The sequence below is a fragment of the Rana temporaria genome, chromosome 2, assembly GCF_905171775.1.
Source record: "Rana temporaria chromosome 2, aRanTem1.1, whole genome shotgun sequence".
Classification (NCBI taxonomy): Eukaryota; Metazoa; Chordata; class Amphibia; order Anura; family Ranidae; genus Rana; species Rana temporaria.
This window is the reverse complement of record NC_053490.1, coordinates 62,980,138-63,041,085: the sequence shown is the minus strand read 5'-3', so window position 1 is coordinate 63,041,085 and position 60,948 is coordinate 62,980,138. Positions and strand designations below refer to the sequence as shown.

Genomic DNA, 60,948 nt, shown 5'->3' with positions numbered 1-60,948 from the left:
TAAATAGATTGGAAAGTATATCTTATTTACTTGTTTTAACTTTTTTTTTTACATTTCCTCAGTTACTTTCTGGCTTCTTGCCTAGACAAATGATGTCATACATCCCAGGAGACTTCAGGAGGAGAGGAAAGGAGGGGTTTTTCTTAGCTAAGTACACTCTTCTGCATGCATGCTTGCACTAAGGGCAGATGGATTCCAGGAATTAAATGCTACATTAATCATTTGCCCTTACTCAAGATGGTCATGGAGAGAAATGCTAGGGGGTTGTTTTTAAAAGTGATTTCTTAACAAAAAAAAAGCATGGAGACATGAATGGATGGGGGAGTTTGCTTTGAATGTTAAAAATTAATTAACCACTTGCCACCCAGACCAATTCTGACATTTCTCTGTAAAAATCATGATTTCTTTGCTAGAAAATTACTCAGAACCCCTAAACATTATATCTTTTTTTTTAGCAGATACCCCAGGGAATTAAATGGTGGTAGTTTCAACTTTTTATGTCACATAGTATTTGCTTAGCAATTTTTAAACGTGTTTTTAAAAAAAATGGTTTAATGAATTATAAAAAAAACGTAAACAAATCTAAAGCTCGCCCAATTTTTTTGTATAACATGAAAGATGATGTTACACCGAGTAAATAGATACCTAACATGTCATGCTTTAAAATTGCTTACACTCGTGGAATGGCGCCAAACTTTGGTACTTTAAAGTATCCATAGGTGACGCTTTAGCATTTTTTACAAGTTACCTGTTTAGAGTTACAGAGGAGGTCTTGGGCTACAATTAGTGCCCTCACTCTAAGGCCTCGTACAGACGACCGAGACATGTTCGGTCGCGTGTACGGCCGACCGGACAGGTTTACAGCGGACATTTGTCCACCCGACCGTTTTCGAGCGGACAAATGTTTCTTAGCATGCTAAGAAACATGTCCGCTGGAAGCCTGTCCGTCGGACATGTTCGGTCGTCTGTACAGACTCACCGTACATGTCCGATCGGCCGCCATCCCTCGCATGCGTCAAAGTGATTCGAAGCATGCGTGGATGCTTTGACCTTCCAGCGTCGCGCACATCGGCGCGTCATCGTCGCGGCGACGGCGCGGACACGCCGGCGCGATGTCTGTCCGCGCGGATTTCGGTTTGATGGTGTGTACAACCATCAGACCGAAATCTCCCAGCGGACATGTCCGATGAAAACGGTCCGGCGGACCGTTTTCATCGGACTGTCCTCTGGTGTGTACGAGGCCTAAGGCCTCGTACACACGACCGAACATGTTTGCTGAAACTGGTCCGCGGACCAGTTTCCGCGGACATGTTCGTTCGTCTGTACGGCTGACCGGACCGGATTCCCGGCCGAGCAGACATGTTTCCAGCGGACAAATGTTTCTTAGCATGCTAAGAAACATGTCCGCTGGAAGCCTGTCCGTCGGACATGTTCGGTCGTCTGTATGACTCACCGGACATGTCCGCTCGGCCGAAAGCCCTCGCATGCGTCGAAGTGATTCGACGCATGCGTGGAAGCATTGACCTTCCAGGGTCGCGCACGTCGCCGCATCATCGTTGCGGCCACGCCGCGGCCATGTCACGGCGTATCCTGTCTGCGGGGAATTTGGTCTGATGGTGTGTACAGCCATCAGACCAAATGATCCCAGCGGACATGTCCGATGAAAACGGTCCACGGACCGTTTTCATCGGACATGTTTGCCTGTGTGTACGAGGCCTAACATTCACGATGACACCTCACATGTGTGGTTTGAATGCCGTTTACATATGTGGGCGTGGCGTACGTATACATTCGCTTTTGCGTGCGGGGAACATGGGGATAGGGGGTGCTTTCAATTATTTATTTTTTAGTTTATTTTATATTTTGACACTTTCCCTTTTAAATGTTTTTTTTTTCCAATTTGATTTCTATTACAAGTAATGTAAACATCCTTTGTAATAGGAATAGGGCATGACAGGTCCTCTTTACAGCAAAATCTGGGGTCTATAAGTCCCCAGATCTCGCCTCTAGACTGGAAAGTCTGAGATTAAAAAAAAACGATCTCAGCTTCCCAGCCGAAAAAACTACAATGTTTACATCTGCCAAGACTGGATGTGACATCATAACATTGCGCCCGGCCTCCAAAGGTCATAGAGATGACCAGGGACCATCTGGTCTTTGGTCATCTCTATGGTAAACTTCTGCCGCTGGCCGATTCATTCTCCAGCTTGCCGATCGCACGGTGTCCACTGCAGGTATCATTCAGATATTCAGATATACCCACTCAAAGTCCACAACGTCATATGACATCGTACGGGCGGAAAGTGGTTGAAATGTGCTTTTGGTTTGTGGTGTTCAGATGCAGTGAAGATCCGCTTTAAACATTGTACTATAAAAATACACTAAAAACGTCCTTGGCGACTTAAAAACAAACAAACTGGAAATTGCCTACTTTTCTGTCCTACTTGCAGCCAGTAGCATAACATTTTCTCCCAAACTGCAGTTGTATTTTTATGCAACCAAACAGAGTTCAGTGTACATCAGTTTACATTTATTGGAACAATTAAAATGAACCGTTATGTATTACTTCTCTTTGTATGTCACTCTTTGGCTTGTTAAATAAAGGCATACAGTTTGCTGGTGATTTTTTTTACTTATTTGTTTTTTAGATTGGCACTTTGGCTATGAGCTTTCCTTGAATACTTGGTTGACATTTGCGAGCATTCTTAAAAAAAAACGTTTTTCTGTTTAATAGTAAAAAAAGATACACCAAGGTCAACCAACCATTACTTTAGATGAAGACTATTAATCAAAGCTTATTTTCACACCCACTTAGCCAAATCACAAACCTTCTTGCTCATACGCAGAATTTAATAGCTGTGAAGTTAAGAATAAAATATCTCCATTAAAGAACAGCCTGAACCTCTTCACCTCTCTCCATGGATAATAAAAAGTGGATTTAAATGTACATTTTTAAATCATTTTAGTAAGACAACTTTTTCTTACTTAAAAGCTTTCCTTTCAGTAAATTGAAATATAAAAAATGTGGTCCTTGTCTGCTTTTCGAATAGGCAGCATTTTAGAAAATGAAAAAAGGGGTTAATCACATAATCATATGTATATTCTAAATATGTTGGCAAGTTTATAAAAATACATTCTGTATGTTGCAAGCTACATTACAATAGTTAAAGGGGTTGTAAAGGCTTTTTTTTTTCTTTTCTAAATATGTTCCTTTAACCGGTTAAGACCCGGACCAATATGCAGGTTAACCACTTGGCTGTTTTTCAGATTTGTCGTTTACAAGACTAAATCATTTTTTTTTGCTAGAAAATGACTTACAATGAACCCAACAATTATGGGGCAGATCCACAGAGATCTGCACCCGCGCAGCGTATCAGAGATACGCTACGCCGCCGTAAATTACTTGTTCTTGGTTCGAATCCATAAAGATTTTGCGCCGTAAGTTACGGCGGCGTAGTCTATCTCTGGCGGTGTAACGACGCGTAATTCAAATCGGCGATTAGGGGGTGTGTTTCATTTAAATGAAACGCGTCCCCGCGCCGAATGAACTGCGCATGCGCCGTCCCTAAATTTCCCGCCGTGCATTGCGCAAAATGACGTCGCAAGGACGTCATTTTTTTTAACATAGACGTGAATTACGTCCATCCTGATTCACGGGCGACTTACGCAAACAAAAAAAAAATTCAAAATAAACGCGGGAATGACGGCCATACTTAACATGGCAGGTCTAATTATACGCCACGAAACAACAGCTTTAACTATACGCCGGAAAAAGCTGACTAGAGACAACGTAAAAGAATGCGACGGCCGCTCGTACGTTCGTGGATCGTCGGAAATAGCTAATTTGCATACTCGACGCGGAAAACGACGTGAACGCCACCGAGCGGAAACCGAAAAATTGCATCTTAGATCCGAAGGCGTACGAAGCCGTACGCCTGTCGGATCTAACCCAGATGTCGTCGTATCTTGTTTTGAGGATTCAAAACAAAGATACGACACAGGAAATTTGAAAGTACGCCGGCGTATCAGTAGATACGCCGGCGTACTCTCTCTGTGGATCTGCCCCTATATATTTTTTTCTAACACTCTAGAGAATAAAATGGCGGCCATTGTAATACTTTTTGTCACACCGTATTTGCACAGCGGTCTTACAAACGCACTTTTTTGGGGAAAAAATTCACTGTTTTTAATTAAAAAACAAGACAACAGTAAAGTTAGCCCAATTTTTTTATATATTGTGAAAGATAATGTTACGCCGAGTAAAATGATAGCCAACATGTCACGCTTCAAAATTGCGCCCGTTCGTGGAATGGCGTCAAACTTTTACCCTTAAAAATCTCCATAGGCGACGTTTAGAAATTTCTATAGGTTGCATCTTTTAAATTACAGAGGAGGTCTAGGGCTAGAATTATTGCTCTCGCTCTAACAATCGCGGTGATACCTCACTTGTGTGGTTCGAACACCGTTTTCATATGCGGGCGCTACTCGCGTATGCGTTCGCTTCTGCGCGCAAGTTTGTTGGGACGGGGGGCGCTTTAAAAAATGTTTTTTGTTTTCTTATTTATTTTTATTTATTTTATTAATTTTTACACTGAAAAACTAAAAATTGATCACTTTTATTCCTATTACAAGGAATGTAAACATCCCTTGTAATAGAAAAAAGCATGACAGGTCCTCTTAAATATGAGATCTGGGGTCAAAAAGACCTCAGATCTCATATTTAGACTTAAATGCAAAAATAAAAGATGTGTAATTTGAAATGACAACAAGAAAATATTGCTTTAAGAAGCATGGGCGTAAGTGACATTTTGACGTCACTTCCACCCTGCTATGCTATGGGGATGGGTGGGGGCCATCTTGCCCTCACTCGCATCCACAGCAAGCAGGAGACAGCACCCGATCGCCTCCGCCGCTGCCGAAGGCTCCGGTAAGCGGCAGAGGGGCCCATCTCCCGCCGCCGATAGCGGTGATCTAGCTTTAAAAACAGAACGTATATGTACATGAGCAGGTCCTTAAGTGATTAAGGACCTTGCCCCTTTTTGCGATTCTGCACTGCGTCGCTTTAACTGATAATTGCGCAGTCGTGCGACGTAGCTCCCAAACAAAATTGGCGTCCTTTTTTTCCCTACAAATAGAGCTTTCTTTTGGTGGTATTTGATCACCTCTGCGGTTTTTATTTTTTGCGCTATAAACATTATGGTGGACACACCGGACACTTGACACATTTTTGGGACCATTGTCATTTTCACAGCGAAAAGTGCTATAAAAATGCACTGTTACTGTGAAAATGACACTGGCAGAGAAGGGGTTAACCAAGAGGGGTTAAGTGTGCCCTAAGGGAGTGTTCTTACTGTGGGGGGGCGTGGCTGGATGTGTGACGTCACTGATCGTCGTCCCCTATTACAGAGAACAGACGATCAGTGACAGCCACACTAGGAAGAATGGGAAAAGGTTTGTTTACACACACCTCTCCCCGTTCTTCCTCTCTGTGCCCCGATCACGGGACACCAGCGGAAATCAGGTCCTGCGGGCGCGGTCACGGAGAACAGGACCAGGTCACGAGTGCGCCGCCACCGGTGCACTCGCGACCCACTGCTGGGCTCTTAAAGGCGGCACCCGCGGACCCGATCGCCGCCGGTGTCCCGCGATCGGTCACAGGAGCTGAAGAACGGGGAGAGGTGTGTGTAAACACACCTTCCCCGTTCTTCTGTGTGGCAGTGTCACTAATCTTCTGTTCCCTGATATAGGGAATGACGATCAGTGATGTCACACCTACAGCCACGCCCCCTACAGTAAGAATCACTCCCTTGGGGCACACTTAACCCCTTAGCGCCCCCTAGTGGTAAACCACTGCCATTGACATTTTCACAGTAATCAGTGCATTTTTATAGCACTTTTCGCTGTGAAAAAAATCGCTGATCACAGCCATTACTAGTAAAAATAAATATTAATAAAAATGCAATAAAACGATCCCCTATTTTGTAAACGCTATAACTTTTGCGCGACGCTTTACATTTTTTACAGGTTACCAGTTGAGAGTTACAGAAGAGGTCTAGTGCTAGAATTGTTGCACACGCTCGAACGCACGCGGCGACACCTCACATGTGTGGTTTGAACTACGTTTACATACGTGGGCGGGACTTACGTGTGCGTTTGTTTCTGAGCGTGAGCTACCGGGGACAGGGGCGTTTTAATTTTTTTTTTTTTTACTTATTTATTTATTTTTTACACTTTTTTTACTTTTTTTTTTTCGATCGCTTTTATTCCTTTTACAAGGAATGTAAACATCACTGGTAATAGGAATAGTGTGTGACAGGTCCTCTTTAAGGAGAGATGCGGGGTCAATAAGACCCCACATCTCTCCTCCAGGCTGGAAAGAACGAGATAGTTTTGAGATCGTTTTGAGATCGTTTTGTTAACTTACAGGTACCCGGGCGTGACGTCATCACATCGCGTCTGGGCCTTCGACGGTCATAGAGATGACTGGTGACCATATGGTCACCAGTCATCTCTATGCTGCACATCCGGCGGATGGTGATCATCTCTCTGGGCCCCCGATGGCACGGGGGAGCCCGGAGAAGCACCGTATGGCGGCGGGAAGGGGGGGTGTCCCCTCCCGCCGCCTATAAGAACGATCAAGCAGCGGAACCGCCGCTATGATCATTCTTACGGTACGCAGGATCGCCGCCGGAAAAAAATTATATCTGAATGATGCCTCTAGGTGTAGGCATCATTCAGATATCCCCGCACAAAGTACAGGACGTCATATGATGTCCACCCGGGATAACAGATCCCCTTTTTGGACGTCATATGACGGCGTGCGGTTTTAAAGTGTTTAAAGTTCATGTGTGTGTAAAGACAGGCGTCCCAATACAATATAGTGTAGTTACATTGGTCCAAGCTGGGCCAATGTAGCTTTGTATAAACTACCCATACCTGAAATTCATCTACCAAAAATATATTTATTAATAAGGCTTATATCATAGAGAATGGAGCCTTTGGTTGCTATGGAAATTATTAGCCTGGATTGCCACATAGGTACATGAAATACTACTTTACTCTAAAAATCTTTTAGATTCAAAGCAAACCTTGAATGGATCACTTCATTACTAATGTAGTAGCAAAACCTTATGTTGCATATCTATTTTACCTTGATGTATAAGCACAGTAAATGAAGAATATGTGAAATGAATAGAATCACAGCAAGGTATCCTAAGCAACCATTAATGACTTGTCTCTGGCGCTGTGACTTCGCACAGACACGGAATAAAAATGAGGTTAAACATAACTGATGACACATAATAAATGGTAAATATAAAATATTTTAATGTCAAATACTTGCACAGTACACGTAGTTTGTACATGCTAGGAAGCAATGTCGTTAGAAAAGCATAAAAAACATAGAATTCTATCTATAAATCTGACATAAATGGTGTTTTTTCCCATGCAAGAGATGAATACATGAGAGTAAAGTCACAGTTAATTATCCAATGTCATATAACCTCTGGGGCAAGTGTCAATTATTTATGTGGGGACCAACAAAATGAAAGGCAATCTTAGTTTTAAAACCAATTTATCTTAGCACATCTTTTTTTTACCAGTCCTGTCATCTGCATTGTCTATTAGCTATTTAAAGGAAACAGTGACAGCATACTGTACATAGGTCATTGTAAGACTTATTGTCATAAATAATAGACAGAAAGGAATGCAGGTCTATATTCATGAATGCATCAATAATTTTTTTTTTTTTCTTAAATTCAACTACCTTCCACAAGTCGACTCTCTTGTTCTGGGATGACATCATATGACATCATCCAACTCTCACCGCACTTGTGTGACCGCAGGGGGCGAGCAGCGCGGCCATCGGTGCTGCGTTCTGTCCCTGGGGCACCACCGATCTTGGTAAAGAGCCAATGACGAGGCTCTTTGCCCATGTGATCAGCTGTGTCCAATAACAGCTGATCACATGTAAACAAGGAAATGCCGGTTATTGGCATTCCTTTCCTCACACTGACAGCATGTGAGGAGAGGAGAGCTGATCAGCGGCATTTCCTCACAGGGGAGATCTGCACAGATAATCGGTGCCCTGATTATAAGTGCAGCCCCAACAATGCCCAGCAGTGTTGCCAATCAGTGCCCAGCAGTGATGCCATTCAATGCCCAGCAGTGATGTCAGTCAGTGTCCAGCAGTGATGCAAGTCAGTGCTGCCTTTCAGTGCCTGCTCATCAGCGCCACTCATCAGTGCCACTTATCAGTGCCCATCACTGCTGACTATCAGGCCCCATACACACGATAGAATCCATCCGCTGAAAAATCCCAGCAAATGGGTTTCAGCGGATAGATCCTATGGTGTGTACACTCCAGCGGATCTTTTTCCGCGGATATATCTCCCCTGGGATGGATTCCAGCAGATCGAATATTCGCTGACATGCTAAACAAATCCATCTGCTGGAATCCATCCCAACGGATGGATCCGCTGGTCTGTATAGACTCACCGGATCCATCCGTCCGAAGGGATCCCCCGCATGCGTCGTAATGATTCGACGCATGCGTGGAATTCCTTATATGACAGCGTCGCGCACGTCGCGGCGTCATAATCGCGGCGACGGCGCGACACGTCATCGTCAGAGGATTTCGGCGCGGATTTCAATGCGATGGTGTGTACACTCCATCGCATGAGAAATCCGCTGAAATCCTCGAGAGGATTTATCCGCGGAAACGTTCCGCTGGAACGTATTCGCGGATAAATCCTCTCGTGTGTATGGGGCCTTAGTGCTCATCAGTGCTGCATATCAATTCTGCCTTTAGGTGCCCATTAGTGCTTCATATTAGTGCCTCCTCATCAGTCTCACTTCATCAGTGCCCATCAGTGCAGCCTATCAGTGCCCATCATTGCCGCCTATATGTGCTCATCAGTGCCGCCTATCAGTGCCGCCTATCAGTGCCCATCATTGCTCCATATTAGTGTCACCTCATCATTGCCGCCTTATCAGTGCAGCCCATCATTGCCGCCTATCAGTGCCCATCAGTGCTTCATATTAGTACCTCCTCATCAGTGCCCATCAATACAGCCTATCAGTGCCCATCAGTGAAGGAGAACAGTTACTTATTTACAAAATGTTATGATTTTTTTTATATTTTTTCAAAACTTTCGTCTTTTTTAATTTATTTTTTTGCAAAAAAAAACAAAACAAAAAACCCAGTGGTGATTGAAAACCTGACTGTCAAAGGTGCTTAAAGCTGGCCCTCCTATATTAGCACAGCTCAGCGCTTAGGAATTTTCAATAAAGATATTCTATGCAATATGATGTGTCTTAGTATGAGATATAATACTTATTATACAATCATAAAATAGCAGCCACTTAAAAAAAAAACAATCTGCAATAAAAACAATACTCAGGAATAAACACTGGAGACCACTGGAGAATAAACAAATTTTGAAAACCCAGTTGTGTTCAAGGGAAATTAAACAGGATTTTTGCTTTCACATGATTGGATGATTGAAGATTTACCTTACTTACTAACTAAGGGCCAGATTCACAAACGAGATACGACGGCGTATCTACTGATACGCCGTCGTATCTCTGTTTCCAACTATGCGGCTGATTCATAGAATCAGTTACGCATAGCTAGCCCTAAGATCCGACAGGTGTAATTGAATTACACTGTCGGATCTTAAGGATGCAATTCTAGGCCGGCCACTAGGTGGCGAGGCCATTGCGGCCGGCGTAGAATATGCAAATGAATACTTATGGCGTTTCCCGAACGTCCGAACGGCCCGTCGATCTAACTCTACGTCGTTTCCGTCGAGTTACGCCGCGTAAAACTAGGACTGAGCTCTAGTTGTCTTAAGCCATGTTAAGTATGGCTGTCATTCCCGTGTCGAAATTTAAACATCAACGTCGTTTGCGTAAGACGTCCGTGAATGGCGCTGGACGCCATTTACGTTAACGTCTAAGCAAATGACGTCGGTGCGACGTCAGTTAGCGCAATGCACGTCGGGTAATTTACCCGACAGAGCATGCGCAGTACGTCTGGCGCGGGAGCGCGCCTAATTTAAATGGGACTCGCCCCATTCGATTGGGCCCGCCTTGCGCCGGACGGATTTAGGATACACCGCCGCAGATTTCCAGGTAAGTGCTTTGTGGATCGGGCACTAACTTGGGAAATTTGCGGCGGTGTAACTTAAATCGTTTAAGTTACGTTGCGCCCGGGCTACGTGAATCTGGCCCTAAGTGAACATTCTCTACTCCTTTGGTAAATAAATCATATAGCTTTACATTTTGAGAAGAAACTGTATAGAACAAGCACTGCAAAGCAGAAAGCAGAGCCTGACTATATAATGAGCAAATATGTCTGCCACCATGTACATTGTACATACAGTATGATAATACAAACAAAAAAGAAAAAAAAAACTTGCACTAATAAGTTTATTTACATCCAGGTAATTTCATTTACATGTTTATACAAACTAAATTAAATAGTGTACACATTTAAGCAATTAAATCTGAAAACAGACATATTCTGTAAAATGTAACATTACCATAATGTCTTCATTTTTTAAAACACCTTGTTAGAGAGAAAGGGGGCAGGAGTGAAATTATGGAAGGTAATTAAGGAGGTTAAAGTGGATGTAAACCCAACATTTTTATTTGTTTTATGTCACAATGTAGAGTATAAGATTTCCTATCATCTGTGCCCAGTCTTGCCACACAGAGTTAATCCAGCTCTGAGCAATCCTCTTTTATTGTTCAGTGAAAATTGACAGACTTCCAGATAAAAACCTGTCTAAATAAAAAGTCCTTTCCTCTCTCCTTGCTTTGAGTGACAGGTTATTTACATATCTAGCTTGGACATGTTTATCATATGTTATGTTATGTTTATCATAATATGAGATGATCCACAGTATAAAAAGTGAGAAATCCACCCATCCCCAACATAACACATCCTGGTAATATACAATGAACTGTGGCCAATCCCACCCACTGATGCGCTAAAATGCATTTGTGTTATCAGAGGGCTGGCTGCAAGAACCTGGAAAAGGCAGCCGGCTCCTGTCAGAGAAGAAGATGGCGGCGCAGGACCAGGTATGCAGCAGTGGAGTTGCAGATCACAGTTTGCTGGGCATGTGATAATGTTATTTTGTGAATAACACAGCAAAAAAAGGTAAGGGAAAAAACCAAGGTGGAAAGTGAAGTTTCTCTTTAATAATTTTTGGGTGCAGGAAAGTGATCTTTTGTCTCTCGTCAACTAGAACTCTGCGCTGCTCCAGTTCTGACTCACTGGTTTCTACCTCTGACCTTGTTCTTTCAGGCTAGCCTTCTGCAAGCTGAGCCACAGCCTGACGTGCAGCTCATCCTCAGCACTGCCACTCCTAGCAGATACGGCAGAAAGGGCTGGAGTGACAACCAGCAATGCCACCGGAGGGGTGCATTTTTGTATGTATGTTGCGTGTGTATACTGTGCACATGTGTGCGAATGCTGTGCATGTGTGTACAGCCATGGACAAAAGTTTTGAGAATTACACAAATATACATTTTCACAAAGTCTGCTGCCTTAGTTATTATGGGCCAGATTCACGTAGAAATGGGCTACGCTGCGGCGGCGTAACGTATCCCATTTACGTTACACCGCCGCAAGTTTACAGCGTAAGTGCCTGATTCACAAAGCACTTACCTGTAAACGTGCGGCGGCGTAGCGTAAATCCGCCCGGCGCAAGCCCGCCTAATGCAAATGGGGCGGGGACCATTTAAATTAGGCGCGTTCCCGCGCCGAACGTACTGCGCATGCTCCGTCCCTAAAATTTCCTGACGTGCATTGCGGTAAATGACGTAGCAAGGACGTCATTGGTTTTGACGTTAACGTAAATGGTGTCCAGCGCCATTCACGGACGACTTACGCAAACGACGTGAAATTTAAAAATTTGACGCGGGAACGACGGCCATACTTAACATTGGTTAGACCACCTAGAGGGCATGCTTAGTTTTACGCGACGTATCTCTATGGAAAAACGTAAATTTAGAGCGACGGGCAAAGTGGACGTTCGTGAATCGGCGTAACTAGTCATTTGCATATTCTACGCCGACCGCAATGGAATCGCCACCTAGCGGCTGGCCTAGAATTGCAGCCTAAGATCCGACGGTGTAAGTCACTTACACCTGTTGGATCTTAGGGCTATCTATGCGTAACCTGATTCCATGAATCAGTCGCATAGATACGACAATCGTATCTCAGAGATACGACGGCGTATCAGGAGAATTAATACAATTAATTGCAAAGTCCCTCTTTGCCATGAAAATGAACTTAATCCCATAAAAAAACTTTTCCACTGTATTTGTGAAAATTGTGAAGAAGGCTTCAGGGTGCCCAAGAAAGTCCAGCAAGTGCCAGGACCGGGGCACTACCAGTGCAGAGCTTACTCAGGAATGGCAGCAGGAAGGTGTGAGTACATTTGCATGCACAGTGAGGAGAAAACTTTTGGAGGATGGCCTGGTGTCAAGAAGGGCAGAAAAGAAGCCACTTCTCTTCAGGAAAAACATCAGGGACAGACTGATATTTTGCAAAAAGGTACAAGGTTTGGACTGCTGGGGACTTGGGTAACATCATTTTCTCAGATGAACTCTCTATTCCATTGTTTGTGGCATCCGGGAAAAAACGTGTCCGGAGAAGAAAAGGAGAGCATTACCATCAGTCATGTCAACAGTAAAGAACCCAGAGACCATTGAGGTGTGGGGTTGCTTCTCAGCCAAGGGAGTGGGCTCTCTAACAATTTTTACTAAGAACACAGCCATGAATAAAGAATGGAACAAAAACATCCTCCAAGAGCAACTTCTCCTAACATCCAAGAACAGTTTGGTGACAAAAAATGCCTTTTCCAGCATGATGGAGCACCTTGCCATAAGGAAAAAGTGATAAGTAGCCTGATAAGTGGCCTAGGGAACAAAACATGGTTCCTTGGCCAAGAAACTCCCTAGACCTTAATCCCATTGAGAACTCATGGTCAATCCTTAAGAGGCGGGTAAACAAAAACCCCCCCACAAATTATGATAAATTCCAAGCACTGATTATGCAAGAATGGGCTGCCATCAGTCAGGATGTGGCCCAGAAGTTGATTGACAGCATGCCAGGGCGAATTGCAGAGGTCTTGAAAAAGAATGGTCAACACTGCAAATATTGGGGCAGATTCACATAGAATCCGCGGCCGCGTAGTGTAAGCCATTTACACTACGCCGCCACAACTTACTGGAGCAAGTGCCGTATTCTCCAAGCACAGAAAACTACGCTGACCCGACGCCATACTTAACATGGCATACGGCGGACTGACGTAAGGTTACCCCTCATATAGTAGGGGTAACCTTACGCTTACAGAAACGACGTAAACGACGACGAGGCGGCGCAAAATCGTTCGGGAATCGGCGTATCAGGCTCATTTGCATAGTCAAATGAGAAATCAACGTAAACGCCACCTAGCGGCCAGCGTAGAATTACATCTAAGATCTACGCCGTATCTATGCGTAAATGATTCTAGGAATCAGACGCATAGATACCTGGGGGCCAAAAACAAATATACGACAGTGTATCTTGAGATACACCGTCGTATCTCTTTTGAGAATCTGGCCCATTGACTTTATGCATAAACCTAATGTAATTGCCAATAAAAGCTTTTGACACTTATGAAATGCTTGTAATTATACTTCAGTACACCATAGTAACAACTGACAAAAAGATCTAAAAACACTGAGGCAGCAGACTTTGTGAAAATTAATATTTGTGTCATTCTCAAAACTTTTGGCCATGACTGTACACCCGGGGTGCCCAACCTTTTGAAGGCCCGAGGGCCACTTAAGGGACTTAGTAACCAGTCGCGGGCCACAATGAAGGGAGTGGGCAGATGACAGGTCTGTGTCCAGTCTGCATATGCAAAGCAGACACAGCCCAATCTCCTCTATGAGCCCTCTGATCCAATCAGATGGAAGGAGATGGCTCCACTTCTGTTTTTTTTAGCAGATCGGATTGGAGGTAGGTGGGTGTAAACGGACAAAAGTCTGTTTACGTCTGCCAATCCATAGAGGTGAATGGTGGGTCTGATTGGGTCAGATCGATCGTGTGAAAGGGGCCTAAGGCTGCTTTTACACTGATGGTCTGCGGTCTACCGGCACCGTGGGTGCGGCGCAGTATACCTGTGGTTTTCCCGCCGGTTAGCTGCACTTTGCCATAGACGTCTATTATATCCTGCAGGTGTGGTGCACTTTCTGAAAAGCTGCTTGCTTTCTCTACCACTGGCTTCATTCACAACACTGATGCTCTGGGATGGCAGGTCGGCAACCTGCAATATGGGCTTACCAACCAGCCATTCCAGAGCAGGTGGTCGCGGGCCACATCAGAGGGCTCCCCGGGCCACTGATTGGGTACCCCTGCTGTACACAGTATGTATGTGTATGTGCATAGGTGGTGCTGATGTGGCATGCAAAAGGAGGTGGTGGTGAAATGATGATGAAATTGGGTGTGCTTTGTGCCGGGCTATATATAACTCTGACCCCTGCATTCTGTACATTAGATAAACCTGACACCTGCACTCTGTATTTTACACACATCTGACCCCTTAACTTCGTACATTACATATCCTGATCTCTGCACTATGGACATTATAAACACCCGATCACCCCTCTTTTTGCATTACAACTAATAGCTATATTCTGTTGCACTCATAGTTTGCCACTGCATGTTACCTCTATGCTCTCTTCTGTGTGTTTGGGGGAGTGAGGCCTGTCAGGTAGGCTGCATGGGACATGGCAATAAAAGGGTCACTTTAGGAACAGTACAAGAAAATGTTCTGTCTAAAAGTGGTAATTTTAGTGGAGGAGTGTTTCTGAGAACAGACAAAGCTGTGTGATTATAGGTTATGTCAAGGAAATCCAACACCCTTATAAAGACTTTTTAGTGTTCTTAAACCAAAGCAAGAGAGGAATCCCCAAATGTAAGTATATTTAAAATAAATATGAAAAGTATTAAAAGTGCATTATCTATATTTTATTCTGGCTTAGTTAAAAAGAAGCCAGAATAATAATAAAAATAAATAAAAATGATAACTTCATATGTCGAGTCTGTATTATAAGCAGGATTGTCACCAATACCACTTGCCCTGAATTGTCACCAATGGTCACTTGCTTGCAGCCAAATGCCATGTTTATTAAAGTCACGTTACATAAGACCTGTGTGCATTCCAAGATGGCAAGCAGCCAATTCCAACGTTTTTATCACTCAAGCTATGATTTTCCAAACGCAGGTTTGCATGTGATTGGTTAACCTCCCTAGCGGTATGATTATTTCAGATTTTAGGTGCTGAAAGCGGTACCATTATTTGCAAGAAAATTTGGCGTTTTATACTGTAGGCCTGTAATTCTTAGGAATAACTCACTTAAATCTGACCAAAGAGTCTAGTAGGCATCCCGGGTATGACATTTTTTTTAAAAACAAAATTATAAATTATAATATAATTAATAATTATAAATAATTATAACAAATAATGATATAATTATAATAAAAATTATTCAAAAATGTAATCAACTCAAAATCACTGAAATTTGCTCAGTTGCAGAATTGTCGCTGTCATTACTTTTATTTTTTTATGACAAATTTTCCCACTAATCGCTATCGCACAATTCTGCAAGTGATTATAATTTATTATCGCTGTTTTCTAGCTGCTCTAAAACCATTTTTGACATAAAGGGACACTTTTGGTTGCTATGGACAATCTACAGTTTGCAGGCAGGAAGAACAGTTTTTATTATATAAAAGAACATGTAGGGCACTGGGCAGACCACTAGGGACAAGGGGGGTGTGTATTTTTTACATACCGTTGTGTAATCTATAAGATTACAGTATACTGTATGTAATGTGTTTGTTTACGTTTTTGAATTTGGCGCCGTTCTCCGCCCCCGTGCGTCGTAACGTCGCAGGGAACGGAGATCGGCAGCACACAGAGGCACTGTGTGAATCGAGCGAGCACCCGCTCGCTCACACAGCACGGTGGCATCGCTGGATCCAGGGACAAGGTAAGTAAACCATGCCTGTGGATTCAGCGAGGCGAGCCCAAGTCTGACTCGGGGTTACCGATTACAGCAAAAAATGTAACCCCGAGTCAGACTCGGGAACACCGCCAAGGGGGTTAATAAGAAACTGCACACAGTTCCTATCTCGGACTTTGATAAATGAGGCCAATTATATTAATAACACAAAAATGTCATAGGAATAAAAAAGCCAAGATTTTATTTTTTACAGAAATGTGCTCCTAGACTATAGGGGTTGATTTACTAAAACTGGAGAGTGAAAAATTGGATGCAGCCTACATAGAAACCAATCAGTTTCTAGGTTTTTTGTCAAAGCTTAATTGAACAAGTTGAATTTAGAAGCTGATTGGTTTCCATGCAGAGCTGCATCAGATTTTGCACTCTCCAGTTTTAGTAAATCAACCCCAAGGGTCCAGTTCATAGTGAAAACTTTTTTGTTAGGCATTAAAACATTATGTTCTATTAAAAAAATATCACTCGATATGCAGCAGCTTATATACAAAATTTTATTTAATTAAATAGCCCACTCATTTAGGTCGTCCATCCAAAACTTCAGTTATTGCTATGTTCTGGAATAGTGGGTCCATTTATCTCTATTTTCTGTGCATTCATTGTGCAATTGCAAGTGGGGCTCAGTGGATAAAATGTATTTTTACATTGTGATCAGTGAAAGAAAATGCACCCCTTTTAGTGTAGTTCAGAATGCCATCCTTACAGACAGCTGAAAGATTACTGGAGTCATTCATCAGGCTCTGCCAAATGAACTAGACAAGAACCATCAGATGAGAGGTCAGCCAGCTACAGCTCATGGAACCCCTAGTAAGATTGGGAGGAACTCTAGAGTTCCAAGCAACCCTAGTTGGGAATGACTGGTCTGGAATGGACCTTTTTTTTTATCAGACTCGGGTTCAGAGAGGAGCATAATAATAGTATCATTTCCCACCATTATTTAGTATGTACATTTTGTTAATTTGAGGTGTGAAATACCTCCAATGCTCCTATTCAAAGTAGGAATAGTACATCCCGTTGAAGAATAAAGGTGTCTCCAAGAAGTAGAGTTGTGGTTACCTTAAGAAGTCCCAGGTTTCCAGGTACAGCTATAAGACCTGAGCCAAGAGTTGTTGATCCAAGTGCAATGAGTCCATAACATGGCTGCTTGTATTAGAAATAGATTCTGAGTATGCTAATGTTCAGATTGTTTTTCCTGATGTAATATCTGACGCATTCTTTATCAATGACCTTAAGCTTTATCCATGTTCTTTGAATAGTTGTTAAGAGAATTCAGTTCCACTGAGTGCTTACGGTGTTCCTCTCTTTCACGTTCATGTTCTGGATCAAAACTACCATGCAGGATGGATAGTCTATCTAGGAGATTTGGTGCAGGTGGTGTAAGAAGATAAGTATAGATTAAGGCAGCAAAGATCGCACCGGACATGGGGCCTACCCAGAAGATCTGTAATTAAACATCAATATAAATTAAATCTTTCCAACACAGCTGACTTACCGTATAAACTTGAGTATAAGTTGACCCGAATATAAGCCGAGGCACCTAATTTTACCACAAAAAAATGGGAAAACGTACTGACTCGAGTATAAGTCTAGGGTGTCCATCTGCATGCCTCACTGTGACTCACTGTGTCCATGTGCATGCCTCACTGTGTCCATGCCTCACTGTGTCCATGCCTCACTGTGTCCATGCCTCACTGTGCCCATGCCTCACTGTGCCCATGCCTCATTGTGCCTCACTGTGTCCATGCCTCACTGTGTCCATGACTAGACTTACATTTAACATGGGAGTATACAGAAGGAATGCCCGGGTTTGAAAAATCGGTGCTCCCCGGGCCATAGGTCTCCCAGACAGCAAACTTTGCACACCTGTAGAGGAGAACTGGGGCTACATATGTCTCAAGTTCCGGATCCCCAAAGTTACCAGAGAAATGACCGTTTAACATGGGAGTCTATGGAAGGGGTGCCCGAATTAGAAAAATTGGTGCTCCCCGGCCGTAGGTTCCCCGGACAACAAACTTTGCACACTTGTAGAGGAAGAGTGGGGCTATATGTGTGCTATATGGGGTCCAGGGGACCTATGACTGGCCGATACCGGGTCCCCAAATCCAGCATATCAGGTGCAAAAAAGGTGACTCGAGTTTAAGCCGAGGGGGCATTTTCAGCACCAAAATATGTGCTGAAAAACTCGGCTTATACTCGAGTATATACCGTAAGTATATTTGGTTGATATTATCATGGTAACGACTCCAATTATTAGTGATTTTGTATAGTAGGATATGTTTTACTATGTCCTCACTGTATCGCTATACAGCTACTGTTCAATGCACATAGTAATACAGCCCTCAAAATTTCACTTGCCTGCTCGCATTTTGCGAGTAAATTTTGAGGGCTGGCGAGTGTGGGCTGCCTGGGAGCAGGGGGGGCGAGCAAGGAGAGGAGAGCCGTGTCGCCACTGCAGCTGCTGCTGTCGCCGCCGCCTGTTTGTTAATAGCGCGGGGAACATTACAGCTTTCAATTCAATAGCTGTGTTCCCTGCGGCGTGTGTCATATACAGTGCCTCCCCCTTTTCCGGGCACTTTTTTCATAGACAGATCACCCATCCCAGGATTGGATGGGTGATCTGTCTATCAAAGTTTACCGGACAAGGGGGAGGGGTTGTATTTGACGCTCGCGGCGGCGGCAGCTATTGATTTGAAAGCTGTAATGTTCCCCACGGTTTAAACAATGCGACGGAGGCTCCGGCTCCTCTCCTACCCTACTCAGCACAGGTAGGCTGTAATGTGGGGGGACTCCTGGCTGCAATGTGGGGGGACTCCTGGCTGCAATGTGGGGGGACTCCTGGCTGCAATGTGGGGGGACTCCTGGCTGCAATGTGGGGGGAACTCCTGGCTGCAATGTGGGGGTCTCCTGGCTGCAATGTAGGGGGACTCCTGGCTGCAATCGTGGGGGGATTCCTGGCTGCAATGTAGGGGGACTCCTGGCTGCAATCGTGGGGGGATTCCTGGCTGCAATGTAGGGGGACTCCTGGCTGTAATGTGGGGTGACTCCTGGCTGCAATGTGGGGGGACTCCTGGCTGCAATTGTTTGGGGACTCCTGGCTGCAATGTGGGGGGACTCGTGGCTGCAATGTGGGGGGACTCGTGGCTGTAATGTGGGGGGACTCGTGGCTGTAACGTGGGGAGACTCCTGGCTGCAATTGTGGGGGAACTCTGGTTGCAAAATGGGGACATTTTGCTGCACTGGGGACACATGCTGCATTGGTAGACATGGGCAGGCTGCGTTTTTGGGCACGGATAAAGTTGTTGTTAATATTTATTTTTATAACTTAATTCTGCATAAAACATTTACGTGCCATTTCATGAGATTTATGAGGGCGTGTCTAGGGGCGGGATAGGGGGCGGGACATGGTAGGGGTTGGACGGGGCAACTGGTGGCGAGTACGCCTTGAGGCCTGGCTAGTAGCTCAGGACTTGAAATTTTGAGCCCTGTAGTAGTATATTAAACATTCATGTCAATTAGCCTTCTAAACATAAAAGTAACAGATCTTACGTTAAACTGAACTCTTTCTTCTTTTGATAGGATTAGGAAGGGTTCACTTATCTATCAAGTTTTAGGGTTTATTCAAACCAACTTTTGCTTTACAATGCAGAGGCTGATGTGCAGTGTAATGCAGTGGGAAGATTGCAGTGCCAATGCTCTGATAGCCGCTCTGTTCACTTATTTAAAAAAAATAAAAATTAAATGTCACACAGTGATGTTTAATTTAGTTTTATTGGCTGCCATGTAGTGTAAGCTGGTCGATTGCCTTGCACTGCGCCTAAAAATAGGATGGCCTGCCATACTTTTTTCAGTTAACCTCCCTGGCGGTATGATTATTTCAGAAAAAAGGTGCTGAAAGCGGTACCATTATTTGCAAGGAAATTTGGCGTTTTATACTGTAGGCCTGTAATTCTTAGGAATAACTCACTTAAATCTGTCCAAACAAGAGTCTAGTAGGCATCCCAGGTATGACATTTTTTTTAAAAACAAAATGATAAATTATAATATAATACATAATTATAAATAATTATAACAAATAATAATATAATTATAATAAAAATTATTCAATAATGTAATCAACTCAAAATCACTGAAATTTGCTCAGTTGCAGAATTGTCGCTGTCATTACTTTTATTTTTTTATGACGAATTTTCCCACAAATCGCTATCGCTCAATTCTGAAAGTGATTATAATTTATTATCGCTGTTTTCTAGCTGCTCTAAAACCATTTTTGACATAAAGGGACACTTTTGGTTGCTATGGACAATCTACAGTTTGCAGGCAGAAAGAAAGGTTTTTATTATATAAAAGAACATGTAGGACACTGGGCAGACCACTAGGGACAAGGGGTGTGTGTATTTTTTACATACAGTACTGTAATCTATAAGATTACAGTATACTGTATGTAAGGTGTTTGTTTACCTTTTTGAATTAGGCGCCGTTCTCCGCTCCCGTGCGTCGTAACGTCGCAGGGAACGGAGATCGTCGGCACACAGAGGCACTGTGTGAATTGAGCGAGGTCCCGCTGGCTCACACAGCGCGGTGGCATCGCTGGATCCAGGGACAAGGTAAGTAAACCAAGCCTGTGGATTCTGCGAGGCGAGCCCGAGTCTGACTCGGGGTTACCGATCGCAGCACAAAAATGGAACCCCGAGTCAGACTCGGGAATACCGCCAGGGGGGTTAACACCACTGCAATGCAGTGGTGTGAACTGGCTGGGTAGGAGACAAGACATTTTGCCTTTTCTTGCTGAGGGGCTGAGGTGGGACTGCAGTGGTATAGCCACCCAACGTAGCCCTACTGCACCTGGTGTGAATAGACTCATATTGCTGAGATTTTACTGCAACTCTGTGTAGTCACACAAAAAAAAACTCAATTGGGGACATGAATAACATTTTTTGTTATAGAGGGAAAGGTATATTGATGTGTCCTTCCCATTTGGGAAATTTCCCCTCAATTCCAATTCAATACACCGTTGAAATATATGTAAAAAGCTGTTTTATCATGATTTTTTTTTTTATAATTTTGCCCAGCCAATAACGACATTAACACAGCCCTGACAGGCAGCACAGCCAGGTAGTTTTGGACATTAAAACGGACATTAATGTTTCCATTTTAATAAAAGGGGATTGATAACATTTATGTCATGCCTTTGAATCTAGTTGCAGGGATTTAGTGCTCTGGAGGTAATACAGTCAAAGTTTCAAACATTCTTACCCAATGTGATTCAAAATTTCCCATAATTATAGCAGGGCCAAAAGACCTTGCAGGGTTCATGGAGCAGCCAGTGAAGTAGATCTAAACACAAGACATACCATAAAAGAACAATATTAGTTACTAAACATCTGAAATAATACCAGATAGCAAATTAAAATATATGTTAACCATATCCCTAAAATCTCATATAAGCTTTAAAGCTGAGCCACCTGGAATGCTAGACAGTCCCCTGGACAATTCCTTAAATGATCCTGCCTTGAACCTTGTTTGTCCTGAACCTTGAACTCTTTGCTGCTCCCATAAACTTACTGATTTAAGCCATGTCTCTGCACTTCCTGTTTGCCGGATGGTTGTGCTCTCTCCAGCCAGTATCCCGCTTTTGTCTTTCCTGCTGCCATCCATATCTTTACTACCACTAGTTACTGACCCCTGGCTTGTTCTTCAACTATGCTTCAGCTTGATCCCAACCCGCAACTACTTGTTACCGATTTTTGGCTTGTTTACTGACTATGCTTCTGTTTGATCCTTACCTGCTATATCCACTTCTGGACCCTGGGTTGCTCACCTCCTGGTGGGGTGATCCTGAGGACTGCAACCTGGTACTAACACGTAGCTAAACCCATCTTCACCATCATGAGTTCTGGTGAACCCTGGTTAGTTCTTAGACTCCACACCTCAGATGAGCCTACGTTTTATGCCAGGGTGACCTGCTTGTATGCCAATCCTGCTGATCAGTGGGAGTTCCTCTACTGCTATAGCTACTGATCTCAAAGTCTGCCTCCTGACCATGACATCGGGCTGAGTGCTTTTCAGCCATTCAGAAGCAGCGACATATTTTTATCAATGAATACATAGTGTCCTCTGATTGGCCAAGGTGGAAAAAAGGGCAGGCGACATCATGATTTCCACCTTTGCCAATCAGAAGAAGTCTTGTATTCACTGATAAAAATACAAGGCTTCTCTTGAATGGCTAAAAAGTGCTCAGCTCAACTGGCAAGATAAGGCCCCTTTCACACGGACAGGTAGAATGGTGCTTAGCTGCGGATTTTTATTTTTCTACCGCAGCTAAAAGCACACAATACTTTTCTATGGCCCCATTCACACACAGCGTTTACCTGCGATTTCGTTACATGCGGTTTGGTGCGAATAGAAAAAATAGAATTGAATGCATCCAGGTGCGATGTAGCGCAGCTATATGCACATAACCGCAGGTAATCGCAGTCTTTTTTGTCAACTGCGGATAGCAGCGTGAGAGAAAAAAAAACAACAACAGGAAGCACATCATAATAAAAAAAATTAAAAGGATTGCTATTTTGAATGACTACCGCAGCTAAACGCGGCCGCATTTAACCGCATGTAAACGCAATGTACAAATGGAGCTAATCGCAGTGCCTGGAGCCTTGAATTTCACAAAACATTTTACATGCTTTTAAGTGCTGCAAAACAGCCGTCTGTGTGAAAGGGGCCTAATAGTTCGGAGATTGAGGTGCAGGAAACAAAGGTCCAAATGGACATGTCAATCCATCAACATCTCAATGGACATTTCTGTCTCCTGACAGTGTTATTTTTCAGTTGCCCCCAACTCTCTCATTGTTATTCTACTCTGCCTCCCATCCACTGTGGAAATGTCTATGAATGTCATATGTCGCGTACACACGATCGTTTTTCGGCATGAAAAAAAATGACGTTTTTAAAAACGTCATTTAAAATGATCGTGTGTGGGCTTCACATCGTTTTTTCATGTTCTGAAAAACGACGAAAAAAAAATTCGAACATGCTGAATTTTTTAACGTCGTTTAAAAAAAATGTGTTTTTCGGGTTGTAAAAAATGATCGTGTGTGGACTAAAACGACGTTTTAAACCCGCACATGCTCAGAAGCAAGTTATGAGACGGGAGCGCTCGTTCAAGTAAAACTACCGTTCATAATGGAGTAAGCACATTCATCACGCTGTGAGGCCCCGTACACACGACCGAGGAACTCGACGTGCCAAACACATCGAGTTCCTCGTCGAGTTCAGTGTGGAAGCTGCCGAGGAACTCGGCGGGCCGACTTTTCCCATTGACTAACGAGAAAATAGAGAACATGTTCTCTTTTCGGCCCGACGAGTTCCTCGTCGGCTTCCTCGCTGAAAAGTGTACACACGACCGAGTTTCTCGCCAGAATCCAGCTCCGATCGAGTTTCTGGCTGAATTCTGCCGAGAAACTCGGTCGTGTGTACGGGGCCTGACAGACAGAAAAGCCTGAATCGTCTTTTACTAACACGGAATCAGCTAAAGCAGCCCAAAGGCGAATAGAACTTCCCCTTTATAGTGCCGTCGTACGTGTTGTACGTCACCGCGCTTTGTTCATCATTTTTTAAAAACGATGGTGTGTGGGCAACATCGTTTTTAATGATCAAGTTGGAAAAATTTTGTTTTTTGGACATGCTGAAAAACAAAGTTTTTTTCATGCCGAAAAACGATCGCGTGTACGCGGCAATAGTGCTGATATAATCATTTTAAAAATATCCACCGCATAGAAGAAGAGGACCTCCACTTCTGTGCTTGCTACCAGCAGTTGCAGTAGGTCTACACCCAATCATTAAAATCTTCTATACGTTTTAACTTAATTTATTCCTTTTAAATTTGTAGCTTTATTTAAAAATATTTATTCTCAACCCGCTATGAAAGTCTTCATTTAGACAATTTATTTTCCATGGCAACACCTGTCTCTGAAATGTGCTTCTGTGGTGTTACTCACTGTGAATCACATGAACCCCTGGTGAAGACTAACAGCTGCTATACCAACACAGAATTAAAAAAAATACAATAAAGATAAAATATTGCACATGAACATATCATATTTATTTTCTAACCAACAGATGGAAATTTTGTCTTAATTTCCCATGTTTACCAGGCTCATCTTAACTGTTTTGTTGAAGGAAAATGAGTGACTGAAGGTCAAATTACAACCACAACTGATTGTGAGGGCAGACTTATTATACCCTTTCCCTGTTCCTTGTTCTCACTACAGACTTTTAATTATGATGAGTATAAAATAGTTTCTTCATGCTGCTTTAAAAAAAAAAAAAAAATTACTATAGTAACAAGTGATATACAAGGAGAGATGTACTAAAACTGGTGCACACAGAATATGATGAAGCTGTGCATGGTAACCAATCAGCTTCTTACATCATCTTGTTCAATTAAGGCCTCGTACACACGACCGAACATGTCCGCTGAAACTGGTCTGTCGGACCAGTTCCCGCGGACATGTTCGGTCGTGTGTAGGGCCGACCGGACAATTTTCCGGCCGTCCGGACAGGTTTCCAGCGGACAACTGTTTCTTAGCATGCTCAGTATGACTCATGGGACATGTCCGCTGGCCCGAGAACCTGCGCATGACGTTGAAGTGATTCGACGCATGCGTGGAAGCATTTAACTTCCGGGTTCGCGCATGTCACCGCGTCATCGTCGCCGTCATGTCACCGCGTATTCTGTCCGTGGGGATTTTGGTTTGATGGTGTGTACAACCATCAGACCAAAATCTCCGAGCGGACATGTCCGATGAAAACGGTCCGCGGGCCGTTTTCACCGGACAGGTCCGCTCGTCTGTACGCGGCCTAAGCTTCGACAATAAAACCTAGAAGCTGATTGGTAGAAAGCTGCACCCGATTCTGTGTGCACCTGTTATAGTAAATCTCCTCCATCGCATGTAATATCAGTTTAAAAGTTTATAAAGCTACAAGAAAAATGACCTCACACTTCTTCGTTTTCATTTAAACAAGATATATCACAGATTGATTATTTACGTACCCCAAGTAAATGTCCTAAAGCAACTGATAAACCAATGGATAAGGCTGGAAATCCTGTATTGTCTGTTCTTCTGCTGTCTGTTGTTCCGAAAACACACAACACAAGCTGCATAGTAGTGAAGAGCTCCACAGCTACAGCCTGTCCAGAAGTGGTGCTATTGCTAAGCTGAAGATATATAGGAAATACAGAGTATTAATGCAGCATACAGAATAAACTACGTCCAGTGGCATACAGGAATAATCGTTTCACATTGGAGGGTGTTATAGCCACATGGCTTTAATTACATACATTTTACGATGTCATACTGGGAATTGTATTCCACTCCAGGCACTTTACAGTATCAGTCCACCTAAAACCAGTATTTGAGTTTTTGGTAAATGCACCATTTTGTGTGCCGGCTAGTGGTGAAGCTCCACCTGACTATAAGGCCTCGTACACACGACCGAGGAACTCGTCGGATGAGACACATTGTTTTCCTCGTCGAGTTCCTTGTTAGGCTTGTCGAGGAACTCAACAAGCTTGCTTTGTGTTCACACGGTCAAGACAAAATCTCCTCGTTCTCAAACGCGGTGACATACAACACATACAACGGCAGAGGAAGTTCGATTCCACTGGCACAACTCTTGGGGCTGCTTTTGCTAATCTCATGTGTTTGCGTGTTAAGTTAAAGTTTGTTAAGATACGATTTGCACTTTTCAGTCTGTTACAGCTTGAAAAATGTGTTATCTCCATTACAAATGCTACTTTTACTCCCGTCTCACACTTTATTCTGAGCAAGCGCGGGTTTCTTAGCATCCACACGCTCGATTTTCTCATTGGTAACCAGCCCGACGAGGAACTCGAAGAGCCAATTTGAGACTCCCGTCGATGAAAAAGAGAACTTGCTCTCTTTTTTGCTCGTCGAGTTCCTCGGCAGTTTCCTCGATGAAAAATGTACACACGACCGGTTTCCTCAGCAAAAAAGCTCTCCCACCAAGTTTCTTGATGGATTCTGCCGAGGAAACCGGTCGTGTGTACGAGGCCTAACTCAAATAACTCTTTTGGAAGGATAACCTCTTTGTAAAGCACAGGGATGGGCTTTAGAACATTTTCTTAGTGTCCACTTGCTTTGGGACTCCTCAGAGGCAAGCTCAGTCGCCCCTGGGGGGAGGCAAACAAACCACCTGACCCCCTCTGGGGGCTACAAACAGACCTCTCGACCCCCCCGCCCAGGGTGTGGAACTCACGTGGTCGGGCTCTTGGCGGCAATGCAGAGCAGATAATTGAAGCAGAGCCAACGAAGGCAGCCATCTTCTGGATCTCCCTGTACATCCTCCCCGCCCCCGGCACCTACCAATACAATCGCTTCTCCTCTCGGCCAATCGCGCTCCTTCCACTTCCTGATTGGCCAAAGGAAGAAGCAGGAAGACAATAGCAAATATTAATTCACTATTGTCACACGAGTGGGTGGGTTCAGAGTGCAGTGCTATGCACCTCGAGCCCACCCTTTTTTAATCCAATTAGAGCTTCAGGCTTTAATCACATGCTTAAAAAAAAAAAAAAACATTGGAATCCATGTGTCTGGCACCCCACATGTAGATTAGCCCAGTATGGAGCGGCCGCCACTGCTCGCAATGCAGAATCTTCCTCGCTGTGTTAAGCGTCTTGCATTTTATGAACTGAAAAATGAATGCCTCGATGTTAAGTAACTTTGCGTTGTCTAGCAAAGATACCTGACAATACTATCCTTTCTTCCCTAGCCAATTTAAGACCAGGCCTTTTTCAGACATTTGTTGTTTACAAGTAAAAATCTGTATTTTTTGCTAGAAAATGACTTACCCCCAAATATTATACATTTTTTATAGTAGAGACCCTAGAGAATATTATTATTATTATTATTATTATTATTATTATACAGGATTTATATAGTGCTAACAGTTTGCGCAGATAAATGAAGGTTGTTGCAATATTTTATGTCTTTCGAACAATTTGTTTTAAAAAAAATTACACATTAATGAATTAAAAAAACAAAAAACTTTTAAGTTAGCCCAATTTTTTTGTATAATGTGAAAGATTATGCTACACCGAGTAAATAGATACCTAACATGTCATGCTTTAAAATTGCACACGCTCGTGGAACGGCATCAAACTACGGTGCTTAAAAATCTCCAACGCTTTAAACATTTTTAGAAGTTACCTGTTTAGAGTTACAGAGGAGGTCTCGACTTACGTATATGTTCACTTCTGCTTCTGTTTCTGCATCTACATTTTCCCTTTAATGTTTTTTTTTGTATCACTTTTTTTTCTATTGCAAGGAATGTAAACATCCCTCGAACAGAAATTAGCATGACAGGTCCTCTTTATTAAGAGATCTGGGGTCAAAAAGACCCCAGATGGAGACCCCGGTTCACAGGACAACTGTCTAAAGCCCCGTACACACGACCGGTTTTCCTGCCAGGAAAACTGCCAAGAGAGCCTTTAGCCGGGAAAACCGGACGTGTGTATGCTTCCTCGCAGTTTTCCCGACAGGAAAACAGCCGGGGAATCTCGTCGGGAAAATAGAGAACCTGCTCTCTATTTTCCCGTCGGGATTCCCGGCATTTTTTTCCCACTAGATCTACTACTTTCCTATGGGAAACACTGCGAGGCAGTGCAGATGGAGCATACACACAGCCGGGATTCCCGACCAAAGCTCCATGGCAGTTTTCCTGCTGGGTTCTCGGCTTTCCCCTTGGTTTTCTTGGCGGACTTTTTACCGCCAAGAAAACCCAGTGTGTGTACAGGGCTTCAGATGTGAATTTCCTCTAAAGCCTCGTACACACGACCAAGTTTCTTGGCAAAAACCAGCAAGAAACTTGTTGGGAGATATTTTTTTGCCGAGGAAACCGGTCGTGTGTACATTTTCGTTGAGGAAACTGTCGAGAAACTCGACACGCCAAAAAGAGAGCAAGTTCTCTATTTCCTCAACGGGAGTCTCAAATTGGCTCGTCAAGTTCCTCGACGGACTGGTTTCCGACGAGAAACTCGTGTGTATGCTAAGAAACCCACGCTTGCTCAGAATAAAGTATGAGACGGGAGTAAAAGTAGCATTTGTAATGGAGATAACACATTTTTCACGCTGTAACAGACTGAAAAGTGCAAATCGTCTCTTAACAAACTTTTACTTAACACGCAAACACATGAGATTAGCAAAAGCAGCCCCAAGAGTTTAGCCAGTGGAATCAAACTTCCCCTGCCGTTGTATGTGTTGTATGTCACCGCGTTTGAGAACGAGGAGATTTTGTCTTGACAGTGTGTACGCAAAGCAAGCTTGTCGACTTCCTCAACAAGCCTAACAAGGAACTCGACGAGGAAAACGATGTGTTTCGCCCGTCGAGTTCCTCGGTCGTGTGTACGAGGCTTGACTTTCTGTTGCATTTTCTGGGACAAGATATGAAGAAAAATTTCCCCAGTTGTACACAGAGAAAACAAAATGGTCATGAATTTAAACCTTCCCTAGTCTATACAAAACAGTTTTGTCAATACATACACTTTAACATGGTCACACCATGGAGATGTTTGTGAGTGCCTTTTTGCTATTTCGATATTACCCAGTAATTTGACAAAAATAAATAGTTTTGCATGTTAAATAATTAAAACCTCCATAAGCTCATTGTAATTTACTAGAACATCCCTTCCCTCTTATCTTCCTTTAATACTTCTCTGTTATGGATTATGAATAAGCCAGCTGTATCATACAAAGTCAGTAACCCATAGAAGTCAAAAAAGTAAAAAACATTGGCTGACTGCTTGTACTGACTACTGTAAGTTGCATGTTCTTGTTTCTTTAGCCCACATGACTACAATCAAAATTAAATATTTAAATAAGTATATAGAAAAATGACTGACCTTGAACATTTACCATTTAAAGTTACTGTCCCCATATGGCCCTCCCACCATTTACTTACCGCATTGACCCCGAAGCTCCCTCGTATATTGGATGGGGTGAACTCAAAGAGTAAGCCAGCTCCAGCCACAGCTCCCAGCATCTGAGCCAGGATGTAGAAGACACACTTCAGGACTGAGATCTGTGATCCCACCAGTAAGCCCAATGATACTGCAGGATTGATGTGAGCACCACTGACATGTCCTATTGTCTGGACCACTGTTGCTATAGCTAGACCAAATGTTAGTGCGATCTGCAGGATAGTGGGCACTGCCGAGGGCCAAGGTAATGCACTGCCAAGACCAAAGAATACAAATAACAATGTGCCTAAAAATTCAGCTAGAACTGCCCGAGAAAAGGCACCCGAGCACAGATTTCTAAGCATGGTTTCTACCAAAGTCTTTCTAAAGCCGTGCTCTTCTATACTCTGTGCTATATTTCATTGCAATGACAATGTGACTGCAGGTATATATCTTTGTAGGGTGGGGAAAGCATTCTGAGTACAGGTGTGGACTTCTCAACATATAATTATATATTTCAATGTATTTCAACATCCGTAGCAGTTTTTTTTTGCAGACGACAGTAGTGTATATATACCATGTATGAACCTACAGGTATTTGCCAAACTCCACACTCGCCAAATTAACTCAACAGATATAAGGAGAGTAAGCCAACAGATGTGCAGCTGTACATGCTGCATAGAGTCAAGCACGTGTTGGTGCCCTGCACATTGGTGTGCACATAAAGCACAAGTCAGCACAACAAGCCACAAAACCTAAAGGTGAATCATTGTGTCACTGAGGTGGCTTATATGTCACTTGTGCTGTGTGTGAAAAACTCCATCCACTCTGGAAAAGCCTACCTGTGTCAAGCTGAAAAGCTGTGTTATGCATAGTGCTTCTGTTAAATAGGGAATATATTACCTTATAAAAGAAATGTGTAGTGGTGGTTTTGTATGTATTTTCTTTATTTATTTAAGGTCACATGGTCAAGTCTAAAATGTAAACACCTATTATATATATATCCTCGATCCTCTTACAGACAGCATCTATCTGCACACTGTGTAGCTGCCTACTGTGCTGCAGTTCTGCCCTGTGACGTTCCCAGATAAAAATAACTGTGCAGCAAAGCAGGCAACTACACAGGCCCAGATTCTCATAGTAGTTACGCCGGCGTATCTCCAGATACGCCGTCGTAACTCTGAGTTTCAGGCGTCGTATCTATGCGCCTGATTCTTAGAATCAGTTACACATAGATTTGTCTTAGATCCGACCGGCATAAGTCTCTTACACCATTGTATCTAAGTTGCATATTTACGCTGGCCGCTAGGTGACGCTTCCGTCAATTTACGCGTCGAATATGGTAATGAGCTAGATACGCAGATTTTCAAACCGTACGTGCGGCTGGCGCTTTTTTTTACGTCGTTTACGTTAGGCTTTTTTGGGCGTAAAGTTACCCCTGCTCTATGAGGCGTAGATGAGGCGTACCAATGTTAGGTATGGACGTCGGAACAGCGTAGAATTTTTCACGTTTCACGTCGTTTGCGTAAGTCGTCCGTGAATGGGGCTGGACTTAGTTACGTTCACGTCGACTAGGCATTGAGCGGGCGCAATTTAATTTGAAAATTCGACGTGATACTGAGCATGCGCGTGCATGCGCCGTTCAAAAAAAGCGTCAATTACGCGGGGTCACGATTAATTTCCATAAAACACGCCCACCACTTCCACATTTGAATTAGGCGGGCTTACGCCGGCCCAGTTACACTACACCGGCGTAACTTAAAGCGCAAGTTCTTTGAGAATACGGGACATGCCGCTCTAAGTTACGGCGGCGTAGTGTATCTCAGATGCGCTACGCCCGCCTAAAGATAGGCGATTCTATGAGAATCTGGGCCACAGTGTGCAGATAGATGCTGTCTGTAAGAGGATCGATCTGAGCTGTAGCCATGTAAGAGGAGGAGGGAGAGGAGCTTTGCTGCCTTTTTTTCGATTGTGTGCAATTTTGTGATGTGTGAAGGAACCCAATGGGCACAGATTCCACCGAGGGTGAGGGGGCACAACTAAAATCTGTGGGGGGGGGCACAGCCCTCCTAAACAACTCCCCCTAAATCCAGTCATGTCTATACCACTTATGTATATTCCACTATGCAGAGAAATAGTGCAGTGCCTGAACTTGTTTGCTGTTCAGGTGTGTGTCTGTTCAGTAGGCATCGCCACATCTTCCAGTAGAGGAGGGAAAAGTTACAGGGACCTACATAACAAATGAAGTGCCCCTGCTGCAGAAACAAAAGGAGAAAAGAAATAACAGCTAATTCATGATCATGGTATTATTTGTGCATGTGCATTTACAATTTTTTTTCAATGAAGTCTGCACCTGTAAACAATGGGTTGAGAGTACAATACACAGGCTCTTTCAATGTTTTACCCTGACCTCAGGTCTGCGTGGAGGTATAAAAAAAAAGGAAAAGGACAGGATGCGCCAGACTCAGTGTAGTATTATAATATTATTTTAATGAAATAAGCAAAATAAAGCCAAATGGCTACTCACAAAGGCAGATAATGAACCTGCATATAGAAAGGTGGGTTCCGCGGTCACTGTGCATTCCACGGAGGGCGATGTAAATATACGTGATTGTTATAACTGTCCACAAGGTGGTAAAGTAGCGGTGGTAGCTCTGTCTGTGTCCGGGAAGCTGGAAAGGCTGCACGCCATGTTATGTCAATGGCGGCTGTAGACAGGAAGACACGCCCCTTCCGGTTAACGGAGCTTGCGTTCGACGTTGGAACGCATTTCCGGTTCCTGTCTTCCTGTCTACGGACATCATTGACATCACACTGTGAGCAGCCTTTCCAGCTTCCCGGACACAGACAGAGTTACCACCGCTACTTTACCACCTTGCGGCCGGTTATAACCACCACGGATATTCACATTGCCCTCCATGGAATGCACAGTGACCGCGGAACCCCACTTTCTATATGCCTGTTCATTATCTGCCTTTGTAAATAGCCATTTGGCTTTATTTTGCTTATTTCATTAAAAGAATATTATAATACTAAACTGAGTCTGGCACAGAATTGTGCCCCATCTTTGGTGTCATTGGGTCCCATTGTTGGTGTCATTGGGAGGAATTATGCTCCACCTAAGGTGTCATTGCTCCCTATTGTTGGTGTCATTGGGAGGAATTTTGCCCCATCATTGGTGCCATTGGGCCCTATTGATGGTATCATTAGAAGGAACTGTGCACCATTTTTGGTGTCATTGAGCCCCATTGTTGGTGTCATTGGGAGGAATTGTTCCCCATCGTTGGTGTCATTGGGCCCTATTGATGGTGTCATTGGGAGGAATTGTTCCCCATCATTGGTATCATTGTGCCCCATTGTTGGTGTCATTGGGAGGAACTGTGCCCCATCTTTAGTATCATTGGGAGGAATTCTGCCCCTTCATAAGTGTCAGTGGGGGGTAATTATGCCCAATAGTTGACATCAGTGGATGAAAATAGTGCTTCAATGGCCAGATAAAAGCAAAGGGCTGCATCTGGCCCCACGGGCCGCAGTTTGGAGGCCAGTGCTCTAATGCATAAAGAAAATGCACAAATATATACAAATACATGTAGCCAATTTAATCACTTCACTGTACAAATAACAAACTGACCCACAAATATTCTATTCCTTATCAATAAATAAAAAATAGCGCTATAGTTTATTGACACTGTGATCACCTTGATCGTTATTGGGAAATGTTTAGACCCAAGTCTGATGCAACAAAATTATTCTCTGACAAACCTTAGTAAATCATCTGCTGTCCTCTTTTCATACATATTTAAAACATCTTGTGTTGTAAAACATCATGTGCTACTATATTAATTATGAAAAGTAAAAGAATATGCCCATCAATTATTCATATAATTAAACATAATTGATAGCTATAGTTATGGATCCATTAAACCCACAATTAAACATCATAATTAATAAAATATTTGTGATTATATATAAAGGATTTCATAATGGGTTTATCAGAATTTATAACTTGATTATATGGATGAAATAATGTTAGGTAACCTAGTGGAGATAAGCATTACAGTAAGCCCCACTACTATTAATTATTACACTAAGCCTAACTATTATTCAAGATACTAGAGGTCATATCAGCCCCCCCCCCCCAAAAAAAAACAAGGGTCATTAAAGCAGAGATCCATCCAAAAGTGGAAGTTTTGCCTATCTGCTCCCCCTCCGGTGCCACATTTGGCACCTTTCAGGGGGACGGGGGGAATGGATACCTGTTTTCCCTTGTCCTTCGCTGCTAGGCCAGTTAGGGAGCACAGCGTGTTTCGCACATGCACAGTAGGGAACCCTCCTAACATATAAAGTCAGCAGCTATAGTATAGTATTTGGAACTCTGTTTTAAGCCATTCATGTGGGCTAATAATTCATCGAGTGTATGGCCTTAATTCCTATTATTATAATTCACTAATACAGGAATTGGTATTAGTATTGGTATAATTGGTATTCCTTGTATTAGCATTAGCAGAGGCTTATATTTTTAAGCAAATAAATATCACTTTCTTGCCTTTAATAAAAAAAATCAGCTTTGATCACCATCATATTATTTATGGTCAAGGCAAGCCTTTTTTAATCCAGAGGAACCCTTGAAATACTTTTTAGGTCTTAAGCCCTGTACACACGATCGGTCCATCCGATGACAACGGTCTGATGGACAGTTTTCATCGGTTAACCGATGAAGCTGACTGATGGTCAGTCGCGCCTACCCACCATCGGTTAAAAAAAACGATCGCGTCAGAACGCGGTGACGTAAAACACAACGACGTGCTGAAAAAAAACCCAAGTTCAATGCTTTCCAAGCATGCGTCGACTTGATTCTGAGCATGCGTGGATTTTTAACTGATGGTTGTGCCTACTAACGATCGTTTTTTTTCTATCGGTTAGGAATCCATCGGTTAATTTTAAAACAAGTTTGCTTTTTTTTAACCGATGGATAAATAACCGATGGCGCCCACACACGATCGGTTTGGACCGATGAAAACGGTCCATCAGACCATTCTCATTGGTTTAACCGATCGTGTATACGCGGCATTAGGGAACTCCTGCATGAATTAGTGTTCATCGGGTGCTCAGGGTGAAGAATGATCCTTACATTGGTGGTCAGTAGGAAGAATTAAATACATTGGCGGTCAGAATGCCCCAGACAGATAAATATTCATTGATTTCATACCATACCACTGGTTCTGCCAGGGGGCATTGTACCTGAAACCATGGAGGCACTATAAGATGGGAGGTCAATCAGCCACAGCTCATAGAACCCCTAACAACCTCTGGCGGAGCATTGTAGTAGTTTATTCATACTTCCTGTCAGATTGTATCTGCTTACACATACGGGATGTACGGGCAAGCAGATACCCTGGCAGATCTACATGGCACCAGTGATCTGCTGATCGCTGGTGCAATGCTTTACAGGAGGAGATGACACTTTAGAGGTGACAATGACCGAGCTGCTTCACCATTTAAACCGACTGATGGCTGGCAGGGCCCTGGTGGACCTTGCTCTGCCCTTTATACCATCAGGATCCTAGAGCACAGGAGTGCAGAAGCTGCAGAGACCAGTCTAGCTGTGGGGAGATCCGGAGGATGGGGTAAGAATATCTGCATTTATTTTTTTCCTAGGCATAAATGAGCATTTAAACCTTGCAGTGCGGGCACAGGGTTACCCAGGACTGGGCTTTAATACACTTTTTATTTGTATAGATTATTTGTTATGGTATGAGTTATTAGTTTTTTTTTATATACACAGGTGTTTTAGTGCTGTCTGAGAGAGAGAGAGATAGAGAGAGAGAGAGACTTGTAAAGCGCAACACATGCGAACTGAATCGCCTCTGGGCGCTGTATCCATTTCATGGGTAAGATACCCCTTGACCTCAGAAGAGATGGGTTTTAATCTTTCTCCTGAAGGCCAAGTGGTCCGACTCCAGTCGGATGGTGGTTGGTAGTGCATTCCACAGGCGAGGTCCCTGGACTGCAAATCTTTGATCTCCTTTGGACTTGTATCTGACCTTGGGTATCTGGAGGAGGTTTTGATTGGTGGATCGCAGAATGCGATTGGGGTTATGGGCTTTTATTTTTTCGCATAGATATTGGGGGGCGTTGCCTTGAATACACTTATGTATTAGGCAGAGTGCCTTGAAAGTGATTCTGTCTTTTACTGGCAACCAATGAAGGGATCTCAGTGAAGGTGAGATTGATTCCCATGTTTTTTTCCCAGTCACTAGTCGAGCGGCTGTATTTTGAACGACTTGCAGACGAGTGATTTGGTATTTGGGGAGTCCTAGATAGAGGGCATTTGCGTAGTCGAGTCTGGAATTGATGATTGTTCCCACCACGACTGCAATGTCCTCTTTCGGGATAAAGGGGGTGAGTCTGCGTAGTAGGCGCAGCAGATGGTGGGATCCGCTGACTACTGACCCTATTTGTGCATCCATTGTCATGTAGGTATCGAAAATGACTCCGAGACTTTTGACTTTGGTGCTAGGGGTGATAGTTTTTTGGGGGGAGTCCATATTGAAGCGGGGTGATTTTTCCGGTTAGCGTGAAACAGGAGAAGTTCTGTTTTCGAACCATTGAGTTTAAGATAACTGTTTGTCATCCAGTTATCTATTAGAGTGAGGCATTTCTCTGTCTGGTTTCAGAAATGTGAATCCCCGCTTATATGCTTGTGATAATTAAAAACATGTATTTACCATGAACAATTAAATACATTGCAATAAACAACTGAATAAGAAAAAGTTGTATGAATTGATTATTTTTATTCAATCACATCATTTCATATTTTTTCAATTGTTTATTGCAATTTTCTTAATTGTTCATTGTAAATGATTTTTTTAAATTATCACACGTATATAAGAGGGGATTCACATTTATGAAACTAGGCAACGCTCAACGCCTGTGTATTTAATTTATAGGTACAGTACCTTATTAGAGCTTCAGCCGGTGGTCTGGTTAATTTACATTGGTTAAGATTTAGACTTATTTTCTTAAGCTCAGGATTATATAATTAGTATTCGTTTTTTAGATATTTTATTTTACATATATTAAACGGGAAGTTAGCAGCGCACTGAATTTTTGGCAGATCAACAAGTATTGTTCTGTCCTTGCAACGTTTCTAAAGGGATAAAACATGGGGAAATGTGCAAGTGTTGCAGAAATGTTCTAAATATATTTTTTCCTTTTATTTAGCCCAGACATACATTTATAGGCTCAAGAGTGCAATGGTGGTCATTTTAAAGAAAACAATGGATTTCTTATTGTGAGCTGAGACATGTGACATCTCAGATGTGTTTCCTGCGCCGTGCCGTACACCGATCTGCGGTTTACCTCCAGCTTGGGACGTTTTGCCAAACAAGCAGAACAGGATGAATGCACACGGGTCTGTAATTGAGAGAGCACCGGAGAACAAAGTGCTGGATAAAATGCTGTATATTTCACTTCAGCTTGATTCATTTATGAAAACATGTCAAAAGGAGAGATCTACAGTGCGCAGCTATTGAAGATAATCCCAACGGAAGAGATAGAAATAAACCTGTCACAGCAGTGGCTTAAATGAACCTTTCAGTATGACTTGTTATATTTAAATCACTATGCTTAACTGTCGTTTTCAGATGTTTTTTTGACTTAATAGGCATCTCTGTTTTATGCATCGCTTATATTTTTAAGACCCTGGAAGGATGTTCTGATTTTTACTTTGATTGGTATCGCTACCTTTTTATTAATTTATTAAAGTCAGCATATCAAATATTTTCTGACAAATCTAGGAGATTCATTTCTGGCATTTTACAGACAAATGCAGCTTTTCTCAGAAGTAATCCAAGGTTTAATAAGAGGTTTCTATTTTTAAAAAAAGTAGTGTAGAGGTGCACACAATAATTAGAGAAGACAGATGAACAACATTAATTGATATATTGTAAATCAGGTTAAGGAGAGGCCATTAGCAGCCCCGTGCTGATTGCAAATATCCCTGGCAGGAGTACAAGCAAAGCTAAATGTGGGCCATAGGAAAGTCTTAAAGGTATATGCAAAGCAATCAAAGGGCCAGATTCACAAAAGAGATACGACGGCGTATCTCCTGATACGCCGTCGTATCTCTGTGATCCGCCTGTCGTAACTATGCGGCTGATTCATAGAATCAGTTACGCATAGATAGCCCTAAGATCCGACAGGTGTAATTGACTTACACCGTCGGATCTTAGGATGCAATTCTAGGCCGGCCGCTAGGTGGCGATTCCATTGCGGTCGGCGTAGAATATGCAAATGACTAGTTACGGCGATTCACGAAAGTTCGCTTTACCCGTCGCTCTAAATTTACGTTGTTTCCATCGAGATACGCCGCGTAAAACTAAGGCTGCCCTCTAGGTGGTGTAACCCATGTCCGTGAATGGCGCTGGACGCCATTTACGTTAACGTCGAAACCAATAACGTCCTTGCGGCGTCATTTAGCACAATGCACGTCGGGGAATTTGACGGACGGAGTATGTGCAGTACGTTCGGCACGGGAACGCACCTAATTTAAATGGTGCCCGCCCCATTTGAATTAGGCGGGCTTGCGCCGAGCAGATTTACGTTACACCGCCGCAAGTTTACAGGTAAGAGCTTTGTGAATCAGGCACTTACGCTGTAAACCTGCGGCGGTGTAATGTAAATGGGATACGTTACGCCGCCGCAGCGTAACGTATTTCTACCTGAATCTGGCCCAAAGATTTAAATTTTCAAGAAGAACTCCCTGAAGGTTTTCCTTACTCATAGCTCCCCACCCTCCAAATAAAAATAACAATGAATCGGAGCAGATTTTCCTGAATTTTGAAGTGTCCAGCTCTATCAACAAGCATGGTGAAGTCATTTGTTTATTCCTGCCTACCTGGAAAGTGTCGAAAGCCAGGCCAAGATATGTATTATATATATATATATATATATATATATATATATATATTACATAAACTTTAAGCTATTGTAAAGGAAAATGAATAAAAATTAAATAATAAAATAAAAAAATTATTTTACAATAGCTTTAAGTTAATGCAAATATATATATATATATAAGAAACATCTCTATACGTACCTGCTCTGTGCAATGGAAATGCAAAGAGCGGCACCAAACCGCCTCTTCTTGGGTCCCCTGGGGCTTCTGGCTCCTCCTCTCTTGCTGGTGCCCCCACGGGAAGCTCCATTGACACAGACAGCGGGACTCGACCCTGCCCCCCCCCCAGACTCCTTCATCACTGGAGATGACTGACAGGAAAAGGTGCCAATGGCTCCCACTGCTATCAATCTGCCCAATGAGAAGGGAGACAGCGGCTAGAGCTGCTGCTCTCATGCACATTGCTGGGTCGGATCAGGCTCAGGTAAGAATAAGGGGAATCCTGCAGCAGAGAAGATTTTTTACCTTAATGCATAGGATGCATTAATGATAAAAAAAATAGGAGAATTTAGAACAGGGGTCTCCAAACTTTGTAAGCAAAGGGCCAGTTTACTGTCATTTAGACTTTAGGGGGGCCAGACTGTAGTAAGTGTAAATAAAAAATCCCCTAGCATCAGTGGGAGTAGACAAGTCCCAGCCTTGGTGGTCAGTGCGAGGAGCTGTAGTGCCCCATCGTTGATGTCAGTGGGAGGAATGGTGCCCCATCATTTGTGTCAGTGGATGGAATCGTTTCCCTTTGCTGGAGTCAGTGAAAGAAGTAGTGACCCATCGTTGATGTCAGTGGAAGTAATGGTGCCTCGTATTAGTGGGAAAAACAGTGCTCCAAGGGCCGGATGAAGGCAAGCAAAGAGCCACTTCTGAAAAATGCTCAGTGATTCCAATGGATCTTCACCAGCATCCAACAACTCAAAAATGCCTGTGGCTCCATACCCAGCCAGGGCCTTTAATCAGGTCAGTCTTCTAAACAGGGGACATCCATCCTACTCACATGGTGATCATAGAGGTGCCCCAAAAAGGAAGAAGACTCTACATAGTGTTAAATCCTCAAAGTTTTATTGAACTTATAAAATACAAGTTGCACTTACAAGATTGTAGTGTGAAAATGCCTGAATTCGTATGCGTAGCCAACGCACATACAAAAGCCCGTCTTTTCTGGGACAAAAGTACAGCAGTGACATCAGCACGTCGCTCCGCGATACGCGTTTTGTCATACATTGGACGTCGTCCAAGGGCAATACCAATCTTGACTGTCAGGATTCAAAGGCCTTGGCATCATTCAATGCAGAAGATTAACAGTGTAGATCAGTAAGTGGGGGAGTCTGTGGGGAACAGCGCTGGCTAAGCATAGGAGACAATGCTGCAATGTTTTTTTTTTTATTTAATGGACAGAGCATTGTTAGCTTTTTAATCCAATCTTGGGCTTTAACTTTAATAAACATTGAATACAAAAATAAAAAAGACACCGCTTTTTCTTCTAAAGGATGTTTGAGAAGACAAAGGTTCTAGTGAGCAATTATCAATTGGCTTTTTTGAGTATTGACTAGTTTGTTCTTTCAGTCCAAGCGATTCTCCAGCACTACATGGAGCTTGTGGAATCTATCTTCTATAATATGTAGCATCCTCAATGAACAGTGTAGATACATTGAGTTTGGCCCCACTGTAGGCAGAGGAGCTGGGGTTAATTTGTTTGTGTTAGCTGTGCAGAGTTCCAAGGGCTGGACATCTGTTACCTCCCCTTGGCTCCTAGAACTTGCTGGATAGTTCTGGAACTTGGGGGGTGAAGAAAGAAAGAAATTTGAAGCCTGAATATTTATGGAATCTCTGCCAATCCCTGGATAGGCAAGGCCCAGGAAGTGGAAATATATCTGTTCAGGAGCCTGGCAGCAAGGGAGCAGAGTCCAGGGTCCAGTTGCCTGGAGGGGACCCCTGTGCTGTAGGGCACTGCCCTTGAACCAGTGGAAAAGAGAAGGAGCAGCTGAAGTCTCACAACCTTTCCATCCTCAGCTAGGCATATCTGAAGCCATCCTGACAATCAAGATCTGGGTCTGTATAGCAGGAAGTCTGTGCAGCAGCCTCTTGGACCTTTAGAATTCACCAAAGAGGGACTGAGTGAGTTACTTATTTTCATCTCACCCCAAGCCTGAATAGAGGGGGACAGCAAGCAAGGTGCAATATTTTACATGCCCATATCCAAGGGGCTTCTTAATGCTAGTCCATAGCCATCAAAGCCAACCTACACCTCTAGCTTGGGTTCAAAGCAGCCAGGTGCATCAGCAGTTCTCCAAGGAGTAGCACCTGCATTCATCAGTTGGAACTTTTTACTTGTGGGGTTATGAGGATGATGAGGAGGGGAAGAGATGGGGGGGGGGGGGGGGTTAGTCTGTGTTCTTTCTAATACATCAGAAATGAAATAGGCAATGCTGACACCAAAAATAAACGGTGTTGCCACGTCAAAGAGTAAGGTAGAATCACTCTATATTTCTGGCATGTCAACGGTTAATTTTTTGTACTTTCAACATGTATAAAGGAATAAAACATGGGGAAATATGCATGTATTGCAGAGACGTACAAGATGTACGATATATATTTTTATTCATTTTGTCTTAACATAACACTTTAAGTGCACCTTCTAGTTTGTGTTTCAGTAATTATTAAGGTAACTTTATGCATGATTGATGCTCTAGAATGATCAGTAAAAAGCATTCATTATGATAATTACACGCTGATGGCACATTTTGTTGAGATTGAAGCAGAATTTAGAATTTTGTTTATTCATTTTTTGTGGTGCTCCCCAGGCGTATAATTGGTTATCAAAAGTGTGAGCATGCTGCAATGTATTCCTCTGTGTAAATGTTTGAGATAATTAGTTTTCATTTTACTTTGTGATTGATATTTTCTACACTATTAGACCCCTTTCACAGTGGGGTGGTTCTGGCATCAGCGGTAAAGTTTTAGGCCCCGTACACACGACCGGATCTATCCGCTGGGATTTATCCGCGGATCAGTTCCAGCGGATAGATCCGGTCGTGTGTAGGCCCGAGCGGACAATATTCGGCGGATAAACATTAAGGGATTTGGTAGCAAAAAATATTCCTGACCCACCAGTGAGAAATAATTTACTCTAATCTATCCGTCGGCGGATAAAAATCCAGCCGACGGATTCCCAGCGGATAAAAATTTTGTAGCATGCTTTTTTTTCTGGAACTGGAACACACTGGAACTGAAAGCACTGGTGGGAACTATGCCATTGAAATCCATATAACCTACTTTCCATGCGTTTTTGCTGCAGAAAAAAAAACGCACTGGACTGCATGTGGTGTGAACTGGCCCTAAAGATATACCCCAGGCAAACTGCAGGATACACAACTAAAATAAACGTTGGAGTCTGCTAAAACATTTGTATAGCTTTCCATCCAGTTGCAAGATTTACACAGCCTGGCCAGCGGCCAGATGGCAGTACCAAGTTGGTGATCTGAGCAGTGGCGGCTGGTGACATTTTAGGATGGGGGGGCGCAAGACCCCGCCCCTCCACATTTGGTCCCTCCCACTTCTCATAAGCCACACCCCCTATAGAATACACCCACTCCGTCCCCTGTATTCCACTTGCTTCCACTCATAGTGTCAGGAGTATACAGCTCAGCATCACAGCACAGAGTATATAGCCCCAGCATCACAAATCATGGTATATAGCGCAGGCTTACAGATTGGCGCAAACAAACTAAAAAATTACACTGTTAGTTATGAAGGACTCTAAATGGGCATGAGATTATCAGAGACTGCGGACATACTGCACGAGATTACCAGAGACTGCGGACATACTGCACGAGATTACCAGAGACTGCGGACATACTGCAAGAGATTACCAGAGACTGCGGACATACTGCACGAGATTATCAGAGACTGCGGACATACTGCACGAGATGACCAGAGACTGCGGACATACTGCACAAGATTATCAGAGACTGTGGACATACTGCACGAGATGACCAGAGACTGCGGACATACTGCACGAGATGACCAGAGACTGCGGACATACTGCACGAGATGACCAGAGACTGCACACATACTGCACGAAATTATCAAAGACTGTGGACATACTGCACAAGATTACCAGAGACTGAAGACATACTGCATTACTTGTCCTGCGACTTGGGAATTCAACGTTGCATGACAAGTCGTACCCCATATCTGTGCGACTTCAAGTCACAGCGACTTCAAAGTAGTCCCTGCATTACTTTGGTCGCACTTTGATGCAACTTGAGGTCCATAGACCTCCAGAATACACAGGCATTGCTTTAAGTCGCATCAAACTTTCAGACTGTTTTAGCCTGAAAGTCGCAAGATTCTGCCACAATTTTTTGCTGCGATTTTGCAGCGACTTGAAGCAATGCCTGTGTGTTCTGGAGGTCTACGGACCTCAAGTCACATCAAAGTGGGACAAAAGTAATGCAGGGACTACTTCGAAGTCGCTGTGACTTGAAGTTGCACAGATATGAACGGTTCTGATCAGGTCCAACTTATCCTGCAACTTTCCAGTCCCAAGTCGCTATTTCCACCAATTAAATATAAAAACCAATTGAATACGCGGGGGGGGGGGGAGTATGGGTTCCCTTCCTGCCGCTATTTCCACCAATTAAATAAATAAAAAAAATAACATTTTAACAAGCCCGGAGGGGAGGGGGGATTGGATAAGGTCCAAAAAGAAATGAATGAATAAGCGGGGGGGGGGATGGTTTGGCTATTTCCACCAATTAAATAAAAAAAAACAATGTTAAATACTTTTTTTTTTAACAAGCCGGGGGATTGGATGGGGTCCAAATAAAAAAATGAATAAGTGGGGGGGGAGGGGTTGGGTGCCGTCACAGCTGCTATTTCCACCAGTTAAATTAAATAAAAACAATGTTAAATACTTTTTTTTTTTTAACAAGCCTGGTTTGGGTGGTGCCGTTAATGCTGCTCTTTCCACCTATTGACAAAAAAACATCCGAATCATCTGAATAAGCGGGGGGGGGGGGGGGGGGGGGGTGGTCGGCCGCTACGGTCGGTATTTTTGCCCAAAGTTTTTTTTTTTTTTATAGGTCGGGTGCGGGAAGGGGTCCGTTTGCTGGCTCTTGCATACATCAAACACACTTTAATTAGGTAGGGAGGGGGTTCATACCTGTTACTGCAGGCATGCTGGCAGATAGCTTCGAGGCGCACTCAGCTCCTGAGTCCCGACGTCACTTCCGGTTCTTCCTGAGACGTCGGGACTAGCACAGAGACGTGCGGGTGCACACAGAAAGTGTGCACCCAAGCCATAGAAAGACAGTCCATCGCGCCTGAAGCAAGTGGCGCGATGGAGAACGCCACAAAGGCATTTTTTTTTTGCCAATGTAGCGCCTCGTCTGCAATCCCGTGATTGCACAGACGTGGCGCTACCCACACAACACTGTGTCCAGCGCCCGGCGCTCGGACACAGTGCACCTAAGTACCTTTTTTGGAAAAAAAATTTCCTTAAAGGGACATGTTTAAATAAACATTTTTTTTTTTTTTTTTTTTTTTTAGATTTTTTTTTTTTTTTTACTGATTGGGGGAGGGGGGCGGCGCCCGGGCGCCCTCTATGGACGGGCCGCCACTGGATCTGAGCAATTACTTTGGTAGTGTATGTTACCCCTAAATGTATATGTGTATGTGATTGGACGTAGGTGTGTTTTACTCTAGCCATGTTATGTTTTGTTTTCCAGTTATCTAGTTACCTGATGATCCTGCCAATCCCTCTTGCTTGCTGTTGCAATCTGACCATGCCTATCATGGAAACTGATCCATACTGGAGTGGTCAGTTTACATGTAAGTCATTCCCTCTTGGAGTTTCAGGATTCCATGCAGTCACACGGTGTGCTTGTAACTATGTAGTCAGTTCCTTCCACACCCCCAACAAGCCCTGTTATGCTCCATATCAGTGTATAGGATGCTGTACTGCGTCCTGTACACTCTAGAGCAGGGGTAACCTTAAAGAGGTGTTCTACCTGAACAAAGATCACTGGGCACAGTGTCGCCTCCTCACACCTGATTTACAGGGGTTGTAAAGGTTAGTTTTTTATTTTCTAAATAGGTTCCTTTAAGCTAGTGCATTGTTGGTTCACTTACCTTTTCCTTCAATTTCCCTTTGTAACGGAATGGCCCGTGACACCCAGAGACTTTTGAAGGATGGGGGGTACTCCTGTGCCAGCTGCACTAATGACTCTTGGGTCTAGGGTCATCCTATGTTCATTAGGGGCATAGGATGACTGAGAACTGATATCTCGGATTACATGAGATGGGACATTAATGATAATTCATGTATTACAGGATCTTGGAATATTACAGGTTGCTTATTCTGACCCCCAACAGGTCAATAAGAATGCCTCATAGACTGTTGAGATGCTAATTAAGGCTGCCTATTGTGGGATGTTTAAGTGTCTTGCTGTGATTGCATTCTGTGTTCATTGTGCTAATTAGGTCTGCTTCTACAGACCATTTCATTGTGTATGCTAATGACACTGTTTTGTGTTAAAAGTCTATTGATGATAGATATGTGTTGGTAGTCTGAACGGTCAGATGTCTGACTTCTCAGGTTTAGTGGATTAGCATGTCAATTATGTTTAGTAAAGAAATGTGTTTTGTGTAACAGGTGGGGATCACTTATCGCAGAGCCAGACCGTCTGAATAATGATTAGTAATTAGCCCATCTGGATGTGTATTGAGGCCCCCATTGTGTGATGTTGGCGGTGGAGAGTTTCATTGTCCCTGTAACATACTTTTTGGTTGTGAACTGTATAAAAACCTGAGTTTTACCATTAAAGATTCATTCATTTTGGAACCAGTAACAGAGCTGTCTGTCTCGTTATTCCTGGGGAAAATCCAATGGGTCCTGTCTGCTGGATTGTCGGATAAGCTGTTGTGGTTGGTGGAATGGAAGATCGTGAACAGTGTTAACCCCTGACTGTTACAACCTTCTAAATGTTTTTTTTCTTTGTCTGAATTTCTCACTTCCTGTTTCTCCTCAGTAAGCTTGCCCCCATCATCTGAGCCGTTCTGGCTGGGGGTTAGTCAGTCAGAACAGCTTACTGAGGAGGAACAGGAAGTGAGAAATTCAGACAAAGAAAAAAAAAAAATTTGAAGGAAAATCGAAGGAAAAGGTAAGTGAACTAACAATGCACTAGCTTAAAGGAACCTATTTAGAAAATAAAAAAACAAACCTTTACAACCCCTTTAAGCCTCTAATTGCCCTACTACCATGTCACAATTGCTTGTGTTGCGGCGATCAAGCAACGGGGGGAGCGGTAATCGAGTGCGAGCAAGGGGGGGCCTGGTTGGTTGGCTGGCTGGGGGAGGTGGCTGGCTGGGGGGGTCCGCGGGCCACCCCACCAAAGAAAATTGAGCACCAGCTGCCAATGGTACAGGGTAATACAGGAGGCTGATAGATAGCGATTCCGTGTACTTATTGTAACTGTAATAAATACTACATGCGATGAGTTTATTTTAAAACTGCATTAATTGGTGAGTTCAGCTTTAATTTGGAAGCCCAGAGCTTATGTATTGGGAAAATTGAACTTTTCTAAATGTCCTCTCTGAGTCCATCAATTGTAATGCCATCAGCGGTGTAAATATTGTTTTAAGAACCTTATACAAATCCTTACTAAAAGGTCAGGTAAAAGAATTTTCAAAGCTTGACTAAAGCCTCTTAAAAAGAAAAAATACTTTTTCATGCTGTGACAGGATACGTGTCTGCTTATTTTGTCTGCTTGTAGACTTGTAAATTCGACATCAGTTGACCTTGGCCAAGTCTGAATTATTGTAATTTCCCTACCAATACCTTGAACAGGACAGTCAAACTTTTTGGACCATGGGTGTTGTAAAGATTTGCAAACCAGGTATGATCTTAAAACAATCGCGGATTGTATTATTTCAAGATATACAACCACTTTTCACCATTATTAACCATTATTTGTATAACTGTCTGGCAATACTACAGCCAAAACCTGTCTTAACATATGCTATGGAAATACATCTTACGTGTAGTTTGTAAACAGTGTGCACATTAGTGTAAAACAACAACTGCAGATTTTATCACGGATACAACATGTTTAACATGTTAATAGACTACACATATGTTTCTGTGTTGGTAGTAATACAGGAAAAAATATAACGAAGTTGAACTTTGATTTCCAATAAATCTGTAAGTGTAAATGTGCGCCGTCGTATCTATGCGCCGTGCCCACAGAACTAGATATGCCTGAAAATAGGCTTCACCCGGCCGACGTAACTTTACTACGCCGGCGTATCGTGGGTGCATATTTACGCTGGACGTCTCATTGCAAATATGCAAATGAGGGAGATACGTTGATTCACGAACGTAGTTGCGCCCGGCGCATACTATACGCGGTTTGCATAAGGCTTACGTCTGGCGTAAAGTTATTCCCCATCTATGAGTCGCAACTCATGCAAAGGTATGGACCAGGGAACAGCCGTCTATTTTACGTCGTTTACATAGTAGTACGTGAATAGGGCTGGGCTTAGGTTACGTTCACGTCATAGGCAATGATCCTACGTATCTTAGGCAGTTGTTTCGACGTGATTCTGAGCATGCACACTGGGATACGTCCATGGGACGGCGCATGCGCCGTGCGTTATTCGTATCTTGATGGCGCTCGGCCCATCATTTACATGGGGTCACGCCTCATTAGCATGGCTCATGCCCACTTCCACTTACGACGACTTACGTCGAGGGAACCCAGCGTAGATTTGGGAGCGAGTGCTTTGTGAATACTGTGCTCGCCGATCTACGATGCGTCGACGTAGCGTATATTCGATACGCTACGCCGGCATAAATATGCGCCGATGTCTGTGAATCCGGGCCTTTGGCTTTATTTTTTAGTTTTTACTGTTGGTATGCTTGCCTCATTTAAACTTTTATTTCTGACTGTGTTTCCACAGGGGAGAGTTTTCCATTTCTGGCATTTTCCATTTCTGGAAGCAGGACAAAAAGTCAATGGGTGTCACTGGGACCAAAAAAAAACTTTCCATCATTCCCTGTTGCTATAATACCCTGAGTGAGAGTAAGTAAGCATTCATCTACCCAAAAGGGATGGGCACAGCACTAGACAGAGGTTCTAACCACCTCCATGTTGTTTGAGTGTAGAATCCCACTCTGGGAAAGAAATAACAGATAGATCCCATTGTGAATCCCCTCTTTACACCACAGCTAATTCGTTAAAAATGACCTCAGAAACTCTGAATCCTCTGCTACATGACCTTTAGGGTGCCTCTTCTAGTACCAGTCTTTAGTAGTTCTCTGTTTTCTTTATGGACAGTCCGGCTGAATTGTATGCCTCTTGTGTGACATCACTCCAATGTGCTACATGTGAGGACCTTGAGAACCCCAGAGAATACTGTAATGGACACTGGTGGAAGCCCATGGACAGTGCCCACATCACGTGATGATCACAGATTTAACCCTCCCACACTACCAAGCAAAAGAAAAAACACCTGGGACAGCCTGTTCAGGTAACTAAAGATTTAGGTAGATTTTTTTAAAGACCATTGGATTAGTTAAAGGAGGATAGAAAAAGAATAGAATGTTGTTTTTTAGGTTTCATGTTTCAAAGGAATTGGTGGGAGTAGGGCTTCAGTAAAAACGTAACACTATATATATATATATTGTAATTTAGTCCTTTATTTCCATAAAAAGTGCAGTTAATAATCAACACAGATAGCAGAGATACATGACAAAGATCAGGCAGTAGGATCATACATGGTCATAAATGAGAGAAGCGTATCAGATACTCCGGCATAGCACAGTAATAAACACAATATAGAGGTAGCATCAGTGTGCGCAGCCGGGGAGGCATCCTGACAATTACTTGCATGACCTAGAAGTAATTCTAATGTATGCAAAGCTATACAAACGATAACAATTTGTAATTTTTACAGTTGTTTGGGAAACAAGGCGACCCAGTGGCCAGATGGGCCCAAACATGGGACACATGAGAAAGTAATTCCCCTTCTGGATATTTACAGCATCTGACCGAATAGCCCAAGGTTGGGTAAAAATTATAGGGAGGGGGTGTGATCAATAGGGGAAAAAGGGTAGGAGTACAGGACCAAAAGGGGAAAAAAAGGGGGGAGCATAGTGGAAAGCGAGAGCAGATAGCAGAACCAAGAAAAGACATAAAGTAGGGTAGCACCCTCCGACTAGAGAGCGGAACAAGCCTATTGGATCAGCCAGACTTTGCAACCTCCTGGAGATAAGCGTCCGTGTATATAAAGTGCTGCCAAGGTCTCCAGGTCTCCCGGGAATGTCTCCTCCCTGTTGTGTAAGGTGGCAGTGAGATCCTCCATGTCTCTAAGGCCTCGTACACACGACCGAGGAACTCGTCGGAAAAGACACATCGTTTTCCTCGACGAGTTCCTTGTTGGGCTTGTCGAGGAACTCGACAAGCTTGCTTTGCGTACACACGGTCAAGACAAAATCTCCTTGTTCTCAAACCCGGTGACGTACAACACATACAATGGCAGGGGAAGTTTGATTCCACTGGCACAACCCTGGGGGCTGCTTTTGGCAATCTCATGTTACCGCGTGTTAAGTAAAAGTTTGGTAAGAGACGATTTGCACTTTTCAGTCTGTTACAGCGTAAAAAATGTGTTATCTCCATTACAAATGCTACTTTTACTCCCGTCTTATACTTTATTCTGAGCATGCGTGGGTTTATTAGCATACACACGCTCGAGTTTCTCGTCGAAAACCAGACAGACGAGGAAATTGAGACTCCCGTCGAGGAAAAAGAGAACTTGTTCTCTTTTTTTCTCGTCAAGTTCCTCGACAGTTTCCTCGATGAAAAACGTACACACGACCGTTTTCCTCGGCAAAAAAGCTCTGCCACCAAGTTTCTTGATGGATTCTGTTGAGTTTCTCAGTCGTGTGTACGAGGCCTCAGTTCATTCACTTTAGAAAACCATAAGGACTTCGCTGGAGGATTCTCCGATCTCCAACAGATGGGGATGCATGCCTTGGCAGCATTCAGTAGCTGGATGGTGAGAGAAGCCTTGTATTTCTTAATGGGTCGCTCCAAAAGGTGAAGCATGCCTTCAGGGAAACGTCAGTCAGGTGTTTGATCATGCGAGTCACTTCGAGCCAAAAAGGGGAGAGTTTGGGACAAGCCCAAAAGACATGCAACATCGTCGTCCCTTCTGTAGAGCCGCAACACCAACATAGGCTAGAGACCTATGGGAAGAAATGGTGCAGAGTGATGGGTACTGTATAACATAGGGTCATAATTTTGTAGCAGGTCTCTTGGACTGCTATAGAGGATTTCTGAGCAAAGTGAGAATCTTCTCCCTCTGGGAGTTGAGTGCCGAGTTCCGCTTCCCACTTAGAGAGGAACGGGGAATGAACCCTTCCGCTGGTTGAGTCAGGGAGGAGTAGATAAGCGAAAGACAGTGTCCCAATGGCTTCCTGCAGTGACAGATGTGTTTTAGTTCAGTAAGTTGACGGGAGATACCCGGATTCCACAAGCATCTGCACAGAAAGTTGCGCAGCTGTAGGCCGCTCCAGAAGTTTAGTGGGGGGTCTGTAGCAGACACCCCAGCTTCAGGGGAGAGTTGACCGTTGAGCCCCAAAAAGTCACACAGATGGAGCCGACTTCCTGCTGCCAGTCGCTTGAAGTGAGGGTTCTGAAGGCCAGGTGTAAATTCTGGGTTACCCAGAACCGGCACCATAGGGGAGAGCAGCCGAAAGGCATCTCTGGCTACTGATAGTGTGCTATAAATAATGTGTTATTTTGTGAAAGCAGTGACTCTTTGAAGGAGCAAGTCAATTTCTTTAGTCTACAAAATGGAGAGTCAGTCCTTTACTCGATGTACCAAATCCAGGACACCCATTTAGTAATGCTTTCATTTTTTAAAAACAAAACTTAAAGAGAAATTTCAGTCTGCTCACCATAATTTGTAATAAAAACATCTTTGCCATTCTGAAGCTTCCCTCCAACCACTTTGCATATTATTTTATATATACTGTGATTCTGTACTTGCCAAATATGCTGCAGAAATCTCCCTCCACTACTGTAAGTCTGGCTGCATCCATTTTAACTGTGGGCAACTGGAGCTGCTGCCTATTCACTTCCTGGATTTACACAGACACACAGAGGCACACCTCCAGCTCTGCTGCTCTCATTGGCCTTCTTATGACTCACCCCCCCCTACTGACTGAGAGAGCTGTGCATGATGTCATAAGCCTAGGCTAATGACCAGATAAGAAAGAGGAAATGGGCTGTATAAGGAATTTACTGGCAGAAAAAAAATGTTTTACTATCCAAGGTTAAAACAACAAGAGCAGAAGATTTAATAGATGGAAAGTTGAAAAATGACTGAAGTTCCGCTTTAAATAATGTCTAGTCAGTCATTTACTCTGGGATATGATTGTTAAAGTGTTCACAGGTCTCTCTGGTTTTCTTCTAGATATGCCTACTTAGCAGTTTTTATTTCATGTCTCATTTTTTGTTGTGCTGGCATTCTTTTTGATTCATAAATAAAACTGATGCATTAGTGATGTGTCCCGGTAATCTGTCTTTTCACTATTGGAAAAGCAGAGCATACTTTAAAGGGAAATTTAGCTTTCTCAGTGTTTTTGTTAGATGAACATGTAGAGGAGATCAGGGTGATATAAAAAATCTTATCACACGTTCGCATTTTAGGAAAAACGTTGTATCTATGTACAATTTGCATTTCTAAATATACCTGGGGGAAGCCATTGCTTTCTCATGACATACCCAGGCTCTGCTTTCCTCTTTGCAGGTGCTGTGCTACACAGTTGTTCTTCAGTGAGCCTTGCCACAATCAGGGCTGGTGCAAGGATTTTTGACACCCTAGGCGAAACCTCATTTTGCGGCCTCCCCTGGCTCCACTCCCTTTGCCTTGCCCATGTATACCCCATCTTTTTAATGTAGCACCCATTAATGCAGCCTCACCAGTGCCCATCAAATGCAGCCTATCAGCACCCATCAATGCAGCCTACCAGTGCCCATTGATGAATGTTGTTTGCTTCCATTCATTCAGAAATCAGGACACAGACATAGTCCTCTGCCGCCACTGCGCCTCTGACACTATGTGCAAATGAGCGGAGCTGCCTGCTGATGCTGAAGCCTCGTACACACGACCGAGGAACTCAACGGGCGAAACACATCGTTTTCCTCGTCGAATTCCTTGTTAGGCTGTCGAGGAACTCGACAAGGCAAGTTTCTCCATTCCCATCGAGGAAATAGAGAACTTGCTCTCTTTTTGGCTCGTCGAGTTTCTCGACAGTTTCCTTGACGAAAATGTACACACGACCGGTTTCCTCGGCAAAAAAAAATCTCCCAGCAAGTTTCTTGCTGGTTTTTGCTGAGAAACTCGGTCGTGTGTACGAGGCCTATGACTTAGTTGCTTGCTGCCGAGAGAAGAGAGTAGGTACACCAGTGGCCGGGCGCCCTAGGCAGCAGTGCGCTCTAGGCGGCAGCCTAGTTTGCCTAGTGGTAGCACGGGCCTTGCCCACAATGTAAGTCTATTGAACTTATTTGCTAAAGAAGTGGAGGCTGTTAACTTTACAACATAAATGTTCACTGAAAATGAATTGCATGTAAATAATGTGATGCTCAACCATGTGCCAGAAAACGTAGAAAAACATGATATTTACTAGCATATGGCCAACTGACTAAAACTAAACTCTAAGGCCTCGTACACACGGCCGAGAAACTCGACGGGCAAAACACATAGTTTTGCTCGTCGAGTTCCTTGTTCGGCTGTCAGAAAACTCGTCGAGCCAAATGTTCCCATTGCCCAACGAGGAAATAGAGAACATGCTCTCTTTTTGGCCCGACGAGTTTCCCGATGGGTTTCTCGGCGAAAAGTGTACACACGACCGGTTTTCTCGGCAGAATACGTCTCCCATCGAGTTTCTTGCTGAATTCTGCAGAGAAAACCGGTCGTGTGTACGGGGCCTCAGTAGTGCTTATCCCTAAAAGGGCCTGCTGATTTTGATCTTTTCCCACACTAGTGCAGCAGCAGCAAGGCACCCTGCACCAGTCACACTTCGGGCTCAATGAACAGGGGTATATTTTTGATGCTTTATTGCAAGTTGAACTTGGATATGGTGCAGGGAGGCTGCACCATATAACACTATGGGATACTCCAATAACACTGAGGGCATGTGGCCTGGTACAGTTCAGGAGAGGGGGCGCTCTATTGTCCCCCCTCTTTTCCTGTGGCCTGCCAGGTTGCGTGCTCGGATAAGGGTCTGGTATGGATTTTTGGGAGAACCCCACGCACCACGGAATGACTTTTATCTGTATTGAAATGACCCAGCAATTCATTATCGCCGCAAGTAGTTTTAAATGACTTTTTTTCCTTTAGAAATGTCATTTTGTGCAGGGACTTTTCTAAGCACGGGAAACATGCGCTACTTTACAGGCATATTATAGACACCCCCCCAGATATGACATTTTTCTTTTCACTTTTATTGTTTCACTTTAAGCAATATTAAAATCACTGCTCTCGAAAAAACAGCAGTTTTTAAAACTTTTTTTCATTGATACATGTACTCTGGGGCAGGACCCGGGTCCCCAAACACGTGTCCCATAGACTTTAACGATGTCCCTGTGTTCAAACAATTTTTTTGCCTGTTCGCATGTTCTACTGCGAACCAAACCGGGGGGTGATCGGCTCATCCCTAGTACTGATACCCAAGCCATGGATTGGCCAAGACCACATAAATATTCAAGCTGTGGGTCTGCCTCCTCCAGCCCACTATTTTCTAGAATCCACTAGGGGGAGAAGCTGAGCCTGCAGCAAGTGAAACCTAGAAGTCTAAAATAATCACACACTGCTCCACTGTCTGCAGAGGAGCCTGAAAAACGAAATATACCTGACTTTTCTAGTTACCTATCTAGGAGGGTGCTTCACCTATTTACAAAGAGCAGTGAGCATTTACTTTGCTTTACTTTTATGTACAGTATGTAGCTGAAATCATATCTGGGTAGGGAGGATGGAACTATGAGCCAGTAATATTTCCCTATACAGTAAAACCTTGGTTTGAGAGTAACTTGGTTTGAGAGCGTTTCGCAAGACAAGCATATATGACTTGATATACAAGAGATCGCTTGATATAAGAGTAGCTTCATGTCATAACTGAGTGTAAAAAAGAAGAGAGGAGCCTCTAAGTGTAGCAATATGGTTACATTTAATGAAGGTACATCATTTAGCACCTCTAGGTGTATTGCTACACTTAGAGGTGCCTCTCTTCTCTTTTATACCATGTAAAAAAAATGCATGATATACAAGTGCTTTGGATTACAAGCATGTTTCTGGAACGAATTATGCTCGCAAACCAAGGTTTTACTGTAGTGGCTAATTTATACGTTTCTATATATGCTATGATACCAAAAACATAGAAAAGAAATGGGAGTTGTATCAATAATTACTTAAAGGCGCAGTTAAGGTTTTTTTAGGGCTTTAGGGTGCGCTATAGTGCTTTTATGTGTGTTACTGTACAGTAGACTACAGGGAAGCACTGCAAAAATACCTAAAAAAAAAAGTGGACACTATATTTTCCCTTTAATGGCCTCAAAGCACCTTTCAAGCCTAATGAATTCTTGTTCCCAATAATGGGACTTTTATCTGCATTTTTAACAGATGAAAACATCATGATAGCTGTAGCCAGTTCCAGTCAGTGTTTGATTGATGAAAAGCAGAAGAATACCGATCATAAGAAGATGAAAGCAGATCAAAAGAAATCTACTGTGGACATGTCATTCTGGTGCTGCATGGAAAGCAGATTTATCCTTCCGTACAGAGCCATTGTTCTTCATACAAGTCCTGACACATGAAATAATGCAAAACTAAATCTCTGCCTGGCACTGTTTGTAGATAGAATATCGAGGACAGACTCTACGGCATAATTTATGGTTTGCATGCCAAAAGAGCAGGAATCAGAAATATGTTTGAAATGTTCAATGTTTACAGAATTATTACTAATAGTAAAGATATAACTACAACCAAAGATACCCATTTAGCTACTAATGGGCCCAGAGTCAGAGGGGTAATCCAGTCCATGGTTGGAAAAGGATTTTAATATGACTGGCTTGGGGTTGAGCGGTCCAGACATTTTTTAGCAGATTTATCAGACATTGCTGCTTGCTATTGGCGCACTCGGCAGGAGGGAGGAGCCAGGAGCACCAGCGGGGGACCCCAGAAGAGGAGGATCAGGACTGTTCTGTGCAAAACCATTACACAGAGCAGGTAAGTATAATAGTTACATAGTGGGTGAGGTTGAAAAAAGACACAAGTCCATCAAGTCCAACCTATGTGTGTGATTATATGTCAGTATTACATTGTATATCCCTGTATGTTGTGGTCGTTCAGGTGCTTATCTAATAGTTTTTTATCGATTCTCCCCGCTGAAACCACCTCCTGTGGAAGGGAATTCCACATCCTTGCCGCTCTTAGGCCCCATACACACGATAGAATCCATCCGCGGATAAATCCGCGCAAATGGGTTTCAGCGGATATATTCTATGGTGTGTACACTCCAGCGGATCTGTTTCCGCGGATATTTCTCCGTCGAATGGCTTTTCAGCAGATCGAATATTTGTTGAGATGTTGAACAAATCTATCCGCTGCGAATCTATCCGACGGATAGATCCGTTGGTTAGTACACATTATCCGCGGATAAGAACCACGCGCATGCTCAGACAAAATAAGGGGATGGGAGCACTCGTTCAGGTAAAACTCTCGTTTGTTTGTGATATGGCACATTCGTCATTTTAACTATATAGTGTGTCGTTTATTTCCTCTTGTTTTTTCCGCGTTCTCTTGCTAGAATAAACCCGTTCTCTCGCTGATGCCATCTATCCAGATGTTTGAAATTTATTTTTTTGCATCCACATGTGAATGTCTTTGTTTTTCTTTTCCAATTTATGTCCCCATTCTTTTTCCTTGCCCATTTTTTACCCTTTTTTTTATGTTTATTAAATTATTTTCCCCATTCTTTTCCCTTGGCCATTTTTTTACCCTTTTTTTTTGGTTTAGCTAATTATGTCCCCATTCTTTTGTCTTGGCCATTTTTTTACCCTTTTTTTTAGGTTTAGCTAATTATGTCCCCATTCTTTTCCCTTGGCCATTTTTTTACCCTTTTTATTTGGTTTTGCTAATTATGTCCCCATTCTTTTCCCTTGGCCATTTTTTTACCCTTTTTTTTTGGTTTTGCTAATTATGTCCCCATTCTTTTGTCTTGGCCATTTTTTTACCCTTTTTTTTTGGTTTTGCTAATTATGTCCCCATTCTTTTCCCTTGGCCATTTTTTTACCCTTTTTATTTGGTTTTGCTAATTATGTCCCCATTCTTTTGTCTTGGCCATTTTTTTACCCTTTTTTTTTGGTTTTGTTTTGGTAAAGTTATGTCACCATTTTATGTAGGCGTGTGTTTTTCCTCTTTTCTTTTCCCAAGTTGGTACGCCAAATTCCCCCCCCCCCCCCCCAAGGAGTTGGTGTCCTTTCTAAATGACACATATTATTTGCTAAAATGTTTCATGCCTAATCACCACAGTATTAAAACACAATAGACAAGGTATTTCAGTAAATCAAATAACCATTTATTTGGTACATAAAGAAAATTATATTACCAAGAAGGGCAGCACTTGCTGAGATAGCAACATAAATGCAGACTTGTGTTCCAGACTGCACAGGCAACATAGTCAAGGACAAAATGAATAACCTTGAGGACCGCATACCGAGAACAAAAAAAGAACAACAAAAACAAAAACCAGGAGCAGCAGCAAGTGAGCCAATGGAGCCCAGGCTGTGGTACTCCAAAAAACATGAAGTTTTTGGGGGATCAAATAGAAGGCCGGCAATCATCGTCTCCTGTTCCTTGGAACACTCCTTGCAGCAGATCTTCCACGGACCCGTCCACGGCCCCTTGCAGGTCGGGATGATGTGGCAGCAGGAGGAGTTAGCAGGTGTTGTGCAGGATAGGCCGGGTCACTCAGCTCAGTGTCATCGGTCAGCCAGCCCTGGTGCAGCCATAAAAGCACCTGGTTCATGAGGTTCCTGGCACGCCTCTGACCGTCCTCCCCCGCTTGGGACAATTCATGGGCCACATAGGCACTGTAGGCCTCAGTGGGGTTGAGGGGGGCCCTCATTAAGGCGCTAGCTTCCCTAATCATTCGGAGGCTCTCATCCTCCACCTGCCTCCTGCGCCTCATTAGGCCAGTTTGCCTGACCCTGGGGGGAGGGAGTTGCCTGGTGGGGCTGACCGTGGGCCTGGGGCCCTCCTGGCTGGTGCTGGGCCCGGCCTCCTCCTCCTGGCTGACAATGACCCCTTCCTCCTGGCTGGCAGGCAGCTCAGCATCATGAGCCAATCTTTCCTGGTTGCTCCCTTCTTCCTGTGTAAAAAAAAGTGACATGTTTAAAAATTTGGCACAAGCAAATCACACACATTTTCATGCTCTAGACTGGTTTGTTTTATCTTACTTTAAACTTGAATAGACTCTCCTTCTGATCCCTGTACTTGGCATCCATCACCCCTATTTTTATGACCATGACTTTTCAAGTCCATTTTTTTGTTTGGGATTACAATATCAACTCAATAAACAAACAAGAATTAGCAGGCCAAAAACATTTTTTAAAATACTCTACCTCATCAGAAGTGGAGAGTCGCAGATTTTCCTGCCTGCCAGCCAGCCCCTCACCGTCCTCCTCCTGGCTGGGGTGATCTGTGGAAGGTCTGCTGCCCTGCTGTCTGGGTGGAAGGCTTGACATTGATTGCCGGCCCTCTATTTGATCCCCCAAAAACTCCATCTCCTGGTAGTACCACAGACTTGGCAACGTGGACTCTCTTGCTGCTGCTCCTGATCTTTGCTCCCGAAGTTCTCTTCTTTTTGCTCTGTATGCGGCCCTCAGGTTATTCATTTTGTTCTTCACCATGTTGCCTGTGCAGCCGGGAACCCATGTCTGCAGATATCTAGCTATTTCAGCAAGTGCTGCCTTTCGTTGGTCCCGGTTTGAATAATGAGGATGTTTTGAATCCCAAAGTAGGGGCATTTCCCTAAACTTCTCTATTAGCCTAGAAATTATCTCCTTTCCCACGATATTTTCCATTTGTGAGTTTTCGAAGGTAAATTTCTGATGAACACTGTTAAACCAAAAATTTTACAAATTAGAAAATGCCCATCATTCACATTGTATTCATATGTGGCCCCAGATTGATCTTGTACTATGCAAACACAGTGTCTCCTGCAGCCAAAATGCTGGCCAGCTCTGCCCCATTGTTGTGACCCAAAATTAGTTCACATGCAGACCCTTTTTAAAATCATTTTGCTAAATACGTGTAATCTAGACCCATCCCCAAATTTACAGATTGCGACCTTTCATGAAGGCAGTATTTAATGTGTACTTAGCCTGCCACTCATCATTCCTGAAATCTAAATACACTTCCTAATAACCTTTGGCCAACCAACACAGAACAATACTTGCATGATCACAATACACCTGGCAAAAAGTAAAACTAGGTAGAGCATTCTTCACATCTAGATTTAAGTGATGTGTAAAAGCATTGTGAGAATTTAATTCAGTTTGTGGGGACACAATAAACATACTAATTTGCGTTAAAAGGCTGCAAACAACAGACAAAACCACAATCCCATGGCTCTCAAGTTTCTAGGCCTCTGCTGATCCCATGTTTCAAGTTTGTACCTTATCTCTAGCTCCTCGTGCAGCTCAATGAAATAATCTCCGCGTAAGCAACGTAATCACCTCGGTTCCCTTTTATAGACTCCGCGTGTGCGTGACACATCGTCACCATTGCCATGCCCCCTAATCAATGTTAATTCTCAAAATCTGGCGTTAACTGTGTTACTGCTGTCAAATGTTCTACAAATCTCCGCGTAAGCAACGTAATCACGTAGGTTCCCTTTAAAAGACTCCGCGTGTGCGTGACACATCGTCACCATTGCCATGCCCCCTAATCAATGTTAATTCTCAAAATCTGGCGTTAACTGTGTTACTGCTGTCAAATGTTCTACAAATCTCTGCGTAAGCAACGTAATCACGTAGGTTCCCTTTAAAAGACTCCGCGTGTGCGTGACACATCGTCTTGCCCCCTACTCAATGTTAATTATGTAAATCTGGCGTTAACTGTGTTACTTGCAGTCAAATGTTTTACTAATCTCCGCGTAAGCAACTGAGCAGAAACGGGCGCATTATCTCCGCGTAACCTACGTAATCACGTCTTATTCATTCTCTAGACTCCGCGTATGTAGTACCCGCCGCCCTGGTCCCCGCCCATGACGGGACATTTCCAGATTTCCACGCCCCTAATCTCTGTGGGGATGAAAGATGGCGATGACAGGCGAGCATGCACGGAGCTCTCAGGCCAGAAGTGAGGGGACAGAGGCAGGAACGTCCCGATCCCGGCCTAAACGTTATAAGGCAACTAATATGTCCTTTGACGAAATGGTTGAGCTGGTAGACATTATGCGGAGGAAGGACTATGATGGGCAATATGGCCCATACAAGACCCCCAACCGCAGGAAGGGGAAAATTATGGAGAAGGTGGCACGTAAAATGCAGAGGATGTTTGGCATCGCAAGGTCCAAGGAGCAGCTACGGAAGCGGTGGTCCGACTTAAAGCTTCGTGAGCCACATCAACTAAAGAAAATAAAAAAAATACTCAAAAAACGTAAGTTATTTTTTGTTTTGAGGGGTGGGGACAATTTTATTATTTGAATGTTTGGTCAGGTACATTTCTACATCTGTATCCTTGGCCTGGTTGTACTTCTGAAAATATGTTTAAATAATTGTATTTCTCAAAATCTCATTTGCTTGGCCAACGACTGTTAATAGGAAACCTTGTTCACATCAGGTTGCTTCGCAAAAATACGATGTTGGCCCAGGAACAACACACCTGGACATGCCTCTCTTGCCAAAAACATTGTTTGTAAACATTGTGGTCAAATTTTTTAATTGAACAATTAAATCCAAGAATGGGAAATGCAAACAGTGCTACTAAGCAGGTGTTTCCATATCTGTTAATCCATAGCACCTGTGTCTCCCTCAAAATCTTACCAGAAAATTTGGATGGTCTCAGCTCTAAATTATAAGGGGGGGACATCCATGTGTGTCACTTTGCTAAAAATGGAATTAATCAGAGCTTGGCCTAGAAGTCATCCTAAAATATAGGTTTGTGTTCATAAGACAACTAAATATTTTTCAAAAAAGCCTCTAAACCTCTATGCAATGTGTGCGATTTATGCTCTACAATATCTTTTTTTTTTTTTTTTTTTCTAGGGGAAAGAAGACGCCAGCAATTTGAGGAGGCAGAGAGGGCCAGACATGCCCGGGATCTGCCATCTGGCCATGTGGAGGAGGAGGAAGGAATAGAGGAGGATGTTGAGGAGGAGGTGGAAGGAAGAGATGAGGATGTTGAGGAGGAGGTGGAAGGAAGAGAGGAGGATGTTGAGGAGGAGGTGGAAGGAAGAGAGGAGGATGTGGAGGAGGAGGAGGAAGGAAGAGAGGATGATGGCGTAATTTTAGATCTGGTAGTTGTTGAGGAGGAAGATGAAATTGAAGAAGAAGATTTAGCAGATTTTGAAGATGGTGGATTGGTGGAAGAAGAAGAAGGAGGAGTTATTGAAGATGGAGAAGTGGTGGAGGAGGAGGAAATCAACACGACATCAGGTCAGTGTCATCCCAGCTTGATAGGGCAAAACAGATGTAGATAGGGTTGCCACCTCATCCCTTTAATCCAGAACACATATGGATTACACATGTTCTGTGGCTAATGTAATGCTGATATGGCACCAGGTGAGTAAAATTACCACCTTTTAATCAGCCACAGAACCTGTGTAATTAATCTGTGTTCTGGTTTAAAGTGATGAGCTGGCAACCCTAGATGTATCTCGTCCGGTCAAATGTCTAATTTTATATTTTTTACTAATTTTGTAGGGGATGAAGATGCTGTTCCCCATTTTTCTCGGGCAAGTGCGGGAATTATAATCCAGCAAGTAATGGAGTGCAGCAGCGAAATGGAAAATATGCGGCAACAGATGGTTCAGATGGAACAGAATGTGCGCAATATAATAGTCGACTGCTGTGCCGAGCTGGACACTATGCGGCAACGAATGGTGGTTATAGAGCAAAACTATAAGAACATCATTGACATGATGGGCCGTGTGAAAGAATAAACCAACCCCCCCCGCCCATCCCCCAACCTGTTTTTATGCCTGACTCAGCAACACGCCAAAATTTGAAGATGCACACACAGTGTGTCAACATGTGCTATCTGCCATCACAGAATATAGAATATCTGTGCTTTGTGGGTACAACCCCCTCCTCGATTATTAAATAATTTTCGAGGAAAGGTTTGCTCCCACAAAACCCAGACATTGTTCACCCATGATGGCAGATAGCACATGTCGCCATTTTAAAGTCTTTTGTTGTGGTATAACTGACATTTGGCGAAAAGCACTGAATGTGTGCATCTTCAAATTTTGGCGTGTTCCGGTGTGACCTCACACCATGACTGTTTTTGGGAATGCAAAAGTGACACATTTGGGTTTGTATTTTTTGGGACATGTTTTCTATTGTATAGTTTAAAAATGGCTTCCATTCAACAAGCCATACAAAACAGAAAAAGTAAACAAAAAAAAAAAAATAATGTAAAAAAATAAAAAAAATTAAACCAAAAAAACAAAAAAAAGATTGGTTAACACATCGATCCCAAAAATATGATCAATATTTTTAATTGATTTCCAAAAAACACAACACCCAAAAAAAAAAAAAAATATTGTTTGAAAATATTTCCCAAAAAAAAATAATAACGATTATTTGGTGAACAAATATGTTTAAAAAATTTAGAAAATATTTTTAGACACAATTACGCCAAAAAA

At 43.2% G+C, this 60,948-nt stretch overlaps 1 protein-coding gene across 1 annotated transcript; it reads right to left on the bottom strand.

The window, feature by feature from the left end:
- Nucleotides 1-16,459: 16,459 nt before the first annotated feature.
- LOC120928525 (aquaporin-5-like) lies at nucleotides 16,460-29,501 on the bottom strand. Its single transcript, XM_040339615.1, has 4 exons — nucleotides 29,059-29,501; nucleotides 25,133-25,297; nucleotides 21,337-21,417; nucleotides 16,460-17,524 (listed from the first exon to the last, which is right to left on the bottom strand). The coding sequence occupies exons 1-4, from the start codon at nucleotides 29,419-29,421 to the stop codon at nucleotides 17,312-17,314; spliced, it is 822 nt and encodes a 273-aa protein (XP_040195549.1). The 5' UTR covers nucleotides 29,422-29,501; the 3' UTR covers nucleotides 16,460-17,311.
- Nucleotides 29,502-60,948: the final 31,447 nt, after the last annotated feature.

Excerpts from the sequence above, each read along its gene's own strand:
- LOC120928525 (XM_040339615.1), bottom strand. The coding sequence starts at position 29,421 with ATGCTTAGAAATCTGTGCTCGGGTGCCTTTTCTCGGGCAGTTCTAGCT. Across the intron at positions 25,298-29,058 it reads GGAGCTTCGGGGTCAATGCG|CTTAGCAATAGCACCACTTC; the intron begins GTAAGTAAATGG and ends ATATATCTTCAG. Across the intron at positions 17,525-21,336 it reads GAAATTTTGAATCACATTGG|ATCTTCTGGGTAGGCCCCAT; the intron begins GTAAGAATGTTT and ends GTTTAATTACAG.